At 34.4% G+C, this 72,089-nt stretch overlaps 1 protein-coding gene across 1 annotated transcript; it reads left to right on the top strand.

Annotated features, from left to right (window-relative positions):
- The first annotated feature begins 30,849 nt into the window (after positions 1-30,849).
- On the top strand, positions 30,850-39,497 carry LOC148931201 (uncharacterized). Its single transcript, XM_089066256.1, has 2 exons — positions 30,850-30,908; positions 36,416-39,497. Exon 2 carries the CDS (start codon positions 36,439-36,441, stop codon positions 37,627-37,629), a length of 1,191 nt encoding a protein of 396 aa, XP_088922382.1. The 5' UTR covers positions 30,850-30,908; positions 36,416-36,438; the 3' UTR covers positions 37,630-39,497.
- Positions 39,498-72,089: the final 32,592 nt, after the last annotated feature.

Below are 72,089 nucleotides of genomic sequence, written 5' to 3'. Positions count from 1 at the left end.
TACTAACATCACAAAATGCATGGTCGTGGACAATTTTTATTCAATAGGTTTGCTTGTTGGCCAAGTAAACCCAAATATAAAGAGTTGAGCTTTAAATGAACGTGCACGAAAAACAACAACGATTATCATGCTCTATTGACCAAAATGATCCTGTCTTCATTGTCGTTACGTTACAAACATCACAAAAGGCATGGTTGTGGGCAATTTCAATTCAAGGTTTGCTTGTTGGCCAAGTAAACCCAAAATATAAAGAGTTAAGCTTTAAATGAACGTGCACGAGAAACAACAACGATTATCATGCTCTATTGACCAAAATGATCCTGTCTTCATTGTCGTTGCGTTACTAACATCACAAAATGCATGGTCGTGGGCAATTTCTATTCAATAGGTTTGCTTGTTGGCCAAGTAAACCCAAATATAAAGAGTTAAGCTTTAAATGAACGTGCACGAGAAACAACAACGATTATCAAACTCTATAGACCAAAATGATCTTTTCTTCATTGTCGTTGCGTTACTAACATCACAAAATGCATGGTCGTGGGCAATTTCTATTCAATAGGTTTGATTGTTGGCCAAGTAAACCCAAATATAAAGAGTTAAGTTTTAAATGAACGTGCACGAGAAACAACAACGAATATCAAACTCTATAGACCAAAATGATCTTTTCTTCATTGTCGTTGCGTTACTAACATCACAAAATGCATGGTCGTGGGCAATTTTTATTCAATAGGTTTGCTTGTTGGCCAAGTAAACCCAAATATAAAGAGTTAAGCTTTAAATGAACGTGCACGAGAAACAACAACGATTATCAAACTCTATAGACCAAAATGATCTTTTCTTCATTGTCGTTGCGTTACTAACATCACAAAATGCATGGTCGTGGGCAATTTCTATTCAATAGGTTTGCTTGTTGGCCAAGTAAACCCAAATATAAAGAGTTAAGCTTTAAATGAACGTGCACGAGAAACAACAACGATTATCAAACTCTATAGACCAAAATGATCTTTTCTTCATTGTCGTTGCTTTACTAACATCACAAAATGCATGGTCGTGGGCAATTTCTATTCAATAGGTTTGCTTGTTGGCCAAGTAAACCCAAATATAAAGAGTTAAGCTTTAAATGAACGTGCACGAGAAACAACAACGATTATCAAACTCTATAGACTAAAATGATCTTTTCTTCATTGTCGTTGCGTTACTAACATCACAAAATGCATGGTGGTGGGCAATTTCTATTCAATAGGTTTGCTTGTTGGCCAAGTAAACCCAAATATAAAGAGTTAAGCTTTAAATGAACGTGCACGAGAAACAACAACGATTATCATGCTCTATTGACCAAAATGATCTTGTCTTCATTGTCGTTACGTTACAAACATCACAAAAGCCATGGTTGTGGGCAATTTCAATTCAAGGTTTGCTTGTTGGCCAAGTAAACCCAAATATAAAGAGTTAAGCTTTAAATGAACGTGCACGAGAAACAACAACGATTATCATGATCTATTGACCAAAAATGATCCTGTCTTCATTGTCGTTACGTTACAAACATCACAAAAGGCATGGTTGTGGGCAATTTCAATTCAAGGTTTGCTTGTTGGCCAAGTAAACCCAAAATATAAAGAGTTAAGCTTTAAATGAACGTGCACGAGAAACAACAACGATTATCATGCTCTATTGACTAAAATGATCCTGTCTTCATTGTCGTTGCGTTACTAACATCACAAAATGCATGGTCGTGGGCAATTTCTATTCAATAGGTTTGCTTGTTGGCCAAGTAAACCCAAATATAAAGAGTTAAGCTTTAAATGAACGTGCACGAGAAACAACAACGATTATCAAACTCTATAGACCAAAATGATCTTTTCTTCATTGTCGTTGCGTTACTAACATCACAAAATGCATGGTCGTGGGCAATTTCTATTCAATAGGTTTGCTTGTTGGCCAAGTAAACCCAAATATAAAGAGTTAAGCTTTAAATGAACGTGCACGAGAAACAACAACGATTATCAAACTCTATAGACCAAAATGATCTTTTCTTCATTGTCGTTGCGTTACTAACATCACAAAATGCATGGTCGTGGGCAATTTCTATTCAATAGGTTTGCTTGTTGGCCAAGTAAACCCAAATATAAAGAGTTAAGCTTTAAATGAACGTGCACGAGAAACAACAACGATTATCAAACTCTATAGACCAAAATGATCTTTTCTTCATTGTCGTTGCGTTACTAACATCACAAAATGCATGGTGGTGGGCAATTTCTATTCAATAGGTTTGCTTGTTGGCCAAGTAAACCCAAATATAAAGAGTTAAGCTTTAAATGAACGTGCACGAGAAACAACAACGATTATCATGCTCTATTGACCAAAATGATCTTGTCTTCATTGTCGTTACGTTACAAACATCACAAAAGCCATGGTTGTGGGCAATTTCAATTCAAGGTTTGCTTGTTGGCCAAGTAAACCCAAATATAAAGAGTTAAGCTTTAAATGAACGTGCACGAGAAACAACAACGATTATCATGATCTATTGACCAAAAATGATCCTGTCTTCATTGTCGTTACGTTACAAACATCATAAAAGGCATGGTTGTGGGCAATTTCATTACAGACCAAAATTTTTTAGTTGGCCTGTGAATCCATTAACAAGGAGAACACAAGCTTCTTTTTCAGATATTCCATTATATCTATATGCTATTTTGGCCATACCCATTTCTTGCAGAGTATTAAGAATTTCATATTCAGATTTTCCGTCAATATTCCATTCTGTTATTGAATTTCCATCATAGCTAGATTTATGGAATTGTCCTCTTTCTTCATACTGCAAATCTGCAGGTGAAGGTCTATTATAATAGCTTTTATTATTATTAAATTTTTTCCCTTTAAATATTTTATTAATTTTATAGGGATAATTTTGTTCTTCATCTTTGAAAACTTCGTCAAGTTGGTTTAAAACATTGTCTTCTTCAGAAGAGGAACAACTGGTTTGGCTACTAATTGATTCTCTGATAACATTTGCATTAGAGGAGCTTGGTCCCCCAAGCTTATCAGATATTTTTGATAAAAGTTTTTCTGTTTTTGGGTTAAATGTAACGCTATTATTTTTCAAGATATCATTGCTTTTGAAGAAAGGTTTCGAGGTGTCATTCAAAATACTTTGTTTGGTGGTAGTGGAATTTTTACTAGAAATAGTGTCAAGTTGGTTTGCAATAGTATTCAAAATCTGATTTGAGTAATTGTTTTGTTGGATAATCCTTTGCAAATCTTTATTTTCAGTGGTATCTTTATCCGTAGATTCTTTAGTCTTTTTGAAAGGGTCTGCTATGATTTCGCCTTTGTAGGATTGGATTTTTAACGATTGAAGAGGGGGGTGGATAGCAGTGATAACAATATCATTACTAGATAAGCACCATTTTTTGCTTAAGTTTGTATTAACTTCAATAGTGGGTTTTCTAAAACAATCATACCATCCTTCAGAAGAGAGGAAGATGGCCACAAAATCATAGAAAAGAAAGTTTGATTTTATTTTCTTCATTTCTTTCATCCATTCATCTTTAATTTTGGTTCTAATTCTATTGTCTAATTTATTAAACCATTTTTCTTTTTCTTTGTAAAAACGAGAACTTAATTCTTCGTTCAAATAATCCATATCTGGTTCAAAATCTTCACCCGAAACTATAACCATGGTACTTCTAGTAGGGGAATATGAGTCTCCAATACCATCTTCAGTTGTTTGAGTCGGCTGAGGTATTGGCATTTTAAAAGTATATCTATTTTCGGAAGTACTTGGAATGTCTGAGCAAGAGGCTCTTCGTTCATAGTATTGGCATCCCCTGTTATTTCGGAAATTCATGAAGGAATTTGTCCTATCAAATTTAATAGTGATTGTTCCATCTGGTTCTTCAACTATTTGTGAAGGTTCTCTTCTTTCAATATTTCTAGAAATCTGAGGTTCTTTAATTATGAATTGGTCCGGAATAGTCATCTCATTCCATTTAAGTCTTTTAGGGGTATAAGTAGTCGACTGCTCTGCATCTACTTGTAGAAGGATAGTTTCTCCTTTTGAGAAAGGGTTTTTACTAAATTTTGGATTTAAATGTGAAGACATGAGTCTAAGATATATTCTGAACATGACAGCAAAGTTTTTGCAGACGTGGAATTCGTCTCCCTGGATTTGAACATCTAAAACTAAAGATTCTAGAATCATAGGGTCAGTAAGGTCGACTGAAAAGTTTGGAGAACAATTGAAATAAATTGGTCCGTTGCATATATTGGTTTGAACCATGGCTAGAAGAGAGGTTTCATACCTTTTCAATCTTTTATCTCTTAAAGCTAAATATATAGGTGTATCAACTCCTATATGAACTAAAGGTTTAACAGCTATTTGTGCTAGACCAACATGAATGTATCTGTACCCATTCTCTATGTATTTTTTAACTGATTCTATACTGAGGAGGGGAAAACTATCGGACTCGTGAAGAATACTTCTAGTTTCTTCATGGGTTTTAATGGAGAAAGCAGTCCTAAAGTCAATTAATCCTATGTCATAAAATTTTTCAATTTTCTCTTTAGGTATACTCCAATTTGAATAATCTATTGGGACATGAATTTCATTACTTAGGACAATGTTTTTATTTATTTGAGATATTTGAGATGTTCATAATATTACCATTTGAGACCACATTATTTGAGATATTATTTGAGATATTTGAGATGTTCATAATATTAATATTATGATCCAAGCACAGATGAACCATTTGGAAATCAGAGTAAGATTTGAAGAATGATAAAAACATTGATAATGTTATCAAAAAGCATAAGCGCGAAATTTGAAGATAATAAACAGTAAGAAATGTTTATTATCTTCAAATCTTACTGTTTATTATCTTCAAATTTCGCGCTTATGCTTTTTGATAACATTATCAATGTTTTTATCATTCTTCAAATCTTACTCTGATTTCCAAATGGTTCATCTGTGCTTGGATCATAATATTAATATTATGAACATCTCAAATATCTCAAATAATATCTCAAATAATGTGGTCTCAAATGGTAATATTATGAACATCTCAAATATCTCAAATAAATAAAAACATTGTCCTAAGTAATGAAATTCATGTCCCAATAGATTATTCAAATTGGAGTATACCTAAAGAGAAAATTGAAAAATTTTATGACATAGGATTAATTGACTTTAGGACTGCTTTCTCCATTAAAACCCATGAAGAAACTAGAAGTATTCTTCACGAGTCCGATAGTTTTCCCCTCCTCAGTATAGAATCAGTTAAAAAATACATAGAGAATGGGTACAGATACATTCATGTTGGTCTAGCACAAATAGCTGTTAAACCTTTAGTTCATATAGGAGTTGATACACCTATATATTTAGCTTTAAGAGATAAAAGATTGAAAAGGTATGAAACCTCTCTTCTAGCCATGGTTCAAACCAATATATGCAACGGACCAATTTATTTCAATTGTTCTCCAAACTTTTCAGTCGACCTTACTGACCCTATGATTCTAGAATCTTTAGTTTTAGATGTTCAAATCCAGGGAGACGAATTCCACGTCTGCAAAAACTTTGCTGTCATGTTCAGAATATATCTTAGACTCATGTCTTCACATTTAAATCCAAAATTTAGTAAAAACCCTTTCTCAAAAGGAGAAACTATCCTTCTACAAGTAGATGCAGAGCAGTCGACTACTTATACCCCTAAAAGACTTAAATGGAATGAGATGACTATTCCGGACCAATTCATAATTAAAGAACCTCAGATTTCTAGAAATATTGAAAGAAGAGAACCTTCACAAATAGTTGAAGAACCAGATGGAACAATCACTATTAAATTTGATAGGACAAATTCCTTCATGAATTTCCGAAATAACAGGGGATGCCAATACTATGAACGAAGAGCCTCTTGCTCAGACATTCCAAGTACTTCCGAAAATAGATATACTTTTAAAATGCCAATACCTCAGCCGACTCAAACAACTGAAGATGGTATTGGAGACTCATATTCCCCTACTAGAAGTACCATGGTTATAGTTTCGGGTGAAGATTTTGAACCAGATATGGATTATTTGAACGAAGAATTAAGTTCTCGTTTTTACAAAGAAAAAGAAAAATGGTTTAATAAATTAGACAATAGAATTAGAACCAAAATTAAAGATGAATGGATGAAAGAAATGAAGAAAATAAAATCAAACTTTCTTTTCTATGATTTTGTGGCCATCTTCCTCTCTTCTGAAGGATGGTATGATTGTTTTAGAAAACCCACTATTGAAGTTAATACAAACTTAAGCAAAAAATGGTGCTTATCTAGTAATGATATTGTTATCACTGCTATCCACCCCCCTCTTCAATCGTTAAAAATCCAATCCTACAAAGGCGAAATCATAGCAGACCCTTTCAAAAAGACTAAAGAATCTACGGATAAAGATACCACTGAAAATAAAGATTTGCAAAGGATTATCCAACAAAACAATTACTCAAATCAGATTTTGAATACTATTGCAAACCAACTTGACACTATTTCTAGTAAAAATTCCACTACCACCAAACAAAGTATTTTGAATGACACCTCGAAACCTTTCTTCAAAAGCAATGATATCTTGAAAAATAATAGCGTTACATTTAACCCAAAAACAGAAAAACTTTTATCAAAAATATCTGATAAGCTTGGGGGACCAAGCTCCTCTAATGCAAATGTTATCAGAGAATCAATTAGTAGCCAAACCAGTTGTTCCTCTTCTGAAGAAGACAATGTTTTAAACCAACTTGACGAAGTTTTCAAAGATGAAGAACAAAATTATCCCTATAAAATTAATAAAATATTTAAAGGGAAAAAATTTAATAATAATAAAAGCTATTATAATAGACCTTCACCTGCAGATTTGCAGTATGAAGAAAGAGGACAATTCCATAAATCTAGCTATGATGGAAATTCAATAACAGAATGGAATATTGACGGAAAATCTGAATATGAAATTCTTAATACTCTGCAAGAAATGGGTATGGCCAAAATAGCATATAGATATAATGGAATATCTGAAAAAGAAGCTTGTGTTCTCCTTGTTAATGGATTCACAGGCCAACTAAAAAATTGGTGGGATAATGCCTTGAATTTTGAAAGCAAAGAGAAAATTTTAAACCATGCTATTAATACAGAAGATCAAGATGGGGAAATTAAAGAGATAAATGATGCTTGCGACTACCTAGTTGTAACTATATCTATGTACTTCATAGGAAATCCTAGGGAAGAATTTAATAGCTCCTCCATTGTTTTAACAAATTTAAAATGTCCTACTTTATCTGATTATAGATGGTATAAAGACGTTTTCATAACCCAAGTTCTCAAGAGAAATGATTGTAATCAAGCCTTCTGGAAAGAAAGATTTATTGCAAGATTGCCGAAATTATTTGGTGAAAGAATAATCCAAAAAATAAAGGATGATATAGGAACTGAAAATATCCCCTTTGAAGAAATTACTTTTGGGCAATTATTTGCCTTCATAAAAAAAGAAGGTTTATCCTTATGCATGGAAATAAAAATTCAAAATAAATATAGAAAAGATAAGCAGAAAGCTAAAAATGAATTAGGATGTTTTTGTGAGATGTTTGGAATAGAAAAATTAGAAGCCCCGTCCTCTAAAAATAAGAGAAAGTCTTTTAAGAAAATTATACAAAAACCCTTTTATAGTAAACCATACAGGAATAAGCATAAGAAGTCAAGACCTAAGAAAGATTACAAACCAGAAAAGAATAATACTGAAATAAAGTGCTGGTTTTGCAAAAAGAATGGACATACTGAAAATCAGTGTTGGAAGAAGAAAAAGAAAAATATTAAATTAATAAGTAAACAAATTAATAGCCTTTTAAAAGAAAGTGAAGAAGATTCTTACTCTGATACTGAATCTAATTCTGACATTGAAGAAGTTCAAAGCTCTTCTAGCGATGAAAGTTATCATACTAGTAATGAGCAAGGAAAAGATATTTGTAAAAGCTGCATTAATGTGATCTCCAAAGAAGAAAAAGAAATCATCTTTGATCTTATCCAAGAAATTCCTGATAACCATTTAAAAGAAGATTACCTTAACAAACTGAAAGACTTAATATTGGAAGAACCATCTTCTTCTAAAAAAGTAAAAATCAATGAACAGTTTAGTTTAAACAAAATTTGGGATAGATACCCATACCAAAGTTTTTCTAAACAAATAACGGCAAGAGATCTTCAAAATGAAATTAATACTCTTAAAAGGCAAATTAATAAAGAATTTCATGAATTAAAAGAAAAAGACTTTGAACTTGAATCAAGAATAGAAATCATTGAAAATAATGCAAAGGTTTATGATTGGAACAATGAGAAAGAAGACACAGAATCCAATAATAACAGAGAAAACAATTCCATAAAAGTTATTCAAGAAATTAACTACCAAAAATGGCATGTGAATGTCACCCTAGTTGTCGATAATTTCAAAACTAGTATAATGGCTTTAGTTGATTCCGGAGCTGATCATAATATTATTAGAGAAGGAATTGTTCCAACAAAATTCTGTGATAAAACGAAAGAAAAACTTTTTACAGCAAATAACAATCCTTTAACGATAAAATATAAACTTTCTAGAGCTCATATCTGTAATAATGGTTATTGTTTCAAAAACATTTTCACTATCGTTAGTGATGTCTCTTATAACATGATTTTAGGAACACCCTTTTTAACTCAAATATACCCATTCTATGTTAGTGACATAGGCATCACAACCAAGATTCAAGGAAGAGAAATAAACTTTAAGTTTCTCTCACCCATTAAAAAACAAGAAATATTAAACCTTCAAAGTAATTCCATATTTAGACAAATAAATAGCATAAGCCATAAGAAAAAACAAATTAATCTATTAAAAGAAGAATTGCCTTTCCAAAGAATTGAAGATCAATTAAAAACTTCTAAATATATTAACAAAATCAAAGAAATAGAAAACAAATTTATTAATAAAGTCTGCAACGAAGTTCCAAATGCTTTCTGGGATAGAAAACAACATATAATTGAATTACCATATGAGAAAGACTTTAATGAGAAAGATATTCCTACAAAATCAAGACCTATCCAGATGAACCAAGAACTTATGGAAACTTGTAAAAAAGAAATCAATGAATTAATAAATAAAAAATTAATAAGACCTTCCAAATCTCCTTGGAGTTGTTCTGCCTTTTATGTCATGAAACAAGCTGAACTAGAAAGAGGAACTCCTAGACTAGTAATAAATTATAAACCTTTAAATAAGGCCTTACAGTGGATTAGGTACCCCATTCCTAATAAAAGGGATTTGATAAATAGATTATACAATGCTAAACTTTTCTCCAAATTTGATCTTAAATCGGGATTTTGGCAAATTCAAGTTGCGGAGAAAGATAGATATAAAACAGCTTTTACAGTACCTTTTGGACATTACGAATGGAATGTGATGCCTTTTGGATTGAAGAATGCTCCTTCGGAATTTCAAAGAATAATGAATGACATTATGAATCCCTATAGTCATTTTAGTATTGTCTACATTGATGATGTTTTAATCTTTTCTCAAGATATTGACCAACATATTAAGCACCTTGAAATATTCATGAAGGCTATCGAGAGGAATGGATTAGTTATTTCCACTCCAAAAATGAAACTCTTCCAAACTAGCATTAGATTTCTAGGTCATGACATTACCAAAGGGACATTTAAACCCATTAGCAGGTCTTTATCTTTTACGGAGAAATTCCCTGACGAGATTAAGGATAAAAACCAATTACAGAGATTTTTAGGATGTCTAAATTATATTTCTGATTTTTATCCAAATCTTAGAGAAACCTGTAAAATCCTTTTTCAAAGTCTAAAGAAGATCCCAATTTTGTTGATCTGCCTGATTACCTCAAAAAAGAGTTCTTCGAATACTTAGCTCAAAAATCTACTTCCTCAAAATCCAAATCGGAAGAATCAGTTTCTTTTGATCCAATTGGGGGACAAGATCCGTTTGAGTTTTAAAATGACAGGATATATCAAAGGCAAAAGATTACGTCATTATGAAGAAGCAGTCCATGGTCTTATTACATTTCACAAATCAAGGATTGAACATCTCAATGGTTCAGTTGGGATTCATATTCAAAGAGCCGATCCACTTTGCACCCGTTTCATTAATGAGTGTTTAGATGAAATAAGACGGATGGCTATGAGAATCCAAGTTCTTCAGTATAAACTTCAAATTAGCAAAATAATGTCAGTTGCATGACCTCAAATTTCAAAAAATTGTGTGCCAGAGAAATTACAAGGTTTGATTATGAGATCCGAGATCATAAAAGAATGATCAAATATCTTGATATCATTCACCAAAGAAGAGAAGAATATTTTAAAGTGAAAATGGCAGAAGAAATGCACTTAAGAGAGAAAATGGAGAAATACAGATCAGCATATGAAGCAGAATTTTGCCAAGAGATTTTTTGGAGAACAAGTGTCATCAACTCTGCTCAAGTTCAAATCCGACGCATCAACATTATCTTATCAGCTTGAAGAGATAAGGATGCTTTTCAGAAAAGAAGAAGGCAAGAAGCGAGAATCTCGCTTACACCCTGACAAGATTCTCCTACTTTAATAATGTAATATATTGTGATGTAAGTGATGATGTAATCAAAATGTAATAGTAGCCACCTGTTTTGGCTATAAATAGATAGTTTCAATGTGAGGAGAGACACACCGGGAATTAGATGGTCTTCCCTTTGCTCTCTCCCTCCTCCCTCTGTTGTAACCTTCACCTGCACCTTCACCTGCAGATTTGCAGTATGAAGAAAGAGGACAATTCCATAAATCTAGCTATGATGGAAATTCAATAACAGAATGGAATATTGACGGAAAATCTGAATATGCGGTTACAACAGAGGGAGGAGGGAGAGAGCAAAGGGAAGACCATCTAATTCCCGGTGTGTCTCTCCTCACATTGAAACTATCTATTTATAGCCAAAACAGGTGGCTACTATTACATTTTGATTACATCATCACTTACATCACAATATATTACATTATTAAAGTAGGAGAATCTTGTCAGGGTGTAAGCGAGATTCTCGCTTCTTGCCTTCTTCTTTTCTGAAAAGCATCCTTATCTCTTCAAGCTGATAAGATAATGTTGATGCGTCGGATTTGAACTTGAGCAGAGTTGATGACACTTGTTCTCCAAAAAATCTCTTGGCAAAATTCTGCTTCATATGCTGATCTGTATTTCTCCATTTTCTCTCTTAAGTGCATTTCTTCTGCCATTTTCACTTTAAAATATTCTTCTCTTCTTTGGTGAATGATATCAAGATATTTGATCATTCTTTTATGATCTCGGATCTCATAATCAAACCTTGTAATTTCTCTGGCACACAATTTTTTGAAATTTGAGGTCATGCAACTGACATTATTTTGCTAATTTGAAGTTTATACTGAAGAACTTGGATTCTCATAGCCATCCGTCTTATTTCATCTAAACACTCATTAATGAAACGGGTGCAAAGTGGATCGGCTCTTTGAATATGAATCCCAACTGAACCATTGAGATGTTCAATCCTTGATTTGTGAAATGTAATAAGACCATGGACTGCTTCTTCATAATGACGTAATCTTTTGCCTTTGATATATCCTGTCATTTTAAAACTCAAACGGATCTTGTCCCCCAATTGGATCAAAAGAAACTGATTCTTCCGATTTGGATTTTGAGGAAGTAGATTTTTGAGCTAAGTATTCGAAGAACTCTTTTTTGAGGTAATCAGGCAGATCAACAAAATTGGGATCTTCTTTAGACTTTGAAAAAGGATTTTACAGGTTTCTCTAAGATTTGGATAAAAATCAGAAATATAATTTAGACATCCTAAAAATCTCTGTAATTGGTTTTTATCCTTAATCTCGTCAGGGAATTTCTCCGTAAAAGATAAAGACCTGCTAATGGGTTTAAATGTCCCTTTGGTAATGTCATGACCTAGAAATCTAATGCTAGTTTGGAAGAGTTTCATTTTTGGAGTGGAAATAACTAATCCATTCCTCTCGATAGCCTTCATGAATATTTCAAGGTGCTTAATATGTTGGTCAATATCTTGAGAAAAGATTAAAACATCATCAATGTAGACAATACTAAAATGACTATAGGGATTCATAATGTCATTCATTATTCTTTGAAATTCCGAAGGAGCATTCTTCAATCCAAAAGGCATCACATTCCATTCGTAATGTCCAAAAGGTACTGTAAAAGCTGTTTTATATCTATCTTTCTCCGCAACTTGAATTTGCCAAAATCCCGATTTAAGATCAAATTTGGAGAAAAGTTTAGCATTGTATAATCTATTTATCAAATCCCTTTTATTAGGAATGGGGTACCTAATCCACTGTAAGGCCTTATTTAAAGGTTTATAATTTATTACTAGTCTAGGAGTTCCTCTTTCTAGTTCAGCTTGTTTCATGACATAAAAGGCAGAACAACTCCAAGGAGATTTGGAAGGTCTTATTAATTTTTTATTTATTAATTCATTGATTTCTTTTTTACAAGTTTCCATAAGTTCTTGGTTCATCTGGATAGGTCTTGATTTTGTAGGAATATCTTTCTCATTAAAGTCTTTCTCATATGGTAATTCAATTATATGTTGTTTTCTATCCAAGAAAGCATTTGGAACTTCGTTGCAGACTTTATTAATAAATTTGTTTTCTATTTCTTTGATTTTGTTAATATATTTAGAAGTTTTTAATTGATCTTCAATTCTTTGGAAAGGCAATTCTTCTTTTAATAGATTAATTTGTTTTTTCTTATGGCTTATGCTATTTATTTGTCTAAATATGGAATTACTTTGAAGGTTTAATATTTCTTGTTTTTTAATGGGTGAGAGAAACTTAAAGTTTATTTCTCTTCCTTGAATCTTGGTTGTGATGCCTATGTCACTAACATAGAATGGGTATATTTGAGTTAAAAAGGGTGTTCCTAAAATCATGTTATAAGAGACATCACTAACGATAGTGAAAATGTTTTTGAAACAATAACCATTATTACAGATATGAGCTCTAGAAAGTTTATATTTTATCGTTAAAGGATTGTTATTTGCTGTAAAAAGTTTTTCTTTCGTTTTATCACAGAATTTTGTTGGAACAATTCCTTCTCTAATAATATTATGATCAGCTCCGGAATCAACTAAAGCCATTATACTAGTTTTGAAATTATCGACAACTAGGGTGACATTCACATGCCATTTTTGGTAGTTAATTTCTTGAATAACTTTTATGGAATTGTTTTCTCTGTTATTATTGGATTCTGTGTCTTCTTTCTCATTGTTCCAATCATAAACCTTTGCATTATTTTCAATGATTTCTATTCTTGATTCAAGTTCAAAGTCTTTTTCTTTTAATTCATGAAATTCTTTATTAATTTGCCTTTTAAGAGTATTAATTTCATTTTGAAGATCTCTTGCCGTTATTTGTTTAGAAAAACTTTGGTATGGGTATCTATCCCAAATTTTGTTTAAACTAAACTGTTCATTGATTTTTACTTTTTTAGAAGAAGATGGTTCTTCCAATATTAAGTCTTTCAGTTTGTTAAGGTAATCTTCTTTTAAATGGTTATCAGGAATTTCTTGGATAAGATCAAAGATGATTTCTTTTTCTTCTTTGGAGATCACATTAATGCAGCTTTTACAAATATCTTTTCCTTGCTCATTACTAGTATGATAACTTTCATCGCTAGAAGAGCTTTGAACTTCTTCAATGTCAGAATTAGATTCAGTATCAGAGTAAGAATCTTCTTCACTTTCTTTTAAAAGGCTATTAATTTGTTTACTTATTAATTTAATATTTTTCTTTTTCTTCTTCCAACACTGATTTTCAGTATGTCCATTCTTTTTGCAAAACCAGCACTTTATTTCAGTATTATTCTTTTCTAGTTTGTAATCTTTCTTAGGTCTTGACTTCTTATGCTTATTCCTGTATGGTTTACTATAAAAGGGTTTTTGTATAATTTTCTTAAAAGACTTTCTCTTATTTTTAGAGGACGGGGCTTCTAATTTTTCTATTCCAAACATCTCACAAAAACATCCTAATTCATTTTTAGCTTTCTGCTTATCTTTTCTATATTTATTTTGAATTTTTATTTCCATGCATAAGGATAAACCTTCTTTTTTTATGAAGGCAAATAATTTCCCAAAAGTAATTTCTTCAAAGGGGATATTTTCAGTTCCTATATCATCCTTTATTTTTTGGATTATTCTTTCACCAAATAATTTCGGCAATCCTGCAATAAATCTTTCTTTCCAGAAGGCTTGATTACAATCATTTCTCTTGAGAACTTGGGTTATGAAAACGTCTTTATACCATCTATAATCAGATAAAGTAGGACATTTTAAATTTGTTAAAACAATGGAGGAGCTATTAAATTCTTCCCTAGGATTTCCTATGAAGTACATAGATATAGTTACAACTAGGTAGTCGCAAGCATCATTTATCTCTTTAATTTCCCCATCTTGATCTTCTGTATTAATAGCATGGTTTAAAATTTTCTCTTTGCTTTCAAAATTCAAGGCATTATCCCACCAATTTTTTAGTTGGCCTGTGAATCCATTAACAAGGAGAACACAAGCTTCTTTTTCAGATATTCCATTATATCTATTTGGGTTTACTTGGCCAACAAGCAAACCTATTGAATAGAAATTGCCCACGACCATGCATTTTGTGATGTTAGTAACGCAACGACAATGAAGAAAAGATCATTTTGGTCTATAGAGTTTGATAATCGTTGTGTTTCTCGTCCACGTTCATTTAAAGCTTAACTCTTTACATTTGGGTTTACTTGGCCAACAAGCAAACCTTGAATTGAAATTGCCCACAACCATGCCTTTTGTGATGTTTGTAACGTAACGACAATGAAGACAGGATCATTTTGGTCAATAGAGCATGATAATCGTTGTTGTTTCTCGTGCACGTTCATTTAAAGCTTAACTTTTTATATTTGGGTTTACTTGGCCAACAAGCAAACCTATTGAATAGAAATTGCCCACCACCATGCATTTTGTGATGTTAGTAACGCAACGACAATGAAGAAAAGATCATTTTGGTCTATAGAGTTTGATAATCGTTGTTGTTTCTCGTGCACGTTCATTTAAAGCTTAACTCTTTATATTTGTGTTTACTTGGCCAACAAGCAAACCTATTGAATAGAAATTGCCCACGACCATGCATTTTTTGTGATGTTAGTAACGCAACGACAATGAAGAAAAGATCATTTTGGTCTATAGAGTTTGATAATCGTTGTTGTTTCTCGTGCACGTTCATTTAAAGCTTAACTCTTTATATTTGGGTTTACTTGGCCAACAAGCAAACCTATTGAATTGAAATTGCCTACAACCATGCCTTTTGTGATGTTTGTAACGTGACGACAATGAAGACAGGATCATTTTGGTCAATAGAGCATGATAATCGTTGTTGTTTCTTGTGCACGTTCATTTAAAGCTTAACTCTTTATATTTGGGTTTACTTGGCCAACAAGCAAACCTATTGAATAGAAATTGCCCACGACCATGCATTTTGTGATGTTAGTAACGCAACGACAATGAAGAAAAGATCATTTTGGTCTATAGAGTTTGATAATCGTTGTGTTTCTCGTCCACGTTCATTTAAAGCTTAACTCTTTATATTTGGGTTTACTTGGCCAACAAGCAAACCTATTGAATTGAAATTGCCTACAACCATGCCTTTTGTGATGTTTGTAACGTAACGACAATGAAGACAGGATCATTTTGGTCAATAGAGCATGATAATCGTTGTTGTTTCTCGTGCACGTTCATTTAAAGCTTAACTCTTTATATTTGAGTTTACTTGGCCAACAAGCAAACCTATTGAATAGAAATTGCCCACGACCATGCATTTTGTGATGTTAGTAACGCAACGACAATGAAGAAAAGATCATTTAGGTCTATAGAGTTTGATAGTCGTTGTGTTTGAGTTAGGCTTTAAATGAATGTGCACGAGAAACAACAACGATTATAAAACTCTATTGACCAAAATGATCTTTTCTTCATTGTCGTTGCGTTACTAACATCACAAAATGCATGGTCGTGGGCAATTTCTATTCAATAGGTTTGCTTGTTGCCAAGTAAACCCAAATATAAAGAGTTAAGCTTTAAATGAACGTGCACGAGAAACAACAACGATTATCATGCTCTATTGACCAAAATGATCCTGTCTTCATTGTCGTTACGTTACAAACATCACAAAAGGCATGGTTGTGGGCAATTTCAATTCAAGGTTTGCTTGTTGGCCAAGTAAACCCAAATATAAAGAGTTAAGCTTTAAATGAACGTGCACAAGAAACAACAACGATTATCATGCTCTATTGACCAAAATGATCCTGTCTTCATTGTCTTTACGTTACAAACATCACAAAAGGCATGGTTGTAGGCAATTTCAATTCAATAGGTTTGCTTGTTGGCCAAGTAAACCCAAATATAAAGAGTTAAGCTTTAAATGAACGTGCACGAGAAACACAACGATTATCAAACTCTATAGACCTAAATGATCTTTTCTTCATTGTCGTTGCGTTACTAACATCACAAAATGCATGGTCGTGGGCAATTTCTATTCAATAGGTTTGCTTGTTGGCCAAGTAAACTCAAATATAAAGAGTTAAGCTTTAAATGAACGTGCACGAGAAACAACAACGATTATCATGCTTTAAATGAACCATGCCTTTTGTGATGTTTGTAACGTAACGACAATGAAGACAGGATCATTTTGGTCAATAGAGCATGATAATCGTTGTTGATTCTCGTGCACGTTCATTTAAAGCTTAACTCTTTATATTTGGGTTTACTTGGCCAACAAGCAAACCTATTGAATAGAAATTGCCCACGACCATGCATTTTGTGATGTTAGTAACGCAACGACAATGAAGAAAAGATCATTTTGGTCAATAGAGTTTGATAATCGTTGTTGTTTCTCGTGCACGTTCATTTAAAGCTTAACTCTTTATATTTGGGTTTACTTGGCCAACAAGCAAACCTATTGAATTGAAATTGCCTACAACCATGCCTTTTGTGATGTTTGTAACGTGACGACAATGAAGACAGGATCATTTTGGTCAATAGAGCATGATAATCGTTGTTGTTTCTTGTGCACGTTCATTTAAAGCTTAACTCTTTATATTTGGGTTTACTTGGCCAACAAGCAAACCTATTGAATAGAAATTGCCCACGACCATGCATTTTGTGATGTTAGTAACGCAACGACAATGAAGAAAAGATCATTTTGGTCTATAGAGTTTGATAATCGTTGTGTTTCTCGTCCACGTTCATTTAAAGCTTAACTCTTTATATTTGGGTTTACTTGGCCAACAAGCAAACCTATTGAATTGAAATTGCCTACAACCATGCCTTTTGTGATGTTTGTAACGTAACGACAATGAAGACAGGATCATTTTGGTCAATAGAGCATGATAATCGTTGTTGTTTCTCGTGCACGTTCATTTAAAGCTTAACTCTTTATATTTGAGTTTACTTGGCCAACAAGCAAACCTATTGAATAGAAATTGCCCACGACCATGCATTTTGTGATGTTAGTAACGCAACGACAATGAAGAAAAGATCATTTAGGTCTATAGAGTTTGATAGTCGTTGTGTTTGAGTTAGGCTTTAAATGAATGTGCACGAGAAACAACAACGATTATAAAACTCTATTGACCAAAATGATCTTTTCTTCATTGTCGTTGCGTTACTAACATCACAAAATGCATGGTCGTGGGCAATTTCTATTCAATAGGTTTGCTTGTTGCCAAGTAAACCCAAATATAAAGAGTTAAGCTTTAAATGAACGTGCACGAGAAACAACAACGATTATCATGCTCTATTGACCAAAATGATCCTGTCTTCATTGTCGTTACGTTACAAACATCACAAAAGGCATGGTTGTGGGCAATTTCAATTCAAGGTTTGCTTGTTGGCCAAGTAAACCCAAATATAAAGAGTTAAGCTTTAAATGAACGTGCACAAGAAACAACAACGATTATCATGCTCTATTGACCAAAATGATCCTGTCTTCATTGTCTTTACGTTACAAACATCACAAAAGGCATGGTTGTAGGCAATTTCAATTCAATAGGTTTGCTTGTTGGCCAAGTAAACCCAAATATAAAGAGTTAAGCTTTAAATGAACGTGCACGAGAAACACAACGATTATCAAACTCTATAGACCTAAATGATCTTTTCTTCATTGTCGTTGCGTTACTAACATCACAAAATGCATGGTCGTGGGCAATTTCTATTCAATAGGTTTGCTTGTTGGCCAAGTAAACTCAAATATAAAGAGTTAAGCTTTAAATGAACGTGCACGAGAAACAACAACGATTATCATGCTTTAAATGAACCATGCCTTTTGTGATGTTTGTAACGTAACGACAATGAAGACAGGATCATTTTGGTCAATAGAGCATGATAATCGTTGTTGATTCTCGTGCACGTTCATTTAAAGCTTAACTCTTTATATTTGGGTTTACTTGGCCAACAAGCAAACCTATTGAATAGAAATTGCCCACGACCATGCATTTTGTGATGTTAGTAACGCAACGACAATGAAGAAAAGATCATTTTGGTCAATAGAGTTTGATAATCGTTGTTGTTTCTCGTGCACGTTCATTTAAAGCTTAACTCTTTATATTTGGGTTTACTTGGCCAACAAGCAAACCTATTGAATAGAAATTGCCCACCACCATGCATTTTGTGATGTTAGTAACGCAACGACAATGAAGAAAAGATCATTTTGGTCTATAGAGTTTGATAATCGTTGTTGTTTCTCGTGCACGTTCATTTAAAGCTTAACTCTTTACATTTGGGTTTACTTGGCCAACAAGCAAACCTTGAATTGAAATTGCCCACAACCATGCCTTTTGTGATGTTTGTAACGTAACGACAATGAAGACAGGATCATTTTGGTCAATAGAGCATGATAATCGTTGTTGTTTCTCGTGCACGTTCATTTAAAGCTTAACTCTTTATATTTGGGTTTACTTGGCCAACAAGCAAACCTATTGAATAGAAATTGCCCACCACCATGCATTTTGTGATGTTAGTAACGCAACGACAATGAAGAAAAGATCATTTTGGTCTATAGAGTTTGATAATCGTTGTTGTTTCTCGTGCACGTTCATTTAAAGCTTAACTCTTTATATTTGTGTTTACTTGGCCAACAAGCAAACCTATTGAATAGAAATTGCCCACGACCATGCATTTTTTGTGATGTTAGTAACGCAACGACAATGAAGAAAAGATCATTTTGGTCTATAGAGTTTGATAATCGTTGTTGTTTCTCGTGCACGTTCATTTAAAGCTTAACTCTTTATATTTGGGTTTACTTGGCCAACAAGCAAACCTATTGAATTGAAATTGCCTACAACCATGCCTTTTGTGATGTTTGTAACGTGACGACAATGAAGACAGGATCATTTTGGTCAATAGAGCATGATAATCGTTGTTGTTTCTTGTGCACGTTCATTTAAAGCTTAACTCTTTATATTTGGGTTTACTTGGCCAACAAGCAAACCTATTGAATAGAAATTGCCCACGACCATGCATTTTGTGATGTTAGTAACGCAACGACAATGAAGAAAAGATCATTTTGGTCTATAGAGTTTGATAATCGTTGTGTTTCTCGTCCACGTTCATTTAAAGCTTAACTCTTTATATTTGGGTTTACTTGGCCAACAAGCAAACCTATTGAATTGAAATTGCCTACAACCATGCCTTTTGTGATGTTTGTAACGTAACGACAATGAAGACAGGATCATTTTGGTCAATAGAGCATGATAATCGTTGTTGTTTCTCGTGCACGTTCATTTAAAGCTTAACTCTTTATATTTGAGTTTACTTGGCCAACAAGCAAACCTATTGAATAGAAATTGCCCACGACCATGCATTTTGTGATGTTAGTAACGCAACGACAATGAAGAAAAGATCATTTAGGTCTATAGAGTTTGATAATCGTTGTGTTTGAGTTAGGCTTTAAATGAATGTGCACGAGAAACAACAACGATTATCAAACTCTATTGACCAAAATGATCTTTTCTTCATTGTCGTTGCGTTACTAACATCACAAAATGCATGGTCGTGGGCAATTTCTATTCAATAGGTTTGCTTGTTGCCAAGTAAACCCAAATATAAAGAGTTAAGCTTTAAATGAACGTGCACGAGAAACAACAACGATTATCATGCTCTATTGACCAAAATGATCCTGTCTTCATTGTCGTTACGTTACAAACATCACAAAAGGCATGGTTGTGGGCAATTTCAATTCAAGGTTTGCTTGTTGGCCAAGTAAACCCAAATATAAAGAGTTAAGCTTTAAATGAACGTGCACAAGAAACAACAACGATTATCATGCTCTATTGACCAAAATGATCCTGTCTTCATTGTCTTTACGTTACAAACATCACAAAAGGCATGGTTGTAGGCAATTTCAATTCAATAGGTTTGCTTGTTGGCCAAGTAAACCCAAATATAAAGAGTTAAGCTTTAAATGAACGTGCACGAGAAACACAACGATTATCAAACTCTATAGACCTAAATGATCTTTTCTTCATTGTCGTTGCGTTACTAACATCACAAAATGCATGGTCGTGGGCAATTTCTATTCAATAGGTTTGCTTGTTGGCCAAGTAAACTCAAATATAAAGAGTTAAGCTTTAAATGAACGTGCACGAGAAACAACAACGATTATCATGCTTTAAATGAACCATGCCTTTTGTGATGTTTGTAACATAACGACAATGAAGACAGGATCATTTTGGTCAATAGAGCATGATAATCGTTGTTGATTCTCGTGCACGTTCATTTAAAGCTTAACTCTTTATATTTGGGTTTACTTGGCCAACAAGCAAACCTATTGAATAGAAATTGCCCACGACCATGCATTTTGTGATGTTAGTAACGCAACGACAATGAAGAAAAGATCATTTTGGTCAATAGAGTTTGATAATCGTTGTTGTTTCTCGTGCACGTTCATTTAAAGCTTAACTCTTTATATTTGGGTTTACTTGGCCAACAAGCAAACCTATTGAATAGAAATTGCCCACCACCATGCATTTTGTGATGTTAGTAACGCAACGACAATGAAGAAAAGATCATTTTGGTCTATAGAGTTTGATAATCGTTGTTGTTTCTCGTGCACGTTCATTTAAAGCTTAACTCTTTACATTTGGGTTTACTTGGCCAACAAGCAAACCTTGAATTGAAATTGCCCACAACCATGCCTTTTGTGATGTTTGTAACGTAACGACAATGAAGACAGGATCATTTTGGTCAATAGAGCATGATAATCGTTGTTGTTTCTCGTGCACGTTCATTTAAAGCTTAACTCTTTATATTTGGGTTTACTTGGCCAACAAGCAAACCTATTGAATAGAAATTGCCCACCACCATGCATTTTGTGATGTTAGTAACGCAACGACAATGAAGAAAAGATCATTTTGGTCTATAGAGTTTGATAATCGTTGTTGTTTCTCGTGCACGTTCATTTAAAGCTTAACTCTTTATATTTGGGTTTACTTGGCCAACAAGCTAACCTATTGAATAGAAATTGCCCACGACCATGCATTTTGTGATGTTAGTAACGCAACGACAATGAAGAAAAGATCATTTTGGTCTATAGAGTTTGATAATCGTTGTGTTTCTCGTCCACGTTCATTTAAAGCTTAACTCTTTATATTTGGGTTTACTTGGCCAACAAGCAAACCTATTGAATTGAAATTGCCTACAACCATGCCTTTTGTGATGTTTGTAACGTAACGACAATGAAGACAGGATCATTTTGGTTAATAGAGCATGATAATCGTTGTTGTTTCTCTTGCACGTTCATTTAAAGCTTAACTCTTTATATTTGGGTTTACTTGGCCAACAAGCAAACCTATTGAATAGAAATTGCCCACGACCATGCATTTTGAGATGCTAGTAATGCAACGACAATGAAGAAAAGATCATTTTGGTCAATAGAGTTTGATAATCGTTGTTGTTTCTCGTGCACGTTCAATTAAAGCCTAACTCTTTATATTTGGGTTTACTTGGCCAACAAGCAAACATATTGAATTTAAATTGCCCACAAACATGCCTTTTGTGATGTTTGTAACGTAACGACAATGAAGACAGGATCATTTTGGTCAATAGAGCAAGATAATCGTTGTTGTTTCTCGTGCACGTTCATTTAAAACTTAACTCTTTACATTTGGGTTTACTTGGCCAACAAGCAAACCTTGAATTGAAATTGCCCACAACCATGCCTTTTGTGATGTTTGTAACGTAACGACAATGAAGACAGGATCATTTTTGGTCAATAGATCATGATAATCGTTGTTGTTTCTCGTGCACGTTCATTTAAAGCTTAACTCTTTATATTTGGGTTTACTTGGCCAACAAGCAAACCTTGAATTGAAATTGCCCACAACCATGGCTTTTGTGATGTTTGTAACGTAACGACAATGAAGACAGGATCATTTTGGTCAATAGAGCATGATAATCGTTGTTGTTTCTCGTGCACGTTCATTTAAAGCTTAACTCTTTATATTTGGGTTTAATTGGCCAACAAGCAAACCTATTGAATAGAAATTGCCCACGACCATGCATTTTGTGATGTTAGTAACGCAACGACAATGAAGAAAAGGTCATTTTGGCCTATAGAGTTTGATAATCGTTGTTGTTTCTCGTGCACGTTCATTTAAAGCCTAACTCTTTATATTTGGGTTTACTTGGCCAACAAACAAACATATTGAATTGAAATTGCCCACAACCATGCCTTTTGTGATGTTTGTAACGTAACGACAATGAAGACAGGATCATTTTGGTAAATAGAGCATGATAATCGTTGTTGATTCTCGTGCACGTTCATTTAAAGCTTAACTCTTTATATTTGGGTTTACTTGGCCAACAAGCAAACCTATTGAATAGAAATTGCCCACGACCATGCATTTTGTGATGTTAGTAACGCAACGACAATGAAGAAAAGATCATTTTGGTCAATAGAGTATGATAATCGTTGTTGTTTCTCGTGCACGTTCATTTAAAGCCTAACTCTTTATATTTGGGTTTACTTGGCCAACAAGCAAACATATTGAATTGAAATTGCCCACAAACATGCCTTTTGTGATGTTTGTAACGTAACGACAATGAAAACAGGATCATTTTGGTCAATAGAGCATGATAATCGTTGTTGTTTCTCGTGCACGTTCATTTAAAATTTAACTCTTTATAATTGGGTTTACTTGGCCAACAAGCAAACCTATTGAATTGAAATTGCCTACAACCATGCCTTTTGTGATGTTTGTAACGTAACGACAATGAAGACAGGATCATTTTGGTCAATAGAGCATGATAATCGTTGTTGTTTCTCGTGCACGTTCATTTAAAGCTTAACTCTTTATATTTGGGTTTACTTGGCCAACAAGCAAATCTATTGAATAGAAATTGCCCACGACCATGCATTTTGTGATGTTAGTAACGCAACGACAATGAAGAAAAGGTCATTTTGGCCTATAGAGTTTGATAATCGTTGTTGTTTCTCGTGCACGTTCATTTAAAGCGTAACTCTTTATATTTGGGTTTACTTGGCCAACAAGCAAACATATTGAATTGAAATTGCCCACTACCATGCCTTTTGTGACGTTTGTAACGTAACGACAATGAAGACAGGATCATTTTGGTCAATAGAGCATGATAATCGTTGTTGTTTCTCGTGCACGTTCATTTAAAGCTTAACTCTTTATATTTGGGTTTAATTGGCCAACAAGCAAACCTATTGAATAGAAATTGCCCACGACCATGCATTTTGTGATGTTAGTAACGCAACGACAATGAAGAAAAGATCATTTTGGTCAATAGAGTTTGATAATCGTTGTTGTTTCTCGTGCACGTTCATTTAAAGCCTAACTCTTTATATTTGGGTTTACTTGGCCAACAAGCAAACATATTGAATTGAAATTGCCCACAAACATGCCTTTTGTGATGTTTGTAACGTAACGACAATGAAGACAGGATCATTTTGGTCAATAGAGCATGATAATCGTTGTTGTTTCTCGTGCACGTTCATTTAAAGCTTAACTCTTTACATTTGGGTTTACTTGGCCAACAAGCAAACCTTGAATTGAAATTGCCCACAACCATGCCTTTTGTGATGTTTGTAACGTAACGACAATGAAGACAGGATCATTTTGGTCAATAGAGCATGATAATCGTTGTTGTTTCTCGTGCACGTTCATTTAAAGCTTAACTTTTTATATTTGGGTTTACTTGGCCAACAAGCAAACCTATTGAATAGAAATTGCCCACCACCACGCATTTTGTGATGTTAGTAACGCAACGACAATGAAGAAAAGATCATTTTGGTCTATAGAGTTTGATAATCGTTGTTGTTTCTCGTGCACGTTCATTTAAAGCTTAACTCTTTATATTTGTGTTTACTTGGCCAACAAGCAAACCTATTGAATAGAAATTGCCCACGACCATGCATTTTTTGTGATGTTAGTAACGCAACGACAATGAAGAAAAGATCATTTTGGTCTATAGAGTTTGATAATCGTTGTTGTTTCTCGTGCACGTTCATTTAAAGCTTAACTCTTTATATTTGGGTTTACTTGGCCAACAAGCAAACCTATTGAATTGAAATTGCCTACAACCATGCCTTTTGTGATGTTTGTAACGTGACGACAATGAAGACAGGATCATTTTGGTCAATAGAGCATGATAATCGTTGTTGTTTCTTGTGCACGTTCATTTAAAGCTTAACTCTTTATATTTGGGTTTACTTGGCCAACAAGCAAACCTATTGAATAGAAATTGCCCACGACCATGCATTTTGTGATGTTAGTAACGCAACGACAATGAAGAAAAGATCATTTTGGTCTATAGAGTTTGATAATCGTTGTGTTTCTCGTCCACGTTCATTTAAAGCTTAACTCTTTATATTTGGGTTTACTTGGCCAACAAGCAAACCTATTGAATTGAAATTGCCTACAACCATGCCTTTTGTGATGTTTGTAACGTGACGACAATGAAGACAGGATCATTTTGGTCAATAGAGCATGATAATCGTTGTTGTTTCTTGTGCACGTTCATTTAAAGCTTAACTCTTTATATTTGGGTTTACTTGGCCAACAAGCAAACCTATTGAATAGAAATTGCCCACGACCATGCATTTTGTGATGTTAGTAACGCAACGACAATGAAGAAAAGATCATTTTGGTCTATAGAGTTTGATAATCGTTGTGTTTCTCGTCCACGTTCATTTAAAGCTTAACTCTTTATATTTGGGTTTACTTGGCCAACAAGCAAACCTATTGAATTGAAATTGCCTACAACCATGCCTTTTGTGATGTTTGTAACGTAAAGACAATGAAGACAGGATCATTTTGGTCAATAGAGCATGATAATCGTTGTTGTTTCTTGTGCACGTTCATTTAAAGCTTAACTCTTTATATTTGGGTTTACTTGGCCAACAAGCAAACCTTGAATTGAAATTGCCCACAACCATGCCTTTTGTGATGTTTGTAACGTAACGACAATGAAGACAGGATCATTTTGGTCAATAGAGCATGATAATCGTTGTTGTTTCTCGTGCACGTTCATTTAAAGCTTAACTCTTTATATTTGGGTTTACTTGGCAACAAGCAAACCTATTGAATAGAAATTGCCCACGACCATGCATTTTGTGATGTTAGTAACGCAACGACAATGAAGAAAAGATCATTTTGGTCAATAGAGTTTGATAATCGTTGTTGTTTCTCGTGCACATTCATTTAAAGCCTAACTCAAACACAACGATTATCAAACTCTATAGACCTAAATGATCTTTTCTTCATTGTCGTTGCGTTACTAACATCACAAAATGCATGGTCGTGGGCAATTTCTATTCAATAGGTTTGCTTGTTGGCCAAGTAAACTCAAATATAAAGAGTTAAGCTTTAAATGAACGTGCACGAGAAACAACAACGATTATCATGCTCTATTGACCAAAATGATCCTGTCTTCATTGTCGTTACGTTACAAACATCACAAAAGGCATGGTTGTAGGCAATTTCAATTCAATAGGTTTGCTTGTTGGCCAAGTAAACCCAAATATAAAGAGTTAAGCTTTAAATGAACGTGGACGAGAAACACAACGATTATCAAACTCTATAGACCAAAATGATCTTTTCTTCATTGTCGTTGCGTTACTAACATCACAAAATGCATGGTCGTGGGCAATTTCTATTCAATAGGTTTGCTTGTTGGCCAAGTAAACCCAAATATAAAGAGTTAAGCTTTAAATGAACGTGCACAAGAAACAACAACGATTATCATGCTCTATTGACCAAAATGATCCTGTCTTCATTGTCGTCACGTTACAAACATCACAAAAGGCATGGTTGTAGGCAATTTCAATTCAATAGGTTTGCTTGTTGGCCAAGTAAACCCAAATATAAAGAGTTAAGCTTTAAATGAACGTGCACGAGAAACAACAACGATTATCAAACTCTATAGACCAAAATGATCTTTTCTTCATTGTCGTTGCGTTACTAACATCACAAAAAATGCATGGTCGTGGGCAATTTCTATTCAATAGGTTTGCTTGTTGGCCAAGTAAACACAAATATAAAGAGTTAAGCTTTAAATGAACGTGCACGAGAAACAACAACGATTATCAAACTCTATAGACCAAAATGATCTTTTCTTCATTGTCGTTGCGTTACTAACATCACAAAATGCATGGTGGTGGGCAATTTCTATTCAATAGGTTTGCTTGTTGGCCAAGTAAACCCAAATATAAAAAGTTAAGCTTTAAATGAACGTGCACGAGAAACAACAACGATTATCATGCTCTATTGACCAAAATGATCCTGTCTTCATTGTCGTTACGTTACAAACATCACAAAAGGCATGGTTGTGGGCAATTTCAATTCAAGGTTTGCTTGTTGGCCAAGTAAACCCAAATGTAAAGAGTTAAGCTTTAAATGAACGTGGACGAGAAACACAACGATTATCAAACTCTATAGACCAAAATGATCTTTTCTTCATTGTCGTTGCGTTACTAACATCACAAAATGCATGGTCGTGGGCAATTTCTATTCAATAGGTTTGCTTGTTGGCCAAGTAAACCCAAATAGATATAATGGAATATCTGAAAAAGAAGCTTGTGTTCTCCTTGTTAATGGATTCACAGGCCAACTAAAAAATTGGTGGGATAATGCCTTGAATTTTGAAAGCAAAGAGAAAATTTTAAACCATGCTATTAATACAGAAGATCAAGATGGGGAAATTAAAGAGATAAATGATGCTTGCGACTACCTAGTTGTAACTATATCTATGTACTTCATAGGAAATCCTAGGGAAGAATTTAATAGCTCCTCCATTGTTTTAACAAATTTAAAATGTCCTACTTTATCTGATTATAGATGGTATAAAGACGTTTTCATAACCCAAGTTCTCAAGAGAAATGATTGTAATCAAGCCTTCTGGAAAGAAAGATTTATTGCAGGATTGCCGAAATTATTTGGTGAAAGAATAATCCAAAAAATAAAGGATGATATAGGAACTGAAAATATCCCCTTTGAAGAAATTACTTTTGGGAAATTATTTGCCTTCATAAAAAAAGAAGGTTTATCCTTATGCATGGAAATAAAAATTCAAAATAAATATAGAAAAGATAAGCAGAAAGCTAAAAATGAATTAGGATGTTTTTGTGAGATGTTTGGAATAGAAAAATTAGAAGCCCCGTCCTCTAAAAATAAGAGAAAGTCTTTTAAGAAAATTATACAAAAACCCTTTTATAGTAAACCATACAGGAATAAGCATAAGAAGTCAAGACCTAAGAAAGATTACAAACCAGAAAAGAATAATACTGAAATAAAGTGCTGGTTTTGCAAAAAGAATGGACATACTGAAAATCAGTGTTGGAAGAAGAAAAAGAAAAATATTAAATTAATAAGTAAACAAATTAATAGCCTTTTAAAAGAAAGTGAAGAAGATTCTTACTCTGATACTGAATCTAATTCTGACATTGAAGAAGTTCAAAGCTCTTCTAGCGATGAAAGTTATCATACTAGTAATGAGCAAGGAAAAGATATTTGTAAAAGCTGCATTAATGTGATCTCCAAAGAAGAAAAAGAAATCATCTTTGATCTTATCCAAGAAATTCCTGATAACCATTTAAAAGAAGATTACCTTAACAAACTGAAAGACTTAATATTGGAAGAACCATCTTCTTCTAAAAAAGTAAAAATCAATGAACAGTTTAGTTTAAACAAAATTTGGGATAGATACCCATACCAAAGTTTTTCTAAACAAATAACGGCAAGAGATCTTCAAAATGAAATTAATACTCTTAAAAGGCAAATTAATAAAGAATTTCATGAATTAAAAGAAAAAGACTTTGAACTTGAATCAAGAATAGAAATCATTGAAAATAATGCAAAGGTTTATGATTGGAACAATGAGAAAGAAGACACAGAATCCAATAATAACAGAGAAAACAATTCCATAAAAGTTATTCAAGAAATTAACTACCAAAAATGGCATGTGAATGTCACCCTAGTTGTCGATAATTTCAAAACTAGTATAATGGCTTTAGTTGATTCCGGAGCTGATCATAATATTATTAGAGAAGGAATTGTTCCAACAAAATTCTGTGATAAAACGAAAGAAAAACTTTTTACAGCAAATAACAATCCTTTAACGATAAAATATAAACTTTCTAGAGCTCATATCTGTAATAATGGTTATTGTTTCAAAAACATTTTCACTATCGTTAGTGATGTCTCTTATAACATGATTTTAGGAACACCCTTTTTAACTCAAATATACCCATTCTATGTTAGTGACATAGGCATCACAACCAAGATTCAAGGAAGAGAAATAAACTTTAAGTTTCTCTCACCCATTAAAAAACAAGAAATATTAAACCTTCAAAGTAATTCCATATTTAGACAAATAAATAGCATAAGCCATAAGAAAAAACAAATTAATCTATTAAAAGAAGAATTGCCTTTCCAAAGAATTGAAGATCAATTAAAAACTTCTAAATATATTAACAAAATCAAAGAAATAGAAAACAAATTTATTAATAAAGTCTGCAACGAAGTTCCAAATGCTTTCTGGGATAGAAAACAACATATAATTGAATTACCATATGAGAAAGACTTTAATGAGAAAGATATTCCTACAAAATCAAGACCTATCCAGATGAACCAAGAACTTATGGAAACTTGTAAAAAAGAAATCAATGAATTAATAAATAAAAAATTAATAAGACCTTCCAAATCTCCTTGGAGTTGTTCTGCCTTTTATGTCATGAAACAAGCTGAACTAGAAAGAGGAACTCCTAGACTAGTAATAAATTATAAACCTTTAAATAAGGCCTTACAGTGGATTAGGTACCCCATTCCTAATAAAAGGGATTTGATAAATAGATTATACAATGCTAAACTTTTCTCCAAATTTGATCTTAAATCGGGATTTTGGCAAATTCAAGTTGCGGAGAAAGATAGATATAAAACAGCTTTTACAGTACCTTTTGGACATTACGAATGGAATGTGATGCCTTTTGGATTGAAGAATGCTCCTTCGGAATTTCAAAGAATAATGAATGACATTATGAATCCCTATAGTCATTTTAGTATTGTCTACATTGATGATGTTTTAATCTTTTCTCAAGATATTGACCAACATATTAAGCACCTTGAAATATTCATGAAGGCTATCGAGAGGAATGGATTAGTTATTTCCACTCCAAAAATGAAACTCTTCCAAACTAGCATTAGATTTCTAGGTCATGACATTACCAAAGGGACATTTAAACCCATTAGCAGGTCTTTATCTTTTACGGAGAAATTCCCTGACGAGATTAAGGATAAAAACCAATTACAGAGATTTTTAGGATGTCTAAATTATATTTCTGATTTTTATCCAAATCTTAGAGAAACCTGTAAAATCCTTTTTCAAAGTCTAAAGAAGATCCCAATTTTGTTGATCTGCCTGATTACCTCAAAAAAGAGTTCTTCGAATACTTAGCTCAAAAATCTACTTCCTCAAAATCCAAATCGGAAGAATCAGTTTCTTTTGATCCAATTGGGGGACAAGATCCGTTTGAGTTTTAAAATGACAGGATATATCAAAGGCAAAAGATTACGTCATTATGAAGAAGCAGTCCATGGTCTTATTACATTTCACAAATCAAGGATTGAACATCTCAATGGTTCAGTTGGGATTCATATTCAAAGAGCCGATCCACTTTGCACCCGTTTCATTAATGAGTGTTTAGATGAAATAAGACGGATGGCTATGAGAATCCAAGTTCTTCAGTATAAACTTCAAATTAGCAAAATAATGTCAGTTGCATGACCTCAAATTTCAAAAAATTGTGTGCCAGAGAAATTACAAGGTTTGATTATGAGATCCGAGATCATAAAAGAATGATCAAATATCTTGATATCATTCACCAAAGAAGAGAAGAATATTTTAAAGTGAAAATGGCAGAAGAAATGCACTTAAGAGAGAAAATGGAGAAATACAGATCAGCATATGAAGCAGAATTTTGCCAAGAGATTTTTTGGAGAACAAGTGTCATCAACTCTGCTCAAGTTCAAATCCGACGCATCAACATTATCTTATCAGCTTGAAGAGATAAGGATGCTTTTCAGAAAAGAAGAAGGCAAGAAGCGAGAATCTCGCTTACACCCTGACAAGATTCTCCTACTTTAATAATGTAATATATTGTGATGTAAGTGATGATGTAATCAAAATGTAATAGTAGCCACCTGTTTTGGCTATAAATAGATAGTTTCAATGTGAGGAGAGACACACCGGGAATTAGATGGTCTTCCCTTTGCTCTCTCCCTCCTCCCTCTGTTGTAACCGCATGTTTTAAGCCAAAGTAATATTTTCATACTCTCTGTTCTTACTGTTTATTATCTTCAAATTTCGCGCTTATGCTTTTTGATAACATTATCAATGTTTTTATCATTCTTCAAATCTTACTCTGATTTCCAAATGGTTCATCTGTGCTTGGATCATAATATTAATATTATGAACATCTCAAATATCTCAAATAATATCTCAAATAATGTGGTCTCAAATGGTAATATTATGAACATCTCAAATATCTCAAATAAATAAAAACATTGTCCTAAGTAATGAAATTCATGTCCCAATAGATTATTCAAATTGGAGTATACCTAAAGAGAAAATTGAAAAATTTTATGACATAGGATTAATTGACTTTAGGACTGCTTTCTCCATTAAAACCCATGAAGAAACTAGAAGTATTCTTCACGAGTCCGATAGTTTTCCCCTCCTCAGTATAGAATCAGTTAAAAAATACATAGAGAATGGGTACAGATACATTCATGTTGGTCTAGCACAAATAGCTGTTAAACCTTTAGTTCATATAGGAGTTGATACACCTATATATTTAGCTTTAAGAGATAAAAGATTGAAAAGGTATGAAACCTCTCTTCTAGCCATGGTTCAAACCAATATATGCAACGGACCAATTTATTTCAATTGTTCTCCAAACTTTTCAGTCGACCTTACTGACCCTATGATTCTAGAATCTTTAGTTTTAGATGTTCAAATCCAGGGAGACGAATTCCACGTCTGCAAAAACTTTGCTGTCATGTTCAGAATATATCTTAGACTCATGTCTTCACATTTAAATCCAAAATTTAGTAAAAACCCTTTCTCAAAAGGAGAAACTATCCTTCTACAAGTAGATGCAGAGCAGTCGACTACTTATACCCCTAAAAGACTTAAATGGAATGAGATGACTATTCCGGACCAATTCATAATTAAAGAACCTCAGATTTCTAGAAATATTGAAAGAAGAGAACCTTCACAAATAGTTGAAGAACCAGATGGAACAATCACTATTAAATTTGATAGGACAAATTCCTTCATGAATTTCCGAAATAACAGGGGATGCCAATACTATGAACGAAGAGCCTCTTGCTCAGACATTCCAAGTACTTCCGAAAATAGATATACTTTTAAAATGCCAATACCTCAGCCGACTCAAACAACTGAAGATGGTATTGGAGACTCATATTCCCCTACTAGAAGTACCATGGTTATAGTTTCGGGTGAAGATTTTGAACCAGATATGGATTATTTGAACGAAGAATTAAGTTCTCGTTTTTACAAAGAAAAAGAAAAATGGTTTAATAAATTAGACAATAGAATTAGAACCAAAATTAAAGATGAATGGATGAAAGAAATGAAGAAAATAAAATCAAACTTTCTTTTCTATGATTTTGTGGCCATCTTCCTCTCTTCTGAAGGATGGTATGATTGTTTTAGAAAACCCACTATTGAAGTTAATACAAACTTAAGCAAAAAATGGTGCTTATCTAGTAATGATATTGTTATCACTGCTATCCACCCCCCTCTTCAATCGTTAAAAATCCAATCCTACAAAGGCGAAATCATAGCAGACCCTTTCAAAAAGACTAAAGAATCTACGGATAAAGATACCACTGAAAATAAAGATTTGCAAAGGATTATCCAACAAAACAATTACTCAAATCAGATTTTGAATACTATTGCAAACCAACTTGACACTATTTCTAGTAAAAATTCCACTACCACCAAACAAAGTATTTTGAATGACACCTCGAAACCTTTCTTCAAAAGCAATGATATCTTGAAAAATAATAGCGTTACATTTAACCCAAAAACAGAAAAACTTTTATCAAAAATATCTGATAAGCTTGGGGGACCAAGCTCCTCTAATGCAAATGTTATCAGAGAATCAATTAGTAGCCAAACCAGTTGTTCCTCTTCTGAAGAAGACAATGTTTTAAACCAACTTGACGAAGTTTTCAAAGATGAAGAACAAAATTATCCCTATAAAATTAATAAAATATTTAAAGGGAAAAAATTTAATAATAATAAAAGCTATTATAATAGACCTTCACCTGCAGATTTGCAGTATGAAGAAAGAGGACAATTCCATAAATCTAGCTATGATGGAAATTCAATAACAGAATGGAATATTGACGGAAAATCTGAATATGAAATTCTTAATACTCTGCAAGAAATGGGTATGGCCAAAATAGCATATAGATATAATGGAATATCTGAAAAAGAAGCTTGTGTTCTCCTTGTTAATGGATTCACAGGCCAACTAAAAAATTGGTGGGATAATGCCTTGAATTTTGAAAGCAAAGAGAAAATTTTAAACCATGCTATTAATACAGAAGATCAAGATGGGGAAATTAAAGAGATAAATGATGCTTGCGACTACCTAGTTGTAACTATATCTATGTACTTCATAGGAAATCCTAGGGAAGAATTTAATAGCTCCTCCATTGTTTTAACAAATTTAAAATGTCCTACTTTATCTGATTATAGATGGTATAAAGACGTTTTCATAACCCAAGTTCTCAAGAGAAATGATTGTAATCAAGCCTTCTGGAAAGAAAGATTTATTGCAGGATTGCCGAAATTATTTGGTGAAAGAATAATCCAAAAAATAAAGGATGATATAGGAACTGAAAATATCCCCTTTGAAGAAATTACTTTTGGGCAATTATTTGCCTTCATAAAAAAAGAAGGTTTATCCTTATGCATGGAAATAAAAATTCAAAATAAATATAGAAAAGATAAGCAGAAAGCTAAAAATGAATTAGGATGTTTTTGTGAGATGTTTGGAATAGAAAAATTAGAAGCCCCGTCCTCTAAAAATAAGAGAAAGTCTTTTAAGAAAATTATACAAAAACCCTTTTATAGTAAACCATACAGGAATAAGCATAAGAAGTCAAGACCTAAGAAAGATTACAAACCAGAAAAGAATAATACTGAAATAAAGTGCTGGTTTTACAAAAAGAATGGACATACTGAAAATCAGTGTTGGAAGAAGAAAAAGAAAAATATTAAATTAATAAGTAAACAAATTAATAGCCTTTTAAAAGAAAGTGAAGAAGATTCTTACTCTGATACTGAATCTAATTCTGACATTGAAGAAGTTCAAAGCTCTTCTAGCGATGAAAGTTATCATACTAGTAATGAGCAAGGAAAAGATATTTGTAAAAGCTGCATTAATGTGATCTCCAAAGAAGAAAAAGAAATCATCTTTGATCTTATCCAAGAAATTCCTGATAACCATTTAAAAGAAGATTACCTTAACAAACTGAAAGACTTAATATTGGAAGAACCATCTTCTTCTAAAAAAGTAAAAATCAATGAACAGTTTAGTTTAAACAAAATTTGGGATAGATACCCATACCAAAGTTTTTCTAAACAAATAACGGCAAGAGATCTTCAAAATGAAATTAATACTCTTAAAAGGCAAATTAATAAAGAATTTCATGAATTAAAAGAAAAAGACTTTGAACTTGAATCAAGAATAGAAATCATTGAAAATAATGCAAAGGTTTATGATTGGAACAATGAGAAAGAAGACACAGAATCCAATAATAACAGAGAAAACAATTCCATAAAAGTTATTCAAGAAATTAACTACCAAAAATGGCATGTGAATGTCACCCTAGTTGTCGATAATTTCAAAACTAGTATAATGGCTTTAGTTGATTCCGGAGCTGATCATAATATTATTAGAGAAGGAATTGTTCCAACAAAATTCTGTGATAAAACGAAAGAAAAACTTTTTACAGCAAATAACAATCCTTTAACGATAAAATATAAACTTTCTAGAGCTCATATCTGTAATAATGGTTATTGTTTCAAAAACATTTTCACTATCGTTAGTGATGTCTCTTATAACATGATTTTAGGAACACCCTTTTTAACTCAAATATACCCATTCTATGTTAGTGACATAGGCATCACAACCAAGATTCAAGGAAGAGAAATAAACTTTAAGTTTCTCTCACCCATTAAAAAACAAGAAATATTAAACCTTCAAAGTAATTCCATATTTAGACAAATAAATAGCATAAGCCATAAGAAAAAACAAATTAATCTATTAAAAGAAGAATTGCCTTTCCAAAGAATTGAAGATCAATTAAAAACTTCTAAATATATTAACAAAATCAAAGAAATAGAAAACAAATTTATTAATAAAGTCTGCAACGAAGTTCCAAATGCTTTCTGGGATAGAAAACAACATATAATTGAATTACCATATGAGAAAGACTTTAATGAGAAAGATATTCCTACAAAATCAAGACCTATCCAGATGAACCAAGAACTTATGGAAACTTGTAAAAAAGAAATCAATGAATTAATAAATAAAAAATTAATAAGACCTTCCAAATCTCCTTGGAGTTGTTCTGCCTTTTATGTCATGAAACAAGCTGAACTAGAAAGAGGAACTCCTAGACTAGTAATAAATTATAAACCTTTAAATAAGGCCTTACAGTGGATTAGGTACCCCATTCCTAATAAAAGGGATTTGATAAATAGATTATACAATGCTAAACTTTTCTCCAAATTTGATCTTAAATCGGGATTTTGGCAAATTCAAGTTGCGGAGAAAGATAGATATAAAACAGCTTTTACAGTACCTTTTGGACATTACGAATGGAATGTGATGCCTTTTGGATTGAAGAATGCTCCTTCGGAATTTCAAAGAATAATGAATGACATTATGAATCCCTATAGTCATTTTAGTATTGTCTACATTGATGATGTTTTAATCTTTTCTCAAGATATTGACCAACATATTAAGCACCTTGAAATATTCATGAAGGCTATCGAGAGGAATGGATTAGTTATTTCCACTCCAAAAATGAAACTCTTCCAAACTAGCATTAGATTTCTAGGTCATGACATTACCAAAGGGACATTTAAACCCATTAGCAGGTCTTTATCTTTTACGGAGAAATTCCCTGACGAGATTAAGGATAAAAACCAATTACAGAGATTTTTAGGATGTCTAAATTATATTTCTGATTTTTATCCAAATCTTAGAGAAACCTGTAAAATCCTTTATCAAAGACTGAAGAAAAACCCAGTAAACTGGTCTGAGGAACATACTAAAGTAGTCAGAATCATTAAAGAACAAGTAAAGTCTTTACCTTTTTTAGGAATCCCAGATCCTAAGGCTTTCATGATTATTGAAACAGACGCCTCTAATATAGGTTATGGAGGAATCTTAAAACAAAAAGTAGGAGTTGATTCAAAAGAACAATTAATAAGATTCCATTCGGGAATTTGGAATAATGCACAGATGAACTATTCGGTTATCAAGAAAGAAATCTTAGCAATTGTTTTATGTATTTCAAAGTTCCAAGATGACTTATATAATAAAAAATTTCTCCTCAGAATAGATTGCAAATCTGCAAAAGAAGTCCTTGTTAAAGATGTCCAAAATATTGTTTCAAAACAGATTTTTGCTAGATGGCAAGCAATTTTATCAGTTTTTGATTTTGAAATTGAATTTATCAAAGGAGAAAATAATTCTTTACCTGATTTTCTAACCAGAGAATTCTTGCAAGGAAACAGCCATGAATCCAGAAAAGAAAAGGATACAGAGTGCCAAAGACTATGAAGTTCAAACTCCAAAAAACTCATCAAAAGCCATTGTCTCGGCTTCACACCCACTTACTCCTCAAAAATCCATCCAAAGAATACCAAATAGATTCTCTCCTCTTCAACACCAACCTGAAATTCCATATAATACTGTCCTAGTCTCAAATCTCCCAAAGCCAACTAATATTCAAATCCCAAACACCCCTGAAAGTCATAAATATGTTGTCAAAGATTGGCATGAAGATTGTGGAATGACCACTTTTGCTGATTTCCCAGCCAGCATTTCTCAAAATGATTATATTAGAAACCGTTTTCCAAATCCTGCTCAATTTTGGGAGTCTGACGATCCCTTAAAAGATCAAAAGTATTATGAGTTTATTCTTGTAGACTCTAATTCGGTTGAAATAACTCACAATTTCAATAAGTCCAAGGAAGTAGAATTTTCAAAATGCCTTATCAAAAGGATCTATACTCCTACCACATTTGGAGGACTTAGTGAGTTCAAAATGTTTTCGGTCAATCATCCAGCCCATGGGTATCACTACATTGATTACAAGAATGCATGGTTTCGTGCTTTCTTCTTAAGACCCTTCAATCATTCATGGTTCTTTTCTTTTCATCAAAATTCGGACAAATCTCTTCCAATATGGTTTCTTGATTGGTGGAGAAAGTTTGGATCTTCAATTCAAATTCTGCCTTCCCAAGTTCAAAATGGTTTTAATGTATTTGCAGAACTTTCTACCCTCAAAAATTATCAAAAGTTCGCCATGTTTCATGCAGAATTTAAAATCCCATGGATCTTTGCGTGGGATTTTCATTTTGAAAAAATTTACCCAGACCCTACTCTCTTCTCTTTAACAAGGGTCTATAAGATCAAATGGTGGGCTAAATTCCAAGAACATATTGGAGCAGAACCTGCAGTGAGACATTTCTTATCCACTGGTCAAAAGATTGTTTACCAAAAAGAAGAGACCAAAGAGAAGAAAGACACCAAGAAAGCTAGCAGTTCAAAGTCTAAAGAAGATCCCAATTTTGTTGATCTGCCTGATTACCTCAAAAAAGAGTTCTTCGAATACTTAGCTCAAAAATCTACTTCCTCAAAATCCAAATCGGAAGAATCAGTTTCTTTTGATCCAATTGGGGGACAAGATCCGTTTGAGTTTTAAAATGACAGGATATATCAAAGGCAAAAGATTACGTCATTATGAAGAAGCAGTCCATGGTCTTATTACATTTAAGTCTTTTAGGGGTATAAGTAGTCGACTGCTCTGCATCTACTTGTAGAAGGATAGTTTCTCCTTTTGAGAAAGGGTTTTTACTAAATTTTGGATTTAAATGTGAAGACATGAGTCTAAGATATATTCTGAACATGACAGCAAAGTTTTTGCAGACGTGGAATTTGTCTCCCTGGATTTGAACATCTAAAACTAAAGATTCTAGAATCATAGGGTCAGTAAGGTCGACTGAAAAGTTTGGAGAACAATTGAAATAAATTGGTCCGTTGCATATATTGGTTTGAACCATGGCTAGAAGAGAGGTTTCATACCTTTTCAATCTTTTATCTCTTAAAGCTAAATATATAGGTGTATCAACTCCTATATGAACTAAAGGTTTAACAGCTATTTGTGCTAGACCAACATGAATGTATCTGTACCCATTCTCTATGTATTTTTTAACTGATTCTATACTGAGGAGGGGAAAACTATCGGACTCGTGAAGAATACTTCTAGTTTCTTCATGGGTTTTAATGGAGAAAGTAGTCCTAAAGTCAATTAATCCTATGTCATAAAATTTTTCAATTTTCTCTTTAGGTATACTCCAATTTGAATAATCTATTGGGACATGAATTTCATTACTTAGGACAATGTTTTTATTATCTTTATCTTCAGTCTTAAAGCTTAACAATTTCCTGATCTTACTTGCCATATTCAAATAAAAGGTTTTAAAATTTTTGTGATAAGATAGTTTTAATAGAAGAAATTGGCCACAGGGGAACACTTTGCGTGGAACTCCCAAATCGGGTTTACCAACCGTCTTACAAGCTTGCCAAGCCTGGATTCCAACATTTCTTTTATTAAAACTATAATAAGACAAATCTTAAAACTTCTTATTTGGATTTGGAAGTAACATCTGAAAATAGTATTAAACTTTACTACTATCATCGCCATCGAAATGGCTCTGATACCATTTGAGACCACATGATTTGAGATATTATTTGAGAAACCTGAGCAGAGTTGATGACACTTGTTCTCCAAAAAATCTCTTGGCAAAATTCTGCTTCATATGCTGATCTGTATTTCTCCATTTTCTCTCTTAAGTGCATTTCTTCTGCCATTTTCACTTTAAAATATTCTTCTCTTCTTTGGTGAATGATATCAAGATATTTGATCATTCTTTTATGATCTCGGATCTCATAATCAAACCTTGTAATTTCTCTGGCACACAATTTTTTGAAATTTGAGGTCATGCAACTGACATTATTTTGCTAATTTGAAGTTTATACTGAAGAACTTGGATTCTCATAGCCATCCGTCTTATTTCATCTAAACACTCATTAATGAAACGGGTGCAAAGTGGATCGGCTCTTTGAATATGAATCCCAACTGAACCATTGAGATGTTCAATCCTTGATTTGTGAAATGTAATAAGACCATGGACTGCTTCTTCATAATGACGTAATCTTTTGCCTTTGATATATCCTGTCATTTTAAAACTCAAACGGATCTTGTCCCCCAATTGGATCAAAAGAAACTGATTCTTCCGATTTGGATTTTGAGGAAGTAGATTTTTGAGCTAAGTATTCGAAGAACTCTTTTTTGAGGTAATCAGGCAGATCAACAAAATTGGGATCTTCTTTAGATGAAGAAAAGGTCATTTTGGTCTATAGAGTTTGATAATCGTTGTTGTTTCTCATGCACATTCATTTAAAGCCTAACTCTTTATATTTGGGTTTACTTGGCCAACAAGCAAACATATTGAATTGAAATTGCCCTCAACCATGCCTTTTGTGATGTTTGTAACGTAACGACAATGAAGACAGGATCATTTTGGTCAATAGAGCATGATAATCGTTGTTGATTCTCGTGCACGTTCATTTAAAGCTTAACTCTTTATATTTGGGTTTACTTGGCCAACAAGCAAACCTATTGAATAGAAATTGCCCACGACCATGCATTTTGTGATGTTAGTAACGCAACGACAATGAAGAAAAGATCATTTTGGTCAATAGAGTTTGATAATCGTTGTTGTTTCTCGTGCACGTTCATTTAAAGCCTAAATCTTTATATTTGGGTTTACTTGGCCAACAAGCAAACATATTGAATTGAAATTGCCCACAAACATGCCTTTTGTGATGTTTGTAACGTAACGACAATGAAGACAGGATCATTTTGGTCAATAGAGCATGATAATCGTTGTTGTTTCTCGTGCACGTTCATTTAAAGCTTAACTCTTTACATTTGAGTTTACTTGGCCAACAAGCAAACCTATTGAATTGAAATTGCCTACAACCATGCCTTTTGTGATGTTTGTAACGTAAAGACAATGAAGACAGGATCATTTTGGTCAATAGAGCATGATAATCGTTGTTGTTTCTTGTGCACGTTCATTTAAAGCTTAACTCTTTATATTTGGGTTTACTTGGCCAACAAGCAAACCTTGAATTGAAATTGCCCACAACCATGCCTTTTGTGATGTTTGTAACGTAACGACAATGAAGACAGGATCATTTTGGTCAATAGAGCATGATAATCGTTGTTGTTTCTCGTGCACGTTCATTTAAAGCTTAACTCTTTATATTTGGGTTTACTTGGCCAACAAGGAAACCTATTGAATAGAAATTGCCCACCACCATGCATTTTGTGATGTTAGTAACGCAACGACAATGAAGAAAAGATCATTTTGGTCTATAGAGTTTGATAATCGTTGTTGTTTCTCGTGCACGTTCATTTAATGCTTAACTCTTTATATTTGGGTTTACTTGGCCAACAAGCAAACCTATTGAATTGAAATTGCCTACAACCATGCCTTTTGTGATGTTTGTAACGTGACGACAATGAAGACAGGATCATTTTGGTCAATAGAGCATGATAATCGTTGTTGTTTCTCGTGCACGTTCATTTAAAGCCTAACTCTTTATATTTGGGTTTACTTGGCCAACAAGCAAAACTATTGAATAGAAATTGCCCACGACCATGCATTTTGTGATGTTAGTAACGCAACGACAATGAAGAAAAGGTCATTTTGGCCTATAGAGTTTGATAATCGTTGTTGTTTCTCGTGCACGTTCATTTAAAGCCTAACTCTTTATATTTGGGTTTACTTGGCCAACAAGCAAACATATTGAATTGAAATTGCCCACAACCATGCCTTTTGTGATGTTTGTAACGTAACGACAATGAAGACAGGATCATTTTGGTAAATAGAGCATGATAATCGTTGTTGATTCTCGTGCACGTTCATTTAAAGCTTAACTCTTTATATTTGGGTTTACTTGGCCAACAAGCAAACCTATTGAATAGAAATTGCCCACGACCATGCATTTTGTGATGTTAGTAACGCAACGACAATGAAGAAAAGATCATTTTGGTCAATAGAGTATGATAATCGTTGTTGTTTCTCGTGCACGTTCATTTAAAGCCTAACTCTTTATATTTGGGTTTACTTGGCCAACAAGCAAACATATTGAATTGAAATTGCCCACAAACATGCCTTTTGTGATGTTTGTAACGTAACGACAATGAAAACAGGATCATTTTGGTCAATAGAGCATGATAATCGTTGTTGTTTCTCGTGCACGTTCATTTAAAATTTAACTCTTTATAATTGGGTTTACTTGGCCAACAAGCAAACCTATTGAATTGAAATTGCCTACAACCATGCCTTTTGTGATGTTTGTAACGTAACGACAATGAAGACAGGATCATTTTGGTCAATAGAGCATGATAATCGTTGTTGTTTCTCGTGCACGTTCATTTAAAGCTTAACTCTTTATATTTGGGTTTACTTGGCCAACAAGCAAATCTATTGAATAGAAATTGCCCACGACCATGCATTTTGTGATGTTAGTAACGCAACGACAATGAAGAAAAGGTCATTTTGGCCTATAGAGTTTGATAATCGTTGTTGTTTCTCGTGCACGTTCATTTAAAGCCTAACTCTTTATATTTGGGTTTACTTGGCCAACAAGCAAACATATTGAATTGAAATTGCCCACTACCATGCCTTTTGTGACGTTTGTAACGTAACGACAATGAAGACAGGATCATTTTGGTCAATAGAGCATGATAATCGTTGTTGATTCTCGTGCACGTTCATTTAAAGCTTAACTCTTTATATTTGGGTTTACTTGGCCAACAAGCAAACCTATTGAATAGAAATTGCCCACGACCATGCATTTTGTGATGTTAGTAACGCAACGACAATGAAGAAAAGATCATTTTGGTCAATAGAGTTTGATAATCGTTGTTGTTTCTCGTGCACGTTCATTTAAAGCCTAAATCTTTATATTTGGGTTTACTTGGCCAACAAGCAAACATATTGAATTGAAATTGCCCATAAACATGCCTTTTGTGATGTTTGTAACGTAACGACAATGAAGACAGGATCATTTTGGTCAATAGAGCATGATAATCGTTGTTGTTTCTCGTGCACGTTCATTTAAAGCTTAACTCTTTACATTTGGGTTTACTTGGCCAACAAGCAAACCTTGAATTGAAATTGCCCACAACCATGCCTTTTGTGATGTTTGTAACGTAACGACAATGAAGACAGGATCATTTTGGTCAATTGAGCATGATAATCGTTGTTGTTTCTCGTGCACGTTCATTTAAAGCTTAACTCTTTATATTTGGGTTTACTTGGCCAACAAGCAAACCTATTGAATAGAAATTGCCCACCACCATGCATTTTGTGATGTTAGTAACGCAACGACAAAGAAGAAAAGATCATTTTGGTCTATAGAGTTTGATAATCGTTGTTGTTTCTCGTGCACGTTCATTTAAAGCTTAACTCTTTATATTTGGGTTTACTTGGCCAACAAGCAAACCTATTGAATAGAAATTGCCCACGACCATGCATTTTGTGATGTTAGTAACGCAACGACAATGAAGAAAAGATCATTTTGGTCAATAGAGTTTGATAATCGTTGTTGTTTCTCGTGCACGTTCATTTAAAGCCTAAATCTTTATATTTGGGTTTACTTGGCCAACAAGCAAACATATTGAATTGAAATTGCCCACAAACATGCCTTTTGTGATGTTTGTAACGTAACGACAATGAAGACAGGATCATTTTGGTCAATAGAGCATGATAATCGTTGTTGTTTCTCGTGCACGTTCATTTAAAGCTTAACTCTTTACATTTGGGTTTACTTGGCCAACAAGCAAACCTTGAATTGAAATTGCCCACAACCATGCCTTTTGTGATGTTTGTAACGTAACGACAATGAAGACAGGATCATTTTGGTCAATAGAGCATGATAATCGTTGTTGTTTCTCGTGCACGTTCATTTAAAGCTTAACTCTTTATATTTGGGTTTACTTGGCCAACAAGCAAACCTATTGAATAGAAATTGCCCACCACCATGCATTTTGTGATGTTAGTAACGCAACGACAATGAAGAAAAGATCATTTTGGTCTATAGAGTTTGATAATCGTTGTTGTTTCTCGTGCACGTTCATTTAACGCTTAACTCTTTATATTTGGGTTTACTTGGCCAACAAGCAAACCTATTGAATAGAAATTGCCCACGACCATGCATTTTGTGATGTTAGTAACGCAACGACAATGAAGAAAAGATCATTTTGGTCTATAGAGTTTGATAATCGTTGTGTTTCTCGTCCACGTTCATTTAAAGCCTAACTCTTTATATTTGGGTTTACTTGGCCAACAAGCAAACATATTGAATAGAAATTGCCCACAAACATGCCTTTTGTGATGTTTGTAACGTAACGACAATGAAGACAGGATCATTTTGGTCAATAGAGCATGATAATCGTTGTTTTTTCTCGTGCACGTTCATTTAAAGCTTAACTCTTTACATTTGGGTTTACTTGGCCAACAAGCAAACCTTGAATTGAAATTGCCCACAACCATGCCTTTTGTGATGTTTGTAACGTAACGACAATGAAGACAGGATCATTTTGGTCAATAGAGCATGATAATCGTTGTTGTTTCTCGTGCACGTTCATTTAAAGCTTAACTCTTTATATTTGGGTTTACTTGGCCAACAAGCAAACCTATTTAATAGAAATTGCCCACCACCATGCATTTTGTGATGTTTGTAACGTAACGACAATGAAGACAGGATCATTTTGGTCAATAGAGCATGATAATCGTTGTTGTTTCTCGTGCACGTTCATTTAAAGCTTAACTCTTTATATTTGGGTTTACTTGGCCAACAAGCAAACCTATTGAATAGAAATTGCCCACGACCATGCATTTTGTGATGTTAGTAACGCAACGACAATGAAGAAAAGATCATTTTGGTCTATAGAGTTTGATAATCGTTCTGTTTCTCGTCCACGTTCATTTAAAGCTTAACTCTTTATATTTGGGTTTACTTGGCCAACAAGCAAACCTATTGAATTGAAATTGCCTACAACCATGCCTTTTGTGATGTTTGTAACGTAACGACAATGAAGACAGGATCATTTTGGTCAATAGAGCATGATAATCGTTGTTGTTTCTCTTGCACGTTCATTTAAAGCTTAACTCTTTATATTTGGGTTTACTTGGCCAACAAGCAAACCTATTGAATAGAAATAGCCCACGACCATGCATTTTGAGATGTTAGTAATGCAACGACAATGAAGAAAAGATCATTTTGGTCAATAGAGTTTGATAATCGTTGTTGTTTCTCGTGAACGTTCAATTAAAGCCTAACTCTTTATATTTGGGTTTACTTGGCCAACAAGCAAACATATTGAATTGAAATTGCCCACAAACATGCCTTTTGTGATGTTTGTAACGTAACGACGATGAAGACAGGATCATTTAGGTCAATAGAGCATGATAATCGTTGTTGTTTCTCGTGCACGTTCATTTAAAACTTAACTCTTTACATTTGGGTTTACTTGGCCAACAAGCAAACCTTGAATTGAAATTGCCCACAACCATGCCTTTTGTGATGTTTGTAACGTAACGACAATGAAGACAGGATCATTTTTGGTCAATAGATCATGATAATCGTTGTTGTTTCTCGTGCACGTTCATTTAAAGCTTAACTCTTTATATTTGGGTTTACTTGGCCAACAAGCAAACCTATTGAATAGAAATTGCCCACGACCATGCATTTTGTGATGTTAGTAACGCAACGACAATGAAGAAAAGATCATTTTGGTCTATAGAGCATGATAATCGTTGTTGTTTCTCGTGCACGTTCATTTAAAGCTTAACTCTTTATATTTGGGTTTACTTGGCCAACAAGCAAACCTATTGAATAGAAATTGCCCACCACCATGCATTTTGTGATGTTAGTAACGCAACGACAATGAAGAAAAGATCATTTTGGTCTATAGAGTTTGATAATCGTTGTTGTGTCTCGTGCACGTTCATTTAAAGCTTAACTCTTTATATTTGGGTTTACTTGGCCAACAAGCAAACCTATTGAATAGAAATTGCCCACGACCATGCATTTTGTGATGTTAGTAACGCAACGACAATGAAGAAAAGATCATTTTGGTCTATAGAGTTTGATAATCGTTGTTGTTTCTCGTGCACGTTCATTTAAAGCTTAACTCTTTATATTTGGGTTTACTTGGCCAACAAGCAAACCTATTGAATAGAAATTGCCCACGACCATGCATTTTGTGATGTTAGTAACGCAACGACAATGAAGACAGGATCATTTTGGTCAATAGAGCATGATAATCGTTGTTGTTTCTCGTGCACGATCATTTAAAGCCTAACTCTTTATATTTGGGTTTACTTGGCCAACAAGCAAACATATTGAATTGAAATTGCCCACAAACATGCCTTTTGTGATGTTTGTAACGGAACGACAATGAAGACAGGATCATTTAGGTCAATAGAGCATGATAATCGTTGTTGTTTCTCGTGCACGTTCATTTAAAACTTAACTCTTTACATTTGGGTTTACTTGGCCAACAAGCAAACCTTGAATTGAAATTGCCCACAACCATGCCTTTTGTGATGTTTGTAACGTAACGACAATGAAGACAGGATCATTTTTGGTCAATAGATCATGATAATCGTTGTTGTTTCTCGTGCACGTTCATTTAAAGCTTAACTCTTTATATTTGGGTTTACTTGGCCAACAAGCAAACCTTGAATTGAAATTGCCCACAACCATGGCTTTTGTGATGTTTGTAACGTAACGACAATGAAGACAAGATCATTTTGGTCAATAGAGCATGATAATCGTTGTTGTTTCTCGTGCACGTTCATTTAAAGCTTAACTCTTTATATTTGGGTTTACTTGGCCAACAAGCAAACCTATTGAATAGAAATTGCCCACCACCATGCATTTTGTGATGTTAGTAACGCAACGACAATGAAGAAAAGATCATTTTGGTCTATAGAGTTTGATAATCGTTGTTGTTTCTCGTGCACGTTCATTTAAAGCTTAACTCTTTATATTTGGGTTTACTTGGCCAACAAGCAAACCTATTGAATAGAAATTGCCCACGACCATGCATTTTGTGATGTTAGTAACGCAACGACAATGAAGAAAAGATCATTTTGGTCTATAGAGTTTGATAATCGTTGTTGTTTCTCGTGCACGTTCATTTAAAGCTTAACTCTTTATATTTGGGTTTACTTGGCCAACAAGCAAACCTATTGAATAGAAATTGCCCACGACCATGCATTTTGTGATGTTAGTAACGCAACGACAATGAAGAAAAGATCATTTTGGTCTATAGAGTTTGATAATCGTTGTTGTTTCTCGTGCACGTTCATTTAAAGCTTAACTCTTTATATTTGGGTTTACTTGGCCAACAAGCAAACCTATTGAATAGAAATTGCCCACGACCATGCATTTTGTGATGTTAGTAACGCAACGACAATGAAGAAAAGATCATTTTGGTCTATAGAGTTTGATAATCGTTGTTGTTTCTCGTGCACGTTCATTTAAAACTTAACTCTTTATATTTGGGTTTACTTGGCCAACAATCAAACCTATTGAATAGAAATTGCCCACGACCATGCATTTTGTGATGTTAGTAACGCAACGACAATGAAGACAGGATCATTTTGGTCTATAGAGTTTGATAATCGTTGTTGTTTCTCGTGCACGTTCATTTAAAGCTTAACTCTTTATATTTGGGTTTACTTGGCCAACAAGCAAACCTATTGAATAGAAATTGCCCACGACCATGCATTTTGTGATGTTAGTAACGCAACGACAATGAAGACAGGATCATTTTGGTCAATAGAGCATGATAATCGTTGTTGTTTCTCGTGCACGTTCATTTAAAGCTTAACTCCCCAAATGTAAAGAGTTAAGCTTTAAATGAACGTGCACAAGAAACAACAACGATTATCATGCTCTATTGACCAAAATGATCCTGTCTTCATTGTCGTCACGTTACAAACATCACAAAAGGCATGGTTGTAGGCAATTTCAATTCAATAGGTTTGCTTGTTGTCCAAGTAAACCCAAATATAAAGAGTTAAGCTTTAAATGAACGTGCACGAGAAACAACAACGATTATCAAACTCTATAGACCAAAATGATCTTTTCTTCATTGTCGTTGCGTTACTAACATCACAAAATGCATGGTCGTGGGCAATTTCTATTCAATAGGTTTGCTTGTTGGCCAAGTAAACCCAAATATAAAGAGTTAAGCTTTAAATGAACGTGCACGAGAAACAACAACGATTATCAAACTCTATAGACCAAAATGATCTTTTCTTCATTGTCGTTGCGTTACTAACATCACAAAATGCATGGTGGTGGGCAATTTCTATTCAATAGGTTTCCTTGTTGGCCAAGTAAACCCAAATATAAAGAGTTAAGCTTTAAATGAACGTGCACGAGAAACAACAACGATTATCATGCTCTATTGACCAAAATGATCCTGTCTTCATTGTCGTTACGTTACAAACATCACAAAAGGCATGGTTGTGGGCAATTTCAATTCAAGGTTTGCTTGTTGGCCAAGTAAACCCAAATATAAAGAGTTAAGCTTTAAATGAACGTGCACAAGAAACAACAACGATTATCATGCTCTATTGACCAAAATGATCCTGTCTTCATTGTCTTTACGTTACAAACATCACAAAAGGCATGGTTGTAGGCAATTTCAATTCAATAGGTTTGCTTGTTGGCCAAGTAAACCCAAATATAAAGAGTTAAGCTTTAAATGAACGTGCACGAGAAACACAACGATTATCAAACTCTATAGACCTAAATGATCTTTTCTTCATTGTCGTTGCGTTACTAACATCACAAAATGCATGGTCGTGGGCAATTTCTATTCAATAGGTTTGCTTGTTGGCCAAGTAAACTCAAATATAAAGAGTTAAGCTTTAAATGAACGTGCACGAGAAACAACAACGATTATCATGCTCTATTGACCAAAATGATCCTGTCTTCATTGTCGTTACGTTACAAACATCACAAAAGGCATGGTTGTAGGCAATTTCAATTCAATAGGTTTGCTTGTTGGCCAAGTAAACCCAAATATAAAGAGTTAAGCTTTAAATGAACGTGGACGAGAAACACAACGATTATCAAACTCTATAGACCAAAATGATCTTTTCTTCATTGTCGTTGCGTTACTAACATCACAAAATGCATGGTCGTGGGTAATTTCTATTCAATAGGTTTGCTTGTTGGCCAAGTAAACCCAAATATAAAGAGTTAGGCTTTAAATGAACGTGCACGAGAAACAACAACGATTATCAAACTCTATTGACCAAAATGATCTTTTCTTCATTGTCGTTGCGTTACTAACATCACAAAATGCATGGTCGTGGGCAATTTCTATTCAATAGGTTTGCTTGTTGGCCAAGTAAACCCAAATATAAAGAGTTAAGCTTTAAATGAACGTGCACGAGAAACAACAACGATTATCATGCTCTATTGACCAAAATGATCCTGTCTTCATTGTCGTTACGTTACAAACATCACAAAAGGCATGGTTGTGGGCAATTTCAATTCAAGGTTTGCTTGTTGGCCAAGTAAACCCAAATGTAAAGAGTTAAGCTTTAAATGAACGTGCACGAGAAACAACAACGATTATCATGCTCTATTGACCAAAATGATCCTGTCTTCATTGTCGTTACGTTACAAACATCACAAAAGGCATGTTTGTGGGCAATTTCAATTCAATATGTTTGCTTGTTGGCCAAGTAAACCCAAATATAAAGAGTTAGGCTTTAAATGAACGTGCACGAGAAACAACAACGATTATCAAACTCTATTGACCAAAATGATCTTTTCTTCATTGTCGTTGCGTTACTAACATCACAAAATGCATGGTCGTGGGCAATTTCTATTCAATAGGTTTGCTTGTTGGCCAAGTAAACCCAAATATAAAGAGTTAAGCTTTAAATGAACGTGCACGAGAAACAACAACGATTATCATGCTCTATTGACCAAAATGATCCTGTCTTCATTGTCGTTACGTTACAAACATCACAAAAGGTATGGTTGTGGGCAATTTCAATTCAAGGTTTGCTTGTTGGCCAAGTAAACCCAAATGTAAAGAGTTAAGCTTTAAATGAACGTGCACGAGAAACAACAACGATTATCATGCTCTATTGACCAAAATGATCCTGTCTTCATTGTCGTTACGTTACAAACATCACAAAAGGCATGTTTGTGGGCAATTTCAATTCAATATGTTTGCTTGTTGGCCAAGTAAACCCAAATATAAAGAGTTAGGCTTTAAATGAACGTGCACGACAAACAACAACGATTATCAAACTCTATTGACCAAAATGATCTTTTCTTCATTGTCGTTGCGTTACTAACATCACAAAATGCATGGTCGTGGGCAATTTCTATTCAATAGGTTTGCTTGTTGGCCAAGTAAACTCAAATATAAAGAGTTAAGCTTTAAATGAACGTGCACGAGAAACAACAACGATTATCATGCTCTATTGACCAAAATGATCCTGTCTTCATTGTCGTTACGTTACAAACATATCAAAAGGCATGGTTGTAGGCAATTTCAATTCAATAGGTTTGCTTGTTGGCCAAGTAAACCCAAATGTAAAGAGTTAAGCTTTAAATGAACGTGCACGAGAAACAACAACGATTATCATGCTCTATTGACCAAAATGATCCTGTCTTCATTGTCGTTACGTTACAAACATCACAAAAGGCATGTTTGTGGGCAATTTCAATTCAATATGTTTGCTTGTTGGCCAAGTAAACCCAAATATAAAGAGTTAGGCTTTAAATGAACGTGCACGAGAAACAACAACGATTATCAAACTCTATTGACCAAAATGATCTTTTCTTCATTGTCGTTGCGTTACTAACATCACAAAATGCATGGTCGTGGGCAATTTCTATTCAATAGGTTTGCTTGTTGGCCAAGTAAACTCAAATATAAAGAGTTAAGCTTTAAATTAACGTGCACGAGAAACAACAACGATTATCATGCTCTATTGACCAAAATGATCCTGTCTTCATTGTCGTTACGTTACAAACATCACAAAAGGCATGGTTGTAGGCAATTTCAATTCAATAGGTTTGCTTGTTGGCCAAGTAAACCCAAATATAAAGAGTTAAGCTTTAAATGAACGTGGACGAGAAACACAACGATTATCAAACTCTATAGACCAAAATGATCTTTTCTTCATTGTCGTTGCGTTACTAACATCACAAAATGCATGGTGGTGGGCAATTTCTATTCAATAGGTTTCCTTGTTGGCCAAGTAAACCCAAATATAAAGAGTTAAGCTTTAAATGAACGTGCACGAGAAACAACAACGATTATCATGCTCTATTGACCAAAATGATCCTGTCTTCATTGTCGTTACGTTACAAACATCACAAAAGGCATGGTTGTGGGCAATTTCAATTCAAGGTTTGCTTGTTGGCCAAGTAAACCCAAATATAAAGAGTTAAGCTTTAAATGAACGTGCACAAGAAACAACAACGATTATCATGCTCTATTGACCAAAATGATCCTGTCTTCATTGTCTTTACGTTACAAACATCACAAAAGGCATGGTTGTAGGCAATTTCAATTCAATAGGTTTGCTTGTTGGCCAAGTAAACCCAAATATAAAGAGTTAAGCTTTAAATGAACGTGCACGAGAAACAACAACGATTATCAAACTCTATAGACCAAAATGATCTTTTCTTCATTGTCGTTGCGTTACTAACATCACAAAATGCATGGTCGTGGGCAATTTCTATTCAATAGGTTTGCTTGTTGGCCAAGTAAACCCAAATATAAAGAGTTAAGCTTTAAATGAACGTGCACGAGAAACAACAACGATTATCATGCTCTATTGACCAAAATGATCCTGTCTTCATTGTCGTTACGTTACAAACATCACAAAAGGCATGTTTGTGGGCAATTTCAATTCAATATGTTTGCTTGTTGGCCAAGTAAACCCAAATATAAAGAGTTAGGCTTTAAATGAACGTGCACGACAAACAACAACGATTATCAAACTCTATTGACCAAAATGATCTTTTCTTCATTGTCGTTGCGTTACTAACATCACAAAATGCATGGTCGTGGGCAATTTCTATTCAATAGGTTTGCTTGTTGGCCAAGTAAACTCAAATATAAAGAGTTAAGCTTTAAATGAACGTGCACGAGAAACAACAACGATTATCATGCTCTATTTACCAAAATGATCCTGTCTTCATTGTCGTTACGTTACAAACATCACAAAAGGCATGGTTGTAGGCAATTTCAATTCAATAGGTTTGCTTGTTGGCCAAGTAAACCCAAATATAAAGAGTTAAGCTTTAAATGAACGTGGACGAGAAACACAACGATTATCAAACTCTATAGACCAAAATGATCTTTTCTTCATTGTCGTTGCGTTACTAACATCACAAAATGCATGGTGGTGGGCAATTTCTATTCAATAGGTTTCCTTGTTGGCCAAGTAAACCCAAATATAAAGAGTTAAGCTTTAAATGAACGTGCACGAGAAACAACAACGATTATCATGCTCTATTGACCAAAATGATCCTGTCTTCATTGTCGTTACGTTACAAACATCACAAAAGGCATGGTTGTGGGCAATTTCAATTCAAGGTTTGCTTGTTGGCCAAGTAAACCCAAATATAAAGAGTTAAGCTTTAAATGAACGTGCACAAGAAACAACAACGATTATCATGCTCTATTGACCAAAATGATCCTGTCTTCATTGTCTTTACGTTACAAACATCACAAAAGGCATGGTTGTAGGCAATTTCAATTCAATAGGTTTGCTTGTTGGCCAAGTAAACCCAAATATAAAGAGTTAAGCTTTAAATGAACGTGCACGAGAAACAACAACGATTATCAAACTCTATAGACCAAAATGATCTTTTCTTCATTGTCGTTGCGTTACTAACATCACAAAATGCATGGTCGTGGGCAATTTCTATTCAATAGGTTTGCTTGTTGGCCAAGTAAACCCAAATATAAAGAGTTAAGCTTTAAATGAACGTGCACGAGAAACAACAACGATTATCATGCTCTATTGACCAAAATGATCTTGTCTTCATTGTCGTTACGTTACAAACATCACAAAAGGCATGTTTGTGGGCAATTTCAATTCAATATGTTTGCTTGTTGGCCAAGTAAACCCAAATATAAAGAGTTAGGCTTTAAATGAACGTGCACGACAAACAACAACGATTATCAAACTCTATTGACCAAAATGATCTTTTCTTCATTGTCGTTGCGTTACTAACATCACAAAATGCATGGTCGTGGGCAATTTCTATTCAATAGGTTTGCTTGTTGGCCAAGTAAACTCAAATATAAAGAGTTAAGCTTTAAATGAACGTGCACGAGAAACAACAACGATTATCATGCTCTATTGACCAAAATGATCCTGTCTTCATTGTCGTTACGTTACAAACATCACAAAAGGCATGGTTGTAGGCAATTTCAATTCAATAGGTTTGCTTGTTGGCCAAGTAAACCCAAATATAAAGAGTTAAGCTTTAAATGAACGTGCACGAGAAACAACAACGATTATCAAACTCTATAGACCAAAATGATCTTTTCTTCATTGTCGTTGCGTTACTAACATCACAAAATGCATGGTCGTGGGCAATTTCTATTCAATAGGTTTGCTTGTTGGCCAAGTAAACCCAAATATAAAGAGTTAAGCTTTAAATGAACGTGCACGAGAAACAACAACGATTATCAAACTCTATAGACCAAAATGATCTTTTCTTCATTGTCGTTGCGTTACTAACATCACAAAATGCATGGTGGTGGGCAATTTCTATTCAATAGGTTTCCTTGTTGGCCAAGTAAACCCAAATATAAAGAGTTAAGCTTTAAATGAACGTGCACGAGAAACAACAACGATTATCATGCTCTATTAACCAAAATGATCCTGTCTTCATTGTCGTTACGTTACAAACATCACAAAAGGCATGGTTGTGGGCAATTTCAATTCAAGGTTTGCTTGTTGGCCAAGTAAACCCAAATATAAAGAGTTAAGCTTTAAATGAACGTGCACAAGAAACAACAACGATTATCATGCTCTATTGACCAAAATGATCCTGTCTTCATTGTCTTTACGTTACAAACATCACAAAAGGCATGGTTGTAGGCAATTTCAATTCAATAGGTTTGCTTGTTGGCCAAGTAAACCCAAATATAAAGAGTTAAGCTTTAAATGAACGTGCACGAGAAACACAACGATTATCAAACTCTATAGACCTAAATGATCTTTTCATCATTGTCGTTGCGTTACTAACATCACAAAATGCATGGTCGTGGGCAATTTCTATTCAATAGGTTTGCTTGTTGGCTAAGTAAACCCAAATATAAAGAGTTAAGCTTTAAATGAACGTGCACGAGAAACAACAACGATTATCAAACTCTATAGACCAAAATGATCTTTTCTTCATTGTCGTTGCGTTACTAACATCACAAAATGCATGGTCGTGGGCAATTTCTATTCAATAGGTTTGCTTGTTGGCCAAGTAAACCCAAATATAAAGAGTTAAGCTTTAAATGAACGTGCACGAGAAACAACAACGATTATCATGCTCTATTGACCAAAATGATCTTGTCTTCATTGTCGTTACGTTACAAACATCACAAAAGGCATGTTTGTGGGCAATTTCAATTCAATATGTTTGCTTGTTGGCCAAGTAAACCCAAATATAAAGAGTTAGGCTTTAAATGAACGTGCACGACAAACAACAACGATTATCAAACTCTATTGACCAAAATGATCTTTTCTTCATTGTCGTTGCGTTACTAACATCACAAAATGCATGGTCGTGGGCAATTTCTATTCAATAGGTTTGCTTGTTGGCCAAGTAAACTCAAATATAAAGAGTTAAGCTTTAAATGAACGTGCACGAGAAACAACAACGATTATCATGCTCTATTGACCAAAATGATCCTGTCTTCATTGTCGTTACGTTACAAACATCACAAAAGGCATGGTTGTAGGCAATTTCAATTCAATAGGTTTGCTTGTTGGCCAAGTAAACCCAAATATAAAGAGTTAAGCTTTAAATGAACGTGCACGAGAAACAACAACGATTATCAAACTCTATAGACCAAAATGATCTTTTCTTCATTGTCGTTGCGTTACTAACATCACAAAATGCATGGTGGTGGGCAATTTCTATTCAATAGGTTTCCTTGTTGGCCAAGTAAACCCAAATATAAAGAGTTAAGCTTTAAATGAACGTGCACGAGAAACAACAACGATTATCATGCTCTATTAACCAAAATGATCCTGTCTTCATTGTCGTTACGTTACAAACATCACAAAAGGCATGGTTGTGGGCAATTTCAATTCAAGGTTTGCTTGTTGGCCAAGTAAACCCAAATATAAAGAGTTAAGCTTTAAATGAACGTGCACAAGAAACAACAACGATTATCATGCTCTATTGACCAAAATGATCCTGTCTTCATTGTCTTTACGTTACAAACATCACAAAAGGCATGGTTGTAGGCAATTTCAATTCAATAGGTTTGCTTGTTGGCCAAGTAAACCCAAATATAAAGAGTTAAGCTTTAAATGAACGTGCACGAGAAACAACAACGATTATCAAACTCTATAGACCAAAATGATCTTTTCTTCATTGTCGTTGCGTTACTAACATCACAAAATGCATGGTCGTGGGCAATTTCTATTCAATAGGTTTGCTTGTTGGCCAAGTAAACCCAAATATAAAGAGTTAGGCTTTAAATGAACGTGCACGAGAAACAACAACGATTATCAAACTCTATTGACCAAAATGATCTTTTCTTCATTGTCGTTGCGTTACTAACATCACAAAATGCATGGTCGTGGGCAATTTCTATTCAATAGGTTTGCTTGTTGGCCAAGTAAACCCAAATATAAAGAGTTAAGCTTTAAATGAACGTGCACGAGAAACAACAACGATTATCATGCTCTATTGACCAAAATGATCCTGTCTTCATTGTCGTTACGTTACAAACATCACAAAAGGCATGGTTGTGGGCAATTTCAATTCAAGGTTTGCTTGTTGGCCAAGTAAACCCAAATGTAAAGAGTTAAGCTTTAAATGAACGTGCACGAGAAACAACAACGATTATCATGCTCTATTGACCAAAATGATCCTGTCTTCATTGTCGTTACGTTACAAACATCACAAAAGGCATGTTTGTGGGCAATTTCAATTCAATATGTTTGCTTGTTGGCCAAGTAAACCCAAATATAAAGAGTTAGGCTTTAAATGAACGTGCACGAGAAACAACAACGATTATCAAACTCTATTGACCAAAATGATCTTTTCTTCATTGTCGTTGCGTTACTAACATCACAAAATGCATGGTCGTGGGCAATTTCTATTCAATAGGTTTGCTTGTTGGCCAAGTAAACCCAAATATAAAGAGTTAAGCTTTAAATGAACGTGCACGAGAAACAACAACGATTATCATGCTCTATTGACCAAAATGATCCTGTCTTCATTGTCGTTACGTTACAAACATCACAAAAGGTATGGTTGTGGGCAATTTCAATTCAAGGTTTGCTTGTTGGCCAAGTAAACCCAAATGTAAAGAGTTAAGCTTTAAATGAACGTGCACGAGAAACAACAACGATTATCATGCTCTATTGACCAAAATGATCCTGTCTTCATTGTCGTTACGTTACAAACATCACAAAAGGCATGTTTGTGGGCAATTTCAATTCAATATGTTTGCTTGTTGGCCAAGTAAACCCAAATATAAAGAGTTAGGCTTTAAATGAACGTGCACGACAAACAACAACGATTATCAAACTCTATTGACCAAAATGATCTTTTCTTCATTGTCGTTGCGTTACTAACATCACAAAATGCATGGTCGTGGGCAATTTCTATTCAATAGGTTTGCTTGTTGGCCAAGTAAACTCAAATATAAAGAGTTAAGCTTTAAATGAACGTGCACGAGAAACAACAACGATTATCATGCTCTATTGACCAAAATGATCCTGTCTTCATTGTCGTTACGTTACAAACATATCAAAAGGCATGGTTGTAGGCAATTTCAATTCAATAGGTTTGCTTGTTGGCCAAGTAAACCCAAATGTAAAGAGTTAAGCTTTAAATGAACGTGCACGAGAAACAACAACGATTATCATGCTCTATTGACCAAAATGATCCTGTCTTCATTGTCGTTACGTTACAAACATCACAAAAGGCATGTTTGTGGGCAATTTCAATTCAATATGTTTGCTTGTTGGCCAAGTAAACCCAAATATAAAGAGTTAGGCTTTAAATGAACGTGCACGAGAAACAACAACGATTATCAAACTCTATTGACCAAAATGATCTTTTCTTCATTGTCGTTGCGTTACTAACATCACAAAATGCATGGTCGTGGGCAATTTCTATTCAATAGGTTTGCTTGTTGGCCAAGTAAACTCAAATATAAAGAGTTAAGCTTTAAATTAACGTGCACGAGAAACAACAACGATTATCATGCTCTATTGACCAAAATGATCCTGTCTTCATTGTCGTTACGTTACAAACATCACAAAAGGCATGGTTGTAGGCAATTTCAATTCAATAGGTTTGCTTGTTGGCCAAGTAAACCCAAATATAAAGAGTTAAGCTTTAAATGAACGTGGACGAGAAACACAACGATTATCAAACTCTATAGACCAAAATGATCTTTTCTTCATTGTCGTTGCGTTACTAACATCACAAAATGCATGGTGGTGGGCAATTTCTATTCAATAGGTTTCCTTGTTGGCCAAGTAAACCCAAATATAAAGAGTTAAGCTTTAAATGAACGTGCACGAGAAACAACAACGATTATCATGCTCTATTGACCAAAATGATCCTGTCTTCATTGTCGTTACGTTACAAACATCACAAAAGGCATGGTTGTGGGCAATTTCAATTCAAGGTTTGCTTGTTGGCCAAGTAAACCCAAATATAAAGAGTTAAGCTTTAAATGAACGTGCACAAGAAACAACAACGATTATCATGCTCTATTGACCAAAATGATCCTGTCTTCATTGTCTTTACGTTACAAACATCACAAAAGGCATGGTTGTAGGCAATTTCAATTCAATAGGTTTGCTTGTTGGCCAAGTAAACCCAAATATAAAGAGTTAAGCTTTAAATGAACGTGCACGAGAAACAACAACGATTATCAAACTCTATAGACCAAAATGATCTTTTCTTCATTGTCGTTGCGTTACTAACATCACAAAATGCATGGTCGTGGGCAATTTCTATTCAATAGGTTTGCTTGTTGGCCAAGTAAACCCAAATATAAAGAGTTAAGCTTTAAATGAACGTGCACGAGAAACAACAACGATTATCATGCTCTATTGACCAAAATGATCCTGTCTTCATTGTCGTTACGTTACAAACATCACAAAAGGCATGTTTGTGGGCAATTTCAATTCAATATGTTTGCTTGTTGGCCAAGTAAACCCAAATATAAAGAGTTAGGCTTTAAATGAACGTGCACGACAAACAACAACGATTATCAAACTCTATTGACCAAAATGATCTTTTCTTCATTGTCGTTGCGTTACTAACATCACAAAATGCATGGTCGTGGGCAATTTCTATTCAATAGGTTTGCTTGTTGGCCAAGTAAACTCAAATATAAAGAGTTAAGCTTTAAATGAACGTGCACGAGAAACAACAACGATTATCATGCTCTATTTACCAAAATGATCCTGTCTTCATTGTCGTTACGTTACAAACATCACAAAAGGCATGGTTGTAGGCAATTTCAATTCAATAGGTTTGCTTGTTGGCCAAGTAAACCCAAATATAAAGAGTTAAGCTTTAAATGAACGTGGACGAGAAACACAACGATTATCAAACTCTATAGACCAAAATGATCTTTTCTTCATTGTCGTTGCGTTACTAACATCACAAAATGCATGGTGGTGGGCAATTTCTATTCAATAGGTTTCCTTGTTGGCCAAGTAAACCCAAATATAAAGAGTTAAGCTTTAAATGAACGTGCACAAGAAACAACAACGATTATCATGCTCTATTGACCAAAATGATCCTGTCTTCATTGTCTTTACGTTACAAACATCACAAAAGGCATGGTTGTAGGCAATTTCAATTCAATAGGTTTGCTTGTTGGCCAAGTAAACCCAAATATAAAGAGTTAAGCTTTAAATGAACGTGGACGAGAAACACAACGATTATCAAACTCTATAGACCAAAATGATCTTTTCTTCATTGTCGTTGCGTTACTAACATCACAAAATGCATGGTCGTGGGTAATTTCTATTCAATAGGTTTGCTTGTTGGCCAAGTAAACCCAAATATAAAGAGTTAGGCTTTAAATGAACGTGCACGAGAAACAACAACGATTATCAAACTCTATTGACCAAAATGATCTTTTCTTCATTGTCGTTGCGTTACTAACATCACAAAATGCATGGTCGTGGGCAATTTCTATTCAATAGGTTTGCTTGTTGGCCAAGTAAACCCAAATATAAAGAGTTAAGCTTTAAATGAACGTGCACGAGAAACAACAACGATTATCATGCTCTATTGACCAAAATGATCCTGTCTTCATTGTCGTTACGTTACAAACATCACAAAAGGCATGGTTGTGGGCAATTTCAATTCAAGGTTTGCTTGTTGGCCAAGTAAACCCAAATGTAAAGAGTTAAGCTTTAAATGAACGTGCACGAGAAACAACAACGATTATCATGCTCTATTGACCAAAATGATCCTGTCTTCATTGTCGTTACGTTACAAACATCACAAAAGGCATGTTTGTGGGCAATTTCAATTCAATATGTTTGCTTGTTGGCCAAGTAAACCCAAATATAAAGAGTTAGGCTTTAAATGAACGTGCACGAGAAACAACAACGATTATCAAACTCTATTGACCAAAATGATCTTTTCTTCATTGTCGTTGCGTTACTAACATCACAAAATGCATGGTCGTGGGCAATTTCTATTCAATAGGTTTGCTTGTTGGCCAAGTAAACCCAAATATAAAGAGTTAAGCTTTAAATGAACGTGCACGAGAAACAACAACGATTATCATGCTCTATTGACCAAAATGATCCTGTCTTCATTGTCGTTACGTTACAAACATCACAAAAGGTATGGTTGTGGGCAATTTCAATTCAAGGTTTGCTTGTTGGCCAAGTAAACCCAAATGTAAAGAGTTAAGCTTTAAATGAACGTGCACGAGAAACAACAACGATTATCATGCTCTATTGACCAAAATGATCCTGTCTTCATTGTCGTTACGTTACAAACATCACAAAAGGCATGTTTGTGGGCAATTTCAATTCAATATGTTTGCTTGTTGGCCAAGTAAACCCAAATATAAAGAGTTAGGCTTTAAATGAACGTGCACGACAAACAACAACGATTATCAAACTCTATTGACCAAAATGATCTTTTCTTCATTGTCGTTGCGTTACTAACATCACAAAATGCATGGTCGTGGGCAATTTCTATTCAATAGGTTTGCTTGTTGGCCAAGTAAACTCAAATATAAAGAGTTAAGCTTTAAATGAACGTGCACGAGAAACAACAACGATTATCATGCTCTATTGACCAAAATGATCCTGTCTTCATTGTCGTTACGTTACAAACATATCAAAAGGCATGGTTGTAGGCAATTTCAATTCAATAGGTTTGCTTGTTGGCCAAGTAAACCCAAATGTAAAGAGTTAAGCTTTAAATGAACGTGCACGAGAAACAACAACGATTATCATGCTCTATTGACCAAAATGATCCTGTCTTCATTGTCGTTACGTTACAAACATCACAAAAGGCATGTTTGTGGGCAATTTCAATTCAATATGTTTGCTTGTTGGCCAAGTAAACCCAAATATAAAGAGTTAGGCTTTAAATGAACGTGCACGAGAAACAACAACGATTATCAAACTCTATTGACCAAAATGATCTTTTCTTCATTGTCGTTGCGTTACTAACATCACAAAATGCATGGTCGTGGGCAATTTCTATTCAATAGGTTTGCTTGTTGGCCAAGTAAACTCAAATATAAAGAGTTAAGCTTTAAATTAACGTGCACGAGAAACAACAACGATTATCATGCTCTATTGACCAAAATGATCCTGTCTTCATTGTCGTTACGTTACAAACATCACAAAAGGCATGGTTGTAGGCAATTTCAATTCAATAGGTTTGCTTGTTGGCCAAGTAAACCCAAATATAAAGAGTTAAGCTTTAAATGAACGTGGACGAGAAACACAACGATTATCAAACTCTATAGACCAAAATGATCTTTTCTTCATTGTCGTTGCGTTACTAACATCACAAAATGCATGGTGGTGGGCAATTTCTATTCAATAGGTTTCCTTGTTGGCCAAGTAAACCCAAATATAAAGAGTTAAGCTTTAAATGAACGTGCACGAGAAACAACAACGATTATCATGCTCTATTGACCAAAATGATCCTGTCTTCATTGTCGTTACGTTACAAACATCACAAAAGGCATGGTTGTGGGCAATTTCAATTCAAGGTTTGCTTGTTGGCCAAGTAAACCCAAATATAAAGAGTTAAGCTTTAAATGAACGTGCACAAGAAACAACAACGATTATCATGCTCTATTGACCAAAATGATCCTGTCTTCATTGTCTTTACGTTACAAACATCACAAAAGGCATGGTTGTAGGCAATTTCAATTCAATAGGTTTGCTTGTTGGCCAAGTAAACCCAAATATAAAGAGTTAAGCTTTAAATGAACGTGCACGAGAAACAACAACGATTATCAAACTCTATAGACCAAAATGATCTTTTCTTCATTGTCGTTGCGTTACTAACATCACAAAATGCATGGTCGTGGGCAATTTCTATTCAATAGGTTTGCTTGTTGGCCAAGTAAACCCAAATATAAAGAGTTAAGCTTTAAATGAACGTGCACGAGAAACAACAACGATTATCATGCTCTATTGACCAAAATGATCCTGTCTTCATTGTCGTTACGTTACAAACATCACAAAAGGCATGTTTGTGGGCAATTTCAATTCAATATGTTTGCTTGTTGGCCAAGTAAACCCAAATATAAAGAGTTAGGCTTTAAATGAACGTGCACGACAAACAACAACGATTATCAAACTCTATTGACCAAAATGATCTTTTCTTCATTGTCGTTGCGTTACTAACATCACAAAATGCATGGTCGTGGGCAATTTCTATTCAATAGGTTTGCTTGTTGGCCAAGTAAACTCAAATATAAAGAGTTAAGCTTTAAATGAACGTGCACGAGAAACAACAACGATTATCATGCTCTATTTACCAAAATGATCCTGTCTTCATTGTCGTTACGTTACAAACATCACAAAAGGCATGGTTGTAGGCAATTTCAATTCAATAGGTTTGCTTGTTGGCCAAGTAAACCCAAATATAAAGAGTTAAGCTTTAAATGAACGTGGACGAGAAACACAACGATTATCAAACTCTATAGACCAAAATGATCTTTTCTTCATTGTCGTTGCGTTACTAACATCACAAAATGCATGGTGGTGGGCAATTTCTATTCAATAGGTTTCCTTGTTGGCCAAGTAAACCCAAATATAAAGAGTTAAGCTTTAAATGAACGTGCACAAGAAACAACAACGATTATCATGCTCTATTGACCAAAATGATCCTGTCTTCATTGTCTTTACGTTACAAACATCACAAAAGGCATGGTTGTAGGCAATTTCAATTCAATAGGTTTGCTTGTTGGCCAAGTAAACCCAAATATAAAGAGTTAAGCTTTAAATGAACGTGGACGAGAAACACAACGATTATCAAACTCTATAGACCAAAATGATCTTTTCTTCATTGTCGTTGCGTTACTAACATCACAAAATGCATGGTCGTGGGTAATTTCTATTCAATAGGTTTGCTTGTTGGCCAAGTAAACCCAAATATAAAGAGTTAGGCTTTAAATGAACGTGCACGAGAAACAACAACGATTATCAAACTCTATTGACCAAAATGATCTTTTCTTCATTGTCGTTGCGTTACTAACATCACAAAATGCATGGTCGTGGGCAATTTCTATTCAATAGGTTTGCTTGTTGGCCAAGTAAACCCAAATATAAAGAGTTAAGCTTTAAATGAACGTGCACGAGAAACAACAACGATTATCATGCTCTATTGACCAAAATGATCCTGTCTTCATTGTCGTTACGTTACAAACATCACAAAAGGCATGGTTGTGGGCAATTTCAATTCAAGGTTTGCTTGTTGGCCAAGTAAACCCAAATGTAAAGAGTTAAGCTTTAAATGAACGTGCACGAGAAACAACAACGATTATCATGCTCTATTGACCAAAATGATCCTGTCTTCATTGTCGTTACGTTACAAACATCACAAAAGGCATGTTTGTGGGCAATTTCAATTCAATATGTTTGCTTGTTGGCCAAGTAAACCCAAATATAAAGAGTTAGGCTTTAAATGAACGTGCACGAGAAACAACAACGATTATCAAACTCTATTGACCAAAATGATCTTTTCTTCATTGTCGTTGCGTTACTAACATCACAAAATGCATGGTCGTGGGCAATTTCTATTCAATAGGTTTGCTTGTTGGCCAAGTAAACCCAAATATAAAGAGTTAGGCTTTAAATGAACGTGCACGAGAAACAACAACGATTATCAAACTCTATTGACCAAAATGATCTTTTCTTCATTGTCGTTGCGTTACTAACATCACAAAATGCATGGTCGTGGGCAATTTCTATTCAATAGGTTTGCTTGTTGGCCAAGTAAACCCAAATATAAAGAGTTAAGCTTTAAATGAACGTGCACGAGAAACAACAACGATTATCATGCTCTATTGACCAAAATGATCCTGTCTTCATTGTCGTTACGTTACAAACATCACAAAAGGCATGTTTGTGGGCAATTTCAATTCAATATGTTTGCTTGTTGGCCAAGTAAACCCAAATATAAAGAGTTAGGCTTTAAATGAACGTGCACGACAAACAACAACGATTATCAAACTCTATTGACCAAAATGATCTTTTCTTCATTGTCGTTGCGTTACTAACATCACAAAATGCATGGTCGTGGGCAATTTCTATTCAATAGGTTTGCTTGTTGGCCAAGTAAACTCAAATATAAAGAGTTAAGCTTTAAATGAACGTGCACGAGAAACAACAACGATTATCATGCTCTATTTACCAAAATGATCCTGTCTTCATTGTCGTTACGTTACAAACATCACAAAAGGCATGGTTGTAGGCAATTTCAATTCAATAGGTTTGCTTGTTGGCCAAGTAAACCCAAATATAAAGAGTTAAGCTTTAAATGAACGTGGACGAGAAACACAACGATTATCAAACTCTATAGACCAAAATGATCTTTTCTTCATTGTCGTTGCGTTACTAACATCACAAAATGCATGGTGGTGGGCAATTTCTATTCAATAGGTTTCCTTGTTGGCCAAGTAAACCCAAATATAAAGAGTTAAGCTTTAAATGAACGTGCACGAGAAACAACAACGATTATCATGCTCTATTGACCAAAATGATCCTGTCTTCATTGTCGTTACGTTACAAACATCACAAAAGGCATGGTTGTGGGCAATTTCAATTCAAGGTTTGCTTGTTGGCCAAGTAAACCCAAATATAAAGAGTTAAGCTTTAAATGAACGTGCACAAGAAACAACAACGATTATCATGCTCTATTGACCAAAATGATCCTGTCTTCATTGTCTTTACGTTACAAACATCACAAAAGGCATGGTTGTAGGCAATTTCAATTCAATAGGTTTGCTTGTTGGCCAAGTAAACCCAAATATAAAGAGTTAAGCTTTAAATGAACGTGCACGAGAAACAACAACGATTATCAAACTCTATAGACCAAAATGATCTTTTCTTCATTGTCGTTGCGTTACTAACATCACAAAATGCATGGTCGTGGGCAATTTCTATTCAATAGGTTTGCTTGTTGGCCAAGTAAACCCAAATATAAAGAGTTAAGCTTTAAATGAACGTGCACGAGAAACAACAACGATTATCATGCTCTATTGACCAAAATGATCTTGTCTTCATTGTCGTTACGTTACAAACATCACAAAAGGCATGTTTGTGGGCAATTTCAATTCAATATGTTTGCTTGTTGGCCAAGTAAACCCAAATATAAAGAGTTAGGCTTTAAATGAACGTGCACGACAAACAACAACGATTATCAAACTCTATTGACCAAAATGATCTTTTCTTCATTGTCGTTGCGTTACTAACATCACAAAATGCATGGTCGTGGGCAATTTCTATTCAATAGGTTTGCTTGTTGGCCAAGTAAACTCAAATATAAAGAGTTAAGCTTTAAATGAACGTGCACGAGAAACAACAACGATTATCATGCTCTATTGACCAAAATGATCCTGTCTTCATTGTCGTTACGTTACAAACATCACAAAAGGCATGGTTGTAGGCAATTTCAATTCAATAGGTTTGCTTGTTGGCCAAGTAAACCCAAATATAAAGAGTTAAGCTTTAAATGAACGTGCACGAGAAACAACAACGATTATCAAACTCTATAGACCAAAATGATCTTTTCTTCATTGTCGTTGCGTTACTAACATCACAAAATGCATGGTCGTGGGCAATTTCTATTCAATAGGTTTGCTTGTTGGCCAAGTAAACCCAAATATAAAGAGTTAAGCTTTAAATGAACGTGCACGAGAAACAACAACGATTATCAAACTCTATAGACCAAAATGATCTTTTCTTCATTGTCGTTGCGTTACTAACATCACAAAATGCATGGTGGTGGGCAATTTCTATTCAATAGGTTTCCTTGTTGGCCAAGTAAACCCAAATATAAAGAGTTAAGCTTTAAATGAACGTGCACGAGAAACAACAACGATTATCATGCTCTATTAACCAAAATGATCCTGTCTTCATTGTCGTTACGTTACAAACATCACAAAAGGCATGGTTGTGGGCAATTTCAATTCAAGGTTTGCTTGTTGGCCAAGTAAACCCAAATATAAAGAGTTAAGCTTTAAATGAACGTGCACAAGAAACAACAACGATTATCATGCTCTATTGACCAAAATGATCCTGTCTTCATTGTCTTTACGTTACAAACATCACAAAAGGCATGGTTGTAGGCAATTTCAATTCAATAGGTTTGCTTGTTGGCCAAGTAAACCCAAATATAAAGAGTTAAGCTTTAAATGAACGTGCACGAGAAACACAACGATTATCAAACTCTATAGACCTAAATGATCTTTTCATCATTGTCGTTGCGTTACTAACATCACAAAATGCATGGTCGTGGGCAATTTCTATTCAATAGGTTTGCTTGTTGGCTAAGTAAACCCAAATATAAAGAGTTAAGCTTTAAATGAACGTGCACGAGAAACAACAACGATTATCAAACTCTATAGACCAAAATGATCTTTTCTTCATTGTCGTTGCGTTACTAACATCACAAAATGCATGGTCGTGGGCAATTTCTATTCAATAGGTTTGCTTGTTGGCCAAGTAAACCCAAATATAAAGAGTTAAGCTTTAAATGAACGTGCACGAGAAACAACAACGATTATCATGCTCTATTGACCAAAATGATCTTGTCTTCATTGTCGTTACGTTACAAACATCACAAAAGGCATGTTTGTGGGCAATTTCAATTCAATATGTTTGCTTGTTGGCCAAGTAAACCCAAATATAAAGAGTTAGGCTTTAAATGAACGTGCACGACAAACAACAACGATTATCAAACTCTATTGACCAAAATGATCTTTTCTTCATTGTCGTTGCGTTACTAACATCACAAAATGCATGGTCGTGGGCAATTTCTATTCAATAGGTTTGCTTGTTGGCCAAGTAAACTCAAATATAAAGAGTTAAGCTTTAAATGAACGTGCACGAGAAACAACAACGATTATCATGCTCTATTGACCAAAATGATCCTGTCTTCATTGTCGTTACGTTACAAACATCACAAAAGGCATGGTTGTAGGCAATTTCAATTCAATAGGTTTGCTTGTTGGCCAAGTAAACCCAAATATAAAGAGTTAAGCTTTAAATGAACGTGCACGAGAAACAACAACGATTATCAAACTCTATAGACCAAAATGATCTTTTCTTCATTGTCGTTGCGTTACTAACATCACAAAATGCATGGTGGTGGGCAATTTCTATTCAATAGGTTTCCTTGTTGGCCAAGTAAACCCAAATATAAAGAGTTAAGCTTTAAATGAACGTGCACGAGAAACAACAACGATTATCATGCTCTATTAACCAAAATGATCCTGTCTTCATTGTCGTTACGTTACAAACATCACAAAAGGCATGGTTGTGGGCAATTTCAATTCAAGGTTTGCTTGTTGGCCAAGTAAACCCAAATATAAAGAGTTAAGCTTTAAATGAACGTGCACAAGAAACAACAACGATTATCATGCTCTATTGACCAAAATGATCCTGTCTTCATTGTCTTTACGTTACAAACATCACAAAAGGCATGGTTGTAGGCAATTTCAATTCAATAGGTTTGCTTGTTGGCCAAGTAAACCCAAATATAAAGAGTTAAGCTTTAAATGAACGTGCACGAGAAACACAACGATTATCAAACTCTATAGACCTAAATGATCTTTTCATCATTGTCGTTGCGTTACTAACATCACAAAATGCATGGTCGTGGGCAATTTCTATTCAATAGGTTTGCTTGTTGGCCAAGTAAACTCAAATATAAAGAGTTAAGCTTTAAATGAACGTGCACGAGAAACAACAACGATTATCATGCTCTATTGACCAAAATGATCCTGTCTTCATTGTCGTCACGTTACAAACATCACAAAAGGCATGGTTGTAGACAATTTCAATTTAATAGGTTTGCTTGTTGGCCAAGTAAACCCAAATATAAAGAGTTAAGCTTTAAATGAACGTGCACGAGAAACAACAACGATTATCAAACTCTATAGACCAAAATGATCTTTTCTTCATTGTCGTTGCGTTACTAACATCACAAAATGCATGGTCGTGGGCAATTTCTATTCAATAGGTTTGCTTGTTGGCCAAGTAAACCCAAATATAAAGAGTTAAGCTTTAAATGAACGTGCACGAGAAACAACAACGATTATCAAACTCTATAGACCAAAATGATCTTTTCTTCATTGTCGTTGCGTTACTAACATCACAAAATGCATGGTGGTGGGCAATTTCTATTCAATAGGTTTCCTTGTTGGCCAAGTAAACCCAAATATAAAGAGTTAAGCTTTAAATGAACGTGCACGAGAAACAACAACGATTATCATGCTCTATTGACCAAAATGATCCTGTCTTCATTGTCGTTACGTTACAAACATCACAAAAGGCATGGTTGTGGGCAATTTCAATTCAAGGTTTGCTTGTTGGCCAAGTAAACCCAAATATAAAGAGTTAAGCTTTAAATGAACGTGCACAAGAAACAACAACGATTATCATGCTCTATTGACCAAAATGATCCTGTCTTCATTGTCTTTACGTTACAAACATCACAAAAGGCATGGTTGTAGGCAATTTCAATTCAATAGGTTTGCTTGTTGGCCAAGTAAACCCAAATATAAAGAGTTAAGCTTTAAATGAACGTGCACGAGAAACACAACGATTATCAAACTCTATAGACCTAAATGATCTTTTCTTCATTGTCGTTGCGTTACTAACATCACAAAATGCATGGTCGTGGGCAATTTCTATTCAATAGGTTTGCTTGTTGGCCAAGTAAACTCAAATATAAAGAGTTAAGCTTTAAATGAACGTGCACGAGAAACAACAACGATTATCATGCTCTATTGACCAAAATGATCCTGTCTTCATTGTCGTTACGTTACAAACATCACAAAAGGCATGGTTGTAGGCAATTTCAATTCAATAGGTTTGCTTGTTGGCCAAGTAAACCCAAATATAAAGAGTTAAGCTTTAAATGAACGTGCACGAGAAACAACAACGATTATCATGCTCTATTGACCAAAATGATCTTGTCTTCATTGTCGTTACGTTACAAACATCACAAAAGGCATGTTTGTGGGCAATTTCAATTCAATATGTTTGCTTGTTGGCCAAGTAAACCCAAATATAAAGAGTTAGGCTTTAAATGAACGTGCACGACAAACAACAACGATTATCAAACTCTATTGACCAAAATGATCTTTTCTTCATTGTCGTTGCGTTACTAACATCACAAAATGCATGGTCGTGGGCAATTTCTATTCAATAGGTTTGCTTGTTGGCCAAGTAAACTCAAATATAAAGAGTTAAGCTTTAAATGAACGTGCACGAGAAACAACAACGATTATCATGCTCTATTGACCAAAATGATCCTGTCTTCATTGTCGTTACGTTACAAACATCACAAAAGGCATGGTTGTAGGCAATTTCAATTCAATAGGTTTGCTTGTTGGCCAAGTAAACCCAAATATAAAGAGTTAAGCTTTAAATGAACGTGCACGAGAAACAACAACGATTATCAAACTCTATAGACCAAAATGATCTTTTCTTCATTGTCGTTGCGTTACTAACATCACAAAATGCATGGTCGTGGGCAATTTCTATTCAATAGGTTTGCTTGTTGGCCAAGTAAACCCAAATATAAAGAGTTAAGCTTTAAATGAACGTGCACGAGAAACAACAACGATTATCAAACTCTATAGACCAAAATGATCTTTTCTTCATTGTCGTTGCGTTACTAACATCACAAAATGCATGGTGGTGGGCAATTTCTATTCAATAGGTTTCCTTGTTGGCCAAGTAAACCCAAATATAAAGAGTTAAGCTTTAAATGAACGTGCACGAGAAACAACAACGATTATCATGCTCTATTAACCAAAATGATCCTGTCTTCATTGTCGTTACGTTACAAACATCACAAAAGGCATGGTTGTGGGCAATTTCAATTCAAGGTTTGCTTGTTGGCCAAGTAAACCCAAATATAAAGAGTTAAGCTTTAAATGAACGTGCACAAGAAACAACAACGATTATCATGCTCTATTGACCAAAATGATCCTGTCTTCATTGTCTTTACGTTACAAACATCACAAAAGGCATGGTTGTAGGCAATTTCAATTCAATAGGTTTGCATGTTGGCCAAGTAAACCCAAATATAAAGAGTTAAGCTTTAAATGAACGTGCACGAGAAACACAACGATTATCAAACTCTATAGACCTAAATGATCTTTTCATCATTGTCGTTGCGTTACTAACATCACAAAATGCATGGTCGTGGGCAATTTCTATTCAATAGGTTTGCTTGTTGGCCAAGTAAACTCAAATATAAAGAGTTAAGCTTTAAATGAACGTGCACGAGAAACAACAACGATTATCATGCTCTATTGACCAAAATGATCATGTCTTCATTGTCGTCACGTTACAAACATCACAAAAGGCATGGTTGTAGACAATTTCAATTTAATAGGTTTGCTTGTTGGCCAAGTAAACCCAAATATAAAGAGTTAAGCTTTAAATGAACGTGCACGAGAAACAACAACGATTATCAAACTCTATAGACCAAAATGATCTTTTCTTCATTGTCGTTGCGTTACTAACATCACAAAATGCATGGTCGTGGGCAATTTCTATTCAATAGGTTTGCTTGTTGGCCAAGTAAACCCAAATATAAAGAGTTAAGCTTTAAATGAACGTGCACGAGAAACAACAACGATTATCAAACTCTATAGACCAAAATGATCTTTTCTTCATTGTCGTTGCGTTACTAACATCACAAAATGCATGGTGGTGGGCAATTTCTATTCAATAGGTTTCCTTGTTGGCCAAGTAAACCCAAATATAAAGAGTTAAGCTTTAAATGAACGTGCACGAGAAACAACAACGATTATCATGCTCTATTGACCAAAATGATCCTGTCTTCATTGTCGTTACGTTACAAACATCACAAAAGGCATGGTTGTGGGCAATTTCAATTCAAGGTTTGCTTGTTGGCCAAGTAAACCCAAATATAAAGAGTTAAGCTTTAAATGAACGTGCACAAGAAACAACAACGATTATCATGCTCTATTGACCAAAATGATCCTGTCTTCATTGTCTTTACGTTACAAACATCACAAAAGGCATGGTTGTAGGCAATTTCAATTCAATAGGTTTGCTTGTTGGCCAAGTAAACCCAAATATAAAGAGTTAAGCTTTAAATGAACGTGCACGAGAAACACAACGATTATCAAACTCTATAGACCTAAATGATCTTTTCTTCATTGTCGTTGCGTTACTAACATCACAAAATGCATGGTCGTGGGCAATTTCTATTCAATAGGTTTGCTTGTTGGCCAAGTAAACTCAAATATAAAGAGTTAAGCTTTAAATGAACGTGCACGAGAAACAACAACGATTATCATGCTCTATTGACCAAAATGATCCTGTCTTCATTGTCGTTACGTTACAAACATCACAAAAGGCATGGTTGTAGGCAATTTCAATTCAATAGGTTTGCTTGTTGGCCAAGTAAACCCAAATATAAAGAGTTAAGCTTTAAATGAACGTGGACGAGAAACACAACGATTATCAAACTCTATAGACCAAAATGATCTTTTCTTCATTGTCGTTGCGTTACTAACATCACAAAATGCATGGTCGTGGGCAATTTCTATTCAATAGGTTTGCTTGTTGGCCAAGTAAACCCAAATATAAAGAGTTAAGCTTTAAATGAACGTGCACGAGAAACAACAACGATTATCAAACTCTATAGACCAAAATGATCTTTTCTTCATTGTCGTTGCGTTACTAACATCACAAAATGCATGGTGGTGGGCAATTTCTATTCAATAGGTTTCCTTGTTGGCCAAGTAAACCCAAATATAAAGAGTTAAGCTTTAAATGAACGTGCACGAGAAACAACAACGATTATCATGCTCTATTGACCAAAATGATCCTGTCTTCATTGTCGTTACGTTACAAACATCACAAAAGGCATGGTTGTGGGCAATTTCAATTCAAGGTTTGCTTGTTGGCCAAGTAAACCCAAATATAAAGAGTTAAGCTTTAAATGAACGTGCACAAGAAACAACAACGATTATCATGCTCTATTGACCAAAATGATCCTGTCTTCATTGTCTTTACGTTACAAACATCACAAAAGGCATGGTTGTAGGCAATTTCAATTCAATAGGTTTGCTTGTTGGCCAAGTAAACCCAAATATAAAGAGTTAAGCTTTAAATTAACGTGCACGAGAAACACAACGATTATCAAACTCTATAGACCTAAATGATCTTTTCTTCATTGTCGTTGCGTTACTAACATCACAAAATGCATGGTCGTGGGCAATTTCTATTCAATAGGTTTGCTTGTTGGCCAAGTAAACTCAAATATAAAGAGTTAAGCTTTAAATGAACGTGCACGAGAAACAACAACGATTATCATGCTCTATTGACCAAAATGATCCTGTCTTCATTGTCGTTACGTTACAAACATCACAAAAGGCATGGTTGTAGGCAATTTCAATTCAATAGGTTTGCTTGTTGGCCAAGTAAACCCAAATATAAAGAGTTAAGCTTTAAATGAACGTGGACGAGAAACACAACGATTATCAAACTCTATAGACCAAAATGATCTTTTCTTCATTGTCGTTGCGTTACTAACATCACAAAATGCATGGTCGTGGGCAATTTCTATTCAATAGGTTTGCTTGTTGGCCAAGTAAACCCAAATATAAAGAGTTAAGCTTTAAATGAACGTGCACGAGAAACAACAACGATTATCATGCTCTATTGACCAAAATGATCCTGTCTTCATTGTCGTTACGTTACAAACATCACAAAAGGTATGGTTGTGGGCAATTTCAATTCAAGGTTTGCTTGTTGGCCAAGTAAACCCAAATGTAAAGAGTTAAGCTTTAAATGAACGTGCACGAGAAACAACAACGATTATCATGCTCTATTGACCAAAATGATCCTGTCTTCATTGTCGTTACGTTACAAACATCACAAAAGGCATGTTTGTGGGCAATTTCAATTCAATATGTTTGCTTGTTGGCCAAGTAAACCCAAATATAAAGAGTTAGGCTTTAAATGAACGTGCACGAGAAACAACAACTATTATCAAACTCTATTGACCAAAATGATCTTTTCTTCATTGTCGTTGCGTTAC

The sequence above is a fragment of the Salvia hispanica genome, chromosome 3, assembly GCF_029641045.1.
Source record: "Salvia hispanica isolate PSC_SH4W2 chromosome 3, Shi_PSC_v1, whole genome shotgun sequence".
NCBI classification, from domain to species: Eukaryota; Viridiplantae; Streptophyta; class Magnoliopsida; order Lamiales; family Lamiaceae; genus Salvia; species Salvia hispanica.
Note: the sequence above shows the minus strand (reverse complement) of the source record. Positions and strands in the feature narration are given on the sequence as shown.

Coding starts and splice junctions, on each gene's coding strand:
- LOC148931201 (XM_089066256.1), top strand. CDS start 36,439: ATGAATCCAGAAAAGAAAAGGATACAGAGTGCCAAAGACTATGAAGTT.